The sequence below is a fragment of the Adiantum capillus-veneris genome, chromosome 26 (genome assembly GCF_014529385.1).
Source record: "Adiantum capillus-veneris isolate H3 chromosome 26, ASM1452938v2, whole genome shotgun sequence".
Taxonomy (NCBI): domain Eukaryota; kingdom Viridiplantae; phylum Streptophyta; class Polypodiopsida; order Polypodiales; family Pteridaceae; genus Adiantum; species Adiantum capillus-veneris.
The window spans coordinates 105,426,733-105,498,821 of NC_140956.1; positions in this window are offsets into that span (position 1 = coordinate 105,426,733).

A 72,089-nucleotide genomic window follows, 5' to 3' on the forward strand; every position below is an offset into this window, starting at 1 on the left:
ATTTTAGACCTTAGATAAGCTAAGCCTGTGCTTGAGGTGCTTGTCGTGCTTGAGCTGACTAAGGTGCTTGAGGTGCTTGTCATGCTTTATGACTAAGGTGATTGAGGTGCTTGAGGTTCTTCATGACTAAGGTGCTTGAGGTGTTCCAAAAAGTCAACAACATCAAGCTACACAAGGGGGGGCGAGCCCTACAAGTAGGGGCATGACAGAGAACACACACACACACACACACACACACTCACTCAAGGCAAGCCAATTCTAAAGAGGAATTAAGGACACATGTCAAGATCCTCCCCATGTTTCACACATAAGGTGCCTAAAGATTATTGGTTGGTTCCTAAAGGGGTCCAATGAGAATTTAGTTTATTTAATTAATTTTTCAAGCATTATTCAAGTCCTCTCTCTCAAAGGGGTAAGGAGGACACTTGTCCTAATGCTACACTTGTTGCTTGTCATGCACAAAGCTTGTGATTGGCCAAGCTTGAGGACGTCCGATCATTTTCCAGCATGAGCTAGAAGAGGGGGTTGAACCAAGATAGGAGGGGGTGTGCTTTCCCATATACTCTCTCTCTCTCTCTCTCTCTCTCTCTCTCTCTCTCTCTCTCTCTCTCTCTCTCTCACACACACACACACACACACACACACACACACACCCATTCTCATCAGTGTGTTGTGCAAGAAATCCATCTCCTTCTCCAAGCTTGAGAAGTTGAGAGCCTACACCAAAAACTCTTGGCTACAAAATGCAAATCCAACCAAGAGACATGCTCCAAAGTGCAAGATTGCCATCTTCTTCATCGCCATTACTATGCTATTATGATATGCTAAGCAACAAGAGTAATATCAAGTGAGGAGTCTATTTCTTTCTTGTATGTTACTTCTTCTTCCTCTTCCCTACCCTCATTCCCTGCTAGCTCTCTCCACCTTTGAAGGTGTTTCAGGTCTTGGGACTGAGGACGACTACAAGTTAATGCTTTGGTAAGATAGCTAAGGGCATAATCTTGGTGCATGAAGTTTTCCATCTTCATTGAACCAACGAGGTCTCAAAGAACACAAATCTTGTATTGTACCAAGTCTCTTTACATGGGAGAATCTATAATACAAAAGCCTTTTGGAGGGGGGACCGGCTCCAAGTAAATCTGGTCCTCAAATGTTGTCAAATTTCTCTCTCTCTCTCTCTCTATTACAAGTATTATTTATGCCAGGACAATTAGGTTTAATTTATTCATTTTTCTTCTTTTAATCAAGTACTCTTCTTATGCTTCTTAAAGAACCCTCTTAAAGGAAATTCTCACTATGGTTATGCCAATTCCGCTCTTATCCATGTCATAGTCATATTCCATTACAAAAGCACTACACAAAGAGTTTCAGAATGGATATATGTGAGGTTCCCAACCTAGAGAATATTAGGGAGACTTGATTGACGGCCTTCCTTTATTTTCCTTTTCCATTGACAACACCCTACTGTATTTCCACAAAGTAGAGATACGACCAACAGAAGAGAGGAAGTCCTCTATCCATCCTTTACGTGGTTATAAGGGTCATACACCACAAGCCAGGTCGATAAATCTAGGATTCTAATGAAGCAATTTCTTAACATAAAGATAAAATCCCATTGACATATTTAGAATCCATAAACAACGCCTTTTTTCCCATGTTTAAGAGGCACGACCGCCATCCATAAACCATAAATTTGATATGAGACTTAGTCTAAACTAAATAGTAATCTTGTGTCACGTAGATTTGGGCCATCTTGACTCTTGGAACAATGAGTCTTTAATTTCACTTCTCTTAATAGGAGGGAGTGGAGAGTTTCTCGACTAATGGAGACCACCCATCCTTGACTGGCAACCTGAGCCAGCCCCCACTTTCCATCCCACACTCACACTTTTTATCTTGTTTTTTAATTACTATCACACTATTTTACATATACAAACAGTGTTCCTTAATTAATTCCAAACACAGGTTCTTTTATACAGCCCTTCAAACAATACCAAAACAATTCAAACAAGGCCTAATGAAGACAACCCTATAATTCAACAAAAATAACTTTTTCAATTTCTCATGAATTGCAGCTACCCGCGGACTTCCTCTGTCTAACCAACAGAGCGTTTGCAAAGGATTTATTTGCTAACCAAGAATTACGCAACCTTCCCATCCCACTACCCGCGAGGCATCCCGCTACTCGCGAGGCATCTTGCTAACCACCAGGCATCCCGTCACCGCGAGGCATCTTGCTAAGTGCCAGACATCCTGCTACCCACGAGGTATCCCGCTAACCGCGCGGCATCTTGCTAACCGCCAGGCATCCCGCTACCCCTGAGGCATCCCACTAACCGTAAGGAACAAAAGAGAGCTGATAACTTCAGCTTAATCTCTGCTAACCACGAAATCATCTCGCTACCCGCGAGCAACAAAAGATACTCTTTCAACAATTCTTCTCTTTAAATGATTCTTCAAACATGATCAACGAATTCTTGATATCAATCAATAACCACTTATCAACAATAACAGTTTATTAAGTAATAACAATTCAACAAACAGTTCTTTCACTAATCTATAAAAACATATGCTTGTTTCTTGTGATGAATCACATTTCTCGGACGGTTTAAGGGAATCCCTATGCTTAGCTTTCCAAGTCATCATGAATAGCAATGCAAAATTATAAATTTGTCTTACCGGATTAGCGACATGTTCGATTAACTCCCATGTTTGAGGTTGGACGACTTCGACTTCTTCCACAACCAATACCTCTGCTTGAGCAACATTTTGAGGAGTTGATGCTTCCTCTGCACCTTCCTTGGAGGTGGAGCGACATGAGCGTCCTTCAAGCTTCAAGTCACTTGCTTCGGAGCCATTGTACCGATGTAGAGAAGAGGGAAAGAGAGAAAGAAAACTCAATAATCCGAAGGGCAACACGACGATGATGGAGAAGACTTGGGGGTGGAGATGGCTTGAAGGTAAGAGCTTGAGGGAGAGAAGATAACTCCGAAGTCAAGGCAAGAGAGCTTCCGCTTCTGAGAGTGTGTGTCTTGAAAGTGACGGGAGAGGGGTATTTATATAGGCTCTCAAGGCTAGCTAAGAATAGAGGGATAAGTTCGCGTACGTTCGTGGCTCCCATTTTTTGTGTGTTGCGGACACGTATTCAGATACACGATTTCGGTTCTCCAATTTTAGAAGAAGCTTGGGCTCCAAGACAAGAACTCTAAACTAAGCTCTTTCTCTCTTTTTTCTTAAAAGTACTCCTCCTACTCCTTCTCTTCTAAAATTACTCCTCCTTTCCTAAAATTACTCTCTCTTTCCTAAAGCGTCAACTCTTATCTTTAGATGCAATCTTGAGGCTTAAGTTTCTATTAACCAATTGTTTTAAAGTGAATAAGGGTCATAACTAATAGTTCTAAAACCCAATTTTTGATCCGATCATTCCATAGAATGCTCTCTGTAACATTTAATGGCCTAAAATCTTATGTGTAGCGGAAATTAGCATGAACATAGTGGGCATTTCATTAGAATAGATTCCTAATGAGAATTACAAGAGTGCTTGGGTGGAGAGAGCAACAAAAAGCATAACACCTAGTTAGATAGCATCGACAATACTTTCAAAAGAGAGAGCAATTAAGCTATTGACAACAGTTGAGGACCGGATTTGCATGGAGCCGGTCCCCCCTCCAAAAGGCTTTGTATTATGGTTTCTCCCATCAAGAGAGACATTGTACAATACAATTCTTTGTGTTCCTTCAAGACTAGCTAGTGCAATGAAGATGGAAGCTTCATACACCAAGCAAAACACTTAATCAAACACAACTTGAATTATCCCCGTTCTCAGACCCAAGACCTCACACACCTTCGAAGATGGTGAGAGCTAGCAGGGTATGAGAGTAGATTGAGAGGAAAAAGAAGTATCTTACGAGAAAGAAGTACATCTCCTCACATAATCACTCATATTAGCATAGCTTAGCTTAGTAATTAGCTTGGTAGAGAAGATGAGCATGCATTGAAGCTTGGCTCTTGGTTGGATTTGCATCCACATGCCAAGAGAGTGTTGATGTAGGCTTCTATCTCACAAGCTTGGAGTAGGTGATGAGCTCTCCATTAAAGCTTGGGAGGAGATAGAGTATTTTCCCTTCACACATGGTCAAGTGTGAGAGTGTGTGTGTCAATGCCAAGAAAAAATCAGCCCCCCCTCTCTCTTGGGCGAGCCCTAGCTGCTAAATAAGTCTGGCCTTTGCCTCATTGGACCTCCCCAGGTCAAGCCAATAGGAATCAGGCAAGCCATGGGGCTCCTGAATGCTCATTGGACCCCTTGGGAGACTACCCAATAGTCTTCTAGGAGACTTAATTCTCATTGGTTTCTTTTATTAAATGTTTTTAAATTAATTAAACTAGATTTACTCTAGCTTAATTCTCATTGGTCCACTTCAAGGGTCTTCCAATAGGAATTGGGCACACCTTGTGGGCATCTGGCCTAGGGAGCTGACATGTGTCCCTCATTCCCTTTGTGTAAAGGGAGCCTGTGTGTGTGTGTGTGGCTTTCTCTCTCATCCCCTAGCTTTGGGGCTTGCCCCCTCCCATGTAGGGATGTAGAAAGACTTTTTGGGCACACACTAAGCATCCAATTTTCCCTAGGGTTGACCTTTGGACACAACCTTTGAATTTTGGAACCTTAGCATTTTGGAAGTCTTAATGGGCTGAACCTTAGGGTCTTTTTGGCCCATTGTTTCACATGGCTCTTTTGTAGATGGCCCCCCCTTTGGATCCCTATTTTCCCTCCTTTGGATCCCTACTGTGGCCGGTCTGCTAACTTAACCAATATTCTAGCTTTTTCTCCCTTGGCACTTCCCCACATTAAATGATCAGTTTAATATGAGAAAATCATTTAGGAGAATTAGATATTGATTATTATGACATTACCTCTCTCTTGAAATCATAGTCGTCCTCGACTATGGTGTAGAGAAGATAAAGCATATGCATGAGTCCTTTTCTTAGCGGGTAGAGGATCCCTATGTTACCCTACGACATCATTCCATAATGGATGACTAGTCCATTTGGCGCTTGAGAGCCTGAGGCTGCCGCAAGCATGTCTGCACATTAGTCCTATCAGTCTTCCATAGTAGAGTGACAAGCTCTACTTGGTGTTTGGGAGACGTCGTCTCCGCAAACTTGATCTAAGCATGCATACTACTTCATTTTTGTGCACAAATCAAGAAAAAGAGAGTCTTATAAGACAAAAATTTTTGTTCATTTTTAACATTTTGTACATTTGCTTACTCTTGAGGAGCATTGTAAGCATTGACAAGGTTTAGGTTATCCTTTAATTGTATGCCTTGCATCCATCTAGCATCTTCAAAAGGATAATTCTTAAACTTAATAAGATATCGTCGGATAGTCTTACCGCCTCTTAATACCTTGTCTTCATGTCGGAGAATGGACTCGGACTGCAGCACCTCCTCGTGGTCCTCGATCTCCGGTGGGTCTTCAATAGTTGGTTCTTGAGGTGGCTCTCCTTTGTAAGGCTTTAAGAGGCTCACATGAAAAGCATTGTGTATGAGCCAATGATTGGGCAACTTAAGTTGATAGGCCATCTCATTGATTGGCCTAAGAATCTGGAAGGGACCATAATACCTTTTTGCTAGTTTAGCATAGTACTTTTGGTGGCCCGTAGGATTCTTGCCCGTCGTGTGCCTTAATCGAGCCTTGGGAAACTTTAACAAGACCCAATCGTTTTCTTTAAAGGCTTGGGCTCTTCTGTGCTTGTCAGCAGCAGCCTTTTGCCTTTGCTGTGAGATAGAGATAGCATCCTTAATCTTTTGGAAAGATTCTTGTAGGTCTCGGCTATACTCATCTGCAGCGAAGATCTTCCCATGTACCTTAAGTAGCAAGGGACTTTTTGATCTTCCCTCAATTACCTCGAAAGGTGCTTTTCCTGTAGAAGTATGTACAGTGTTATTGTAAGCATACTCTACTAAGGGTAAGTACTTCTCCCATTGGGATCTTTGATCTACTTCCATTACATAGGCTTTTAGTAGATCGAGAATGGTTAGGTTAGCTATTTCACTTTGGCCATCAGTTTGTGGATGATAGGCCGAAGAGAAGTTTAGCCTTGTTCCTAAATTCTCAAAGAGACCCTTCCAGAAATTACTGGTCATTCTAGGATCTCTATCCGACACTATGGACATTGGCAAGCCATGGTACTTGAAAATTTGTGAAATGAAGAGGGTTGCCATTTGATGGGCTTTGATAGTCTTTTTGACAGGTATAAAATGAGCTTGTTTACTGAACCTGTCTACTATCGTCCATATTCCTGTATTCCCATGGATAGACTTAGGCAATCCAAAGATAAAATCCATGGATATGCTCTCCCACGGTGAATTAGGGATTGGCAAGGGTTGAAGCAATCCAAGTTGCTTCCCTCTATCAAATTTCGTCTTTTGACATACCACACATTTGGAAACATACTCGTGTATGTTCACTTTCATGGTAGGCCAATAGAAATATGTTTCAATTCCCTTTAGGGTAGACTGAATCCCTCTATGCCCTGCATATGGGGGAGCATGAGATTCATACATTACTTTCTCACGTAGTGAGTTAGTAACGCATAGTCTATTGCCATAGAGAAGATAACCATCTTGTAAAGTAAATGGTTCTTCTTTCTTCCCTAATGCAAGGGCTGAAATCACATCTCTAAAATCGGGATCAATAGCATACTCATCTATCATTGAAGATAGATCATTGTGAGTTGCTACGGAAACCGCATTCACTCTCGGGCGTCTTGAGAGTGCATCGGCTACTTGATTATGCTTGCCAGCAATGTGAGCAATATGAAAATGAAATTGCGAAAGGAAATTTGCCCACCTCATTTGTTTGTCGGAGAGCTTGGTCTGCATCATGAAGTACTTAAGACTTTGGTGATCCGTTCGCAGAATGAAAGGAGTCCCCAATAAATAGTGCTTCCATGAGTCTAAGGCATGTAGAACTGCAAGGAGTTCTTTTTCGTATATGCCTAGAGCTTGCTCAACAGGGTCGAGCCTTCGACTCTCATAGCCTATGGCGTGCCCTTCTTGGAGCAAAACAGCCCCAAGGCAATCACCACAAGCATCACATTGGACCTCAAATGGTTTTGAGAGATCCGGTAGTGTAAGCACAGGTTGAGAGATAAGCTTTTCGAAAGCATTGTTCTCCTTAGCAGACCACGTATACCTGACATTTTTCTTTGTTAGGTCATGTAATGGTCCCGCAATTTGTGAGAACTTTTCTATGAAGCGTCTATAGTACGCACACATACCTATAAAGCTTCTTAGTTCATGAAGATTCCTTGGTTTAGGGCATCCTTTTATTACCTCTAACTTGGATGGATCCATTTGGATTCCATCTTGAGAGATAATGTGACCTAAATATTGAATCTCTTGCAAGAAAAATTCACTTTTCTTTCGATTAACATAAAGTTTATTCTCTCTTAAAACTTGAAATATTACCTGGAGATGTTGCTTGTGTTCCTCCAATGAATTAGAGTAGATGATAATATCATCAAAGAACACTCCAGTGAAGGTTCGATGAGGCCTGAACAGCTTCTCCATCAAGCGGTTAAATGTGGCTGGTGCATTAGTCAAGCCAAAAGGCATGACAATGTATTCGTAAAGACCAAATGTAGTACGAAATGCGGTCTTTACAATGTCTTGATCAACTATCCTTATTTGATGATAGCCACTTTTTAGGTCAATCCTACTGAAGTAGGTCGATCCTTGTAGCTTATCAAATAGGTCTTCTACCCGTGGAACGGGAAACCTATTCTTGATAGTGATCCTATTTAGTGCTCTATAGTCGACACACATACGATATGTGCCGTCTTTCTTTTGCACTAATAGCACAGGTGAGCAAAATGGAGATGAGCTAGGCCTAACCATGCCCTTCTCAACTAACTCATGCACTTGCCGCATAATCTCCTCTTGTTGAGCTTGAGAAACTCTATAAGGAGGTTTGTTAGGCGGTGAACTTCCTGGAAGAAGTTCAATTGCATGGTCGTCATTACCTCGTTTAGGAGGTAGCTCACAAGGGATGTCGTCAATAAAGACATCTTGAAACCCCTTGAGAAAATTGGATAACTCTAATTCCTTTTGGTTGCTTTTATTTTCTTTTGCTAAAGCATTAGGTTCATTTTGAGAATCTTTAACAAAAATCATGTACACGGAAATAGAGCTCTTTATTGACTTGTTGAAAGCTGGTGTATGTACAATGGGGATGGTGTTACCCATCTCCTTAGCATCTATATATATGTCCTTTTCCCTGAACTTAAAGGAGATTCTCCTTTCAGGAAATTTAACATGGGCAGCCAGGCGGTCAAACCATGGTGCCCCTAGGATTACATCCTCATGCTTGAGAGGAGAGATAAAGAAGTCCTCTTTGTCCACATAGCCTTGGACATGAAGCCTCAATTTCCCGATTAAGGGAGTGACTGAAGCTTCTTGCCCCTTGAAGGCACTGTCTGCGGGTAGGATATCTCCCATCTCGTAGGATTGTATGCCTAGCTTGGTGGCTAACTCCATAGATATGAAATTGTGAGTAGAACCAGGGTCAAAGAGAATAAAAGCATCATGTTCTCTTACCTTTCCCCAAGCATGGCATAGAGGAGATCCTTTGTGGTGAGTTTGGTGAATCTCCTCCTCTTGGATTTCAACCAAAGAAGCTCTAGGAGGATCTTGGCGGTTGTTCTTTTGGGGACAAGCGCGGTACGCATGCCCTTGTTCGCCGCACTTGAAACACCGGTTATCTTTACGATAACGCTCAAGCTCTTCAGGAGAGAGTTTATTCTTTCCTTTGTAAACTCCCTTCTCTTTAGCTTTGTTGGAAGTGCCCTTAGGAGACTTTTGGACATTGTCCTTCCCCTTAGGCTCATTGGAACCCTTGTTTTCCGGGGGCTTATTATTTCTTTTACCCCCCGTTTGGAAATTGATTCAAGAGGCCACCATAGTATGGTGTATTACCGCCGATATGGTACGTGGCCTTTGGGAGTTGACATACTCCGCCATTTCTTCGGTTAAGCCCACACAAAATTGTTGCTTTTGCTCTCCAAAATCCAACTTTTTGAAGACAGTGGCCTTGAGTTGTAGGTCCCAAAACTTGTCTACATATTTGTGGATGGATTCATTGGGAGAGAGCTTTAAGCTTCGCCATTCGGTGAGTACTTTGTCTTTGGCATCGGTGGCCAAAAACTGCTTCATAATGGAAGCTCTTAAAGCCTTCCATGTTCGTGGAGCTTCACCGTTGGCTCGTAGGCTAGACCACCATTGTCTGGCGGACTTTTGAAAGTGCATAGCTACATGGCGTAGCTTAGAGGACTCCGTGAAGCCCTCATCTCCAAACGCCGCATCGAATTGCTGGATAAAGGCCAAAACTTTGTCTGTAGCACCGAAGGTGCCATCATAGGTAAGGAAAGAGATGCTCTTCCCTCCCTCTTTGAATTTCTTCAGCTTGGACGACCTCTTCCATGCGGCATAGGATTTCCTATGGCCTCTTCTTTTTGATGGTTCAAAAGTTGCACCATCACTTTCTTCAGAAGGTGAAGAATTTGAAGAAGGTGGAGAAGAGGGTGACCTCTTTCTCGCCTTTTTCTTGTCTTGATCTTTGTCGTCTTCACCATAGCTTTCATAAGAGGAAGAGGATGAAGAAGATGGAGAAGAGGGTGTCCTCTTTCTCACCTTTTTCTTCTCTTGCTTTTTATCATCCCTCTTTGAATTATGGCGTGGAGAAGAGTGTGATGGTCTTCTCCGCTTTGGTGGTGATGGAGAGCGTTTAGCCCGCCGTCTTCGTGGAGCCATCTCCGCCGAGGTGGCGGGAGACTCGCTTCTTTCTCGTTCCTTCGGTGGAGGCTCTTGAATTCTCCTTTGGGAAGGAGATGCATCATCCAGAAGTAAGTTCTTGAGCCCTTCATATGGATTCTCTTCTTCTTCCCGAATCGGAGAGAGACCTCTTTTGGTAGTCTCACAAGGAGGCTTCCTAGGTGTTCTCTCGTCATGGTGATGAGCTTGGAGAATTCCGTGAGCACGGAGCTGCCGTTGCACTTCACTTTGGAGAGATGGATTGCCCATGGCTTGTTGAAGCCTAGAAACAAGATAGTTAACAAGCATTGAAGCATCATTAGTAGCTTGCTCATGAGCAAAATCAAAGTTATCAACATTAATTTCACTCTCTTTACTATTGTCAGCCATTCTAACAACTTTTAGGTGTAAACTTTTTAGGTGTACTTTGGCACTTCAAGCCCTAGTTGCTACTCCTCTTTACCCCTTTAGAAAAAGCACTCAAGCTACTGTACCCGCGGCTCGAATACCATTAATTGCAAGGAATAGAAGAGAGGGTCTTTCGACACCAAAATAGCACCGGCTCCTGTCAAGCTTCTAATAGCTCAATAGTGGTTAAGCCGTAGGCAAGCCCCGTAGGACTCTACTATTAAGACCATAGCTCTCGACGGTGATGCCCCGTTAACTGCACAAAGGCAGGCGCACTACAAGGCTGAAAAATCCCTATTCTACTTACTCACAGGCAATTAATAATACCAACCATTTGTAGCTAGCTTGAGGACCTCCCTTCTTGAGCAAGAAAAGAGAAACCTTGAGCTCTGATACCAATGTAACATTTAATGGCCTAAAATCTTATGTGTAGCGGAAATTAGCATGAACATAGTGGGCATTTCATTAGAATAGATTCCTAATGAGAATTACAAGAGTGCTTGGGTGGAGAGAGCAACAAAAAGAATAACACCTAGTTAGATAGCATCGACAATACTTTCAAAAGAGAGAGCAATTAAGCTATTGACAACAGTTGAGGACCGGATTTGCATGGAGCCGGTCCCCCCTCCAAAAGGCTTTGTATTATGGTTTCTCCCATCAAGAGAGACATTGTACAATACAATTCTTTGTGTTCCTTCAAGACTAGCTAGTGCAATGAAGATGGAAGCTTCATACACCAAGCAAAACACTTAATCAAACACAACTTGAATTATCCCCGTTCTCAGACCCAAGACCTCACACACCTTCGAAGATGGTGAGAGCTAGCAGGGTATGAGAGTAGATTGAGAGGAAAAAGAAGTATCTTACGAGAAAGAAGTACATCTCCTCACATAATCACTCATATTAGCATAGCTTAGCTTAGTAATTAGCTTGGTAGAGAAGATGAGCATGCATTGAAGCTTGGCTCTTGGTTGGATTTGCATCCACATGCCAAGAGAGTGTTGATGTAGGCTTCTATCTCACAAGCTTGGAGTAGGTGATGAGCTCTCCATTAAAGCTTGGGAGGAGATAGAGTATTTTCCCTTCACACATGGTCAAGTGTGAGAGTGTGTGTGTCAATGCCAAGAAAAAATCAGCCCCCCCTCTCTCTTGGGCGAGCCCTAGCTGCTAAATAAGTCTGGCCTTTGCCTCATTGGACCTCCCCAGGTCAAGCCAATAGGAATCAGGCAAGCCATGGGGCTCCTGAATGCTCATTGGACCCCTTGGGAGACTGCCCAATAGTCTTCTAGGAGACTTAATTCTCATTGGTTTCTTTTATTAAATGTTTTTAAATTAATTAAACTAGATTTACTCTAGCTTAATTCTCATTGGTCCACTTCAAGGGTCTTCCAATAGGAATTGGGCACACCTTGTGGGCATCTGGCCTAGGGAGCTGACATGTGTCCCTCATTCCCTTTGTGTAAAGGGAGCCTGTGTGTGTGTGTGTGGCTTTCTCTCTCATCCCCTAGCTTTGGGGCTCGCCCCCTCCCATGTAGGGATGTAGAAAGACTTTTTGGGCACACACTAAGCATCCAATTTTCCCTAGGGTTGACCTTTGGACACAACCTTTGAATTTTAGAACCTTAGCATTTTGGAAGTCTTAATGGGCTGAACCTTAGGGTCTTTTTGGCCCATTGTTTCACATGGCTCTTTTGCAGATGGCCCCCCCTTTGGATCCCTATTTTCCCTCCTTTGGATCCCTACTGTGGCCGGTCTGCTAACTTAACCAATATTCTAGCTTTTTCTCCCTTGGCACTTCCCCACATTAAATGATCAGTTTAATATGAGAAAATCATTTAGGAGAATTAGATATTGATTATTATGACATTACCTCTCTCTTGAAATCATAGTCGTCCTCGACTATGGTGTAGAGAAGATAAAGCATATGCATGAGTCCTTTTCTTAGCGGGTAGAGGATCCCTATGTTACCCTACGACATCATTCCATAATGGATGACTAGTCCATTTGGCGCTTGAGAGCCTGAGGCTGCCGCAAGCATGTCTGCACATTAGTCCTATCAGTCTTCCATAGTAGAGTGACAAGCTCTACTTGGTGTTTGGGAGACGTCGTCTCCGCAAACTTGATCTAAGCATGCATACTACTTCATTTTTGTGCACAAATCAAGAAAAAGAGAGTCTTATAAGATAAAACTTTTTGTTCATTTTTAACATTTTGTACATTTGCTTACTCTTGGGAAGCATTGTAAGCATTGACAAGGTTTAGGTTATCCTTTAATTGTATGCCTTGCATCCATCTAGCATCTTCAAAAGGATAATTCTTAAACTTAATAAGATATCGTCGGATAGTCTTACCGCCTCTTAATACCTTGTCTTCATGTCGGAGAATGGACTCGGGCTGCAGCACCTCCTCGTGGTCCTCGATCTCCGGTGGGTCTTCAATAGTTGGTTCTTGAGGTGGCTCTCCTTTGTAAGGCTTTAAGAGGCTCACATGAAAAGCATTGTGTATGAGCCAATGATTGGGCAACTTAAGTTGATAGGCCATCTCATTGATTGGCCTAAGAATCTGGAAGGGACCATAATACCTTTTTGCTAGTTTAGCATAGTACTTTTGGTGGCCCGTAGGATTCTTGCCCGTCGTGTGCCTTAATCGAGCCTTGGGAAACTTTAACAAGACCCAATCGTTTTCTTTAAAGGCTTGGGCTCTTCTGTGCTTGTCAGCAGCAGCCTTTTGCCTTTGCTGTGAGATAGAGATAGCATCCTTAATCTTTTGGAAAGATTCTTGTAGGTCTCGGCTATACTCATCTGCAGCGAAGATCTTCCCATGTACCTTAAGTAGCAAGGGACTTTTTGATCTTCCCTCAATTACCTCGAAAGGTGCTTTTCCTGTAGAAGTATGTACAGTGTTATTGTAAGCATACTCTACTAAGGGTAAGTACTTCTCCCATTGGGATCTTTGATCTACTTCCATTACATAGGCTTTTAGTAGATCGAGAATGGTTAGGTTAGCTATTTCACTTTGGCCATCAGTTTGTGGATGATAGGCCGAAGAGAAGTTTAGCCTTGTTCCTAAATTCTCAAAGAGACCCTTCCAGAAATTACTGGTCATTCTAGGATCTCTATCCGACACTATGGACATTGGCAAGCCATGGTACTTGAAAATTTGTGAAATGAAGAGGGTTGCCATTTGATGGGCTTTGATAGTCTTTTTGACAGGTATAAAATGAGCTTGTTTACTGAACCTGTCTACTATCGTCCATATTCCTGTATTCCCATGGATAGACTTAGGCAATCCAAAGATAAAATCCATGGATATGCTCTCCCACGGTGAATTAGGGATTGGCAAGGGTTGAAGCAATCCAAGTTGCTTCCCTCTATCAAATTTCGTCTTTTGACATACCACACATTTGGAAACATACTCGTGTATGTTCACTTTCATGGTAGGCCAATAGAAATATGTTTCAATTCCCTTTAGGGTAGACTGAATCCCTCTATGCCCTGCATATGGGGGAGCATGAGATTCATACATTACTTTCTCACGTAGTGAGTTAGTAACGCATAGTCTATTGCCATAGAGAAGATAACCATCTTGTAAAGTAAATGGTTCTTCTTTCTTCCCTAATGCAAGGGCTGAAATCACATCTCTAAAATCGGGATCAATAGCATACTCATCTATCATTGAAGATAGATCATTGTGAGTTGCTACGGAAACCGCATTCACTCTCGGGCGTCTTGAGAGTGCATCGGCTACTTGATTATGCTTGCCAGCAATGTGAGCAATATGAAAATGAAATTGCGAAAGGAAATTTGCCCACCTCATTTGTTTGTCGGAGAGCTTGGTCTGCATCATGAAGTACTTAAGACTTTGGTGATCCGTTCGCAGAATGAAAGGAGTCCCCAATAAATAGTGCTTCCATGAGTCTAAGGCATGTAGAACTGCAAGGAGTTCTTTTTCGTATATGCCTAGAGCTTACTCAACAGGGTCGAGCCTTCGACTCTCATAGCCTATGGCGTGCCCTTCTTGGAGCAAAACAGCCCCAAGGCAATCACCACAAGCATCACATTGGACCTCAAATGGTTTTGAGAGATCCGGTAGTGTAAGCACAGGTTGAGAGATAAGCTTTTCGAAAGCATTGTTCTCCTTAGCAGACCACGTATACCTGACATTTTTCTTTGTTAGGTCATGTAATGGTCCCGCAATTTGTGAGAACTTTTCTATGAAGCGTCTATAGTATGCACACATACCTATAAAGCTTCTTAGTTCATGAAGATTCCTTGGTTTAGGCCATCCTTTTATTACCTCTAACTTGGATGGATCCATTTGGATTCCATCTTGAGAGATAATGTGACCTAAATATTGAATCTCTTGCAAGAAAAATTCACTTTTCTTTCGATTAACATAAAGTTTATTCTCTCTTAAAACTTGAAATATTACCTGGAGATGTTGCTTGTGTTCCTCCAATGAATTAGAGTAGATGATAATATCATCAAAGAACACTCCAGTGAAGGTTCGATGAGGCCTGAACAGCTTCTCCATCAAGCGGTTAAATGTGGCTGGTGCATTAGTCAAGCCAAAAGGCATGACAATGTATTCGTAAAGACCAAATGTAGTACGAAATGCGGTCTTTACAATGTCTTGATCAACTATCCTTATTTGATGATAGCCACTTTTTAGGTCAATCCTACTGAAGTAGGTCGATCCTTGTAGCTTATCAAATAGGTCTTCTACCCGTGGAACGGGAAACCTATTCTTGATAGTGATCCTATTTAGTGCTCTATAGTCGACACACATACGATATGTGCCATCTTTCTTTTGCACTAATAGCACAGGTGAGCAAAATGGAGATGAGCTAGGCCTAACCATGCCCTTCTCAACTAACTCATGCACTTGCCGCATAATCTCCTCTTGTTGAGCTTGAGAAACTCTATAAGGAGGTTTGTTAGGCGGTGAACTTCCTGGAAGAAGTTCAATTGCATGGTCGTCATTACCTCGTTTAGGAGGTAGCTCACAAGGGATGTCGTCAATAAAGACATCTTGAAACCCCTTGAGAAAATTGGATAACTCTAATTCCTTTTAGTTTCTTTTATTTTCTTTTGCTAAAGCATTAGGTTCATTTTGAGAATCTTTAACAAAAATCATGTACACGGAAATAGAGCTCTTTATTGACTTGTTGAAAGCTGGTGTATGTACAATGGGGATGGTGTTACCCATCTCCTTAGCATCTATATACATGTCCTTTTCCTTGAACTTAAAGGAGATTCTCCTTTCAGGAAATTTAACATGGGCAGCCAGGCGGTCAAACCATGGTGCCCCTAGGATTACATCCTCATGCTTGAGAGGAGAGATAAAGAAGTCCTCTTTGTCCACATAGCCTTGGACATGAAGCCTCAATTTCCCGATTAAGGGAGTGACTGAAGCTTCTTGCCCCTTGAAGGCACTGTCTGCGGGTAGGATATCTCCCATCTCGTAGGATTGTATGCCTAGCTTGGTGGCTAACTCCATAGATATGAAATTGTGAGTAGAACCAGGGTCAAAGAGAATAAAAGCATCATGTTCTCTTACCTTTCCCCAAGCATGGCATAGAGAATTAGATATTGATTATTATGACACTCTCTGACTTAATAAAATACAAACCTCAAATATTTGCAAAGTAAATGAACTACTTTTATTGAAAAATGTTGGGTACATTACAATCTCCCCAACTTAGGGATTTGAGATGTCCTCATTTCGAGAAAAAGTGAGGATACTCCTACTCTAATTATTAACAACCACCATTATGTCAAAAAGGGTGATGTTCTTAGTGTGCTTCAAAAATGTTGGGTACATTACAATCTCCCCAACTTAGGGATTTGAGATGTCCTCATCTCGAGAAAAAGTGAGGATACTCCTACTATAATTATTAACAACCACCATTATGTCAAAAAGGGTGATGTCCTTAGTCTGCTTTACTTGCTACTACTACTGCTCCATTAGCCAATTGTGGACAAGAGTTCCGATAATGTCCCAACTCTCCACATTCAAGAATTGAATATTCAAGCGTCAAGAATCTTGCGTATTAGCAATATAAACCCTTTGTAGTTGTCTATCATTGAAGCTCTGATTCCGTTCAATTCTTCTTGTAATCCCTTGTTCCTTCATCAAAGGTTTAGCTTGTAGTAAAGCATCTTGTATAGTGGTAGGCTTCAGGGCTTCTAATCACAAACTAATTGGTTCTCTTAAACCTTGACAAAAGCGAGCTACCTGCTGCTCTATGGTCATTGATGGTGCGTAACGTCTAAGCCTTACAAAATTTGAGTAGTACTCTTCCAAGGATAAGCTATATTGTTTCAAGCTAAAGAACTCATTCATCTTTATTACTTCATAGGCAGGGGGTAAGTATCTTTCCTTCACCGCTTGTTAGATTTTCCACCAACTCTGAGAGTTCTCCAACACTCCCATGTCACGACAATGTTGTTTCTACGATAATTTTGCTTATCCTAAGAAACGAAACATCCCTAACATCGCTTGATTTGTAGGTGTGGTCCTTGCAGGCAGAGAAGTTATCATCCATAGCTTCAATCCATACTTCTACATCTTTCTTAATGTCATCACCCTCTCCTTGAAAAGAAGGTGGTTGTATTTGTTTGAGCAACAACTTATTCTCTCGAATCTCCGTATAAATAGCATCGTTATGAGGGTTTTCCTACCTAGAAGTGATTTGAGGATTCCCGTGAGTGTACATCATTGTTTATAATAACTCAAATCAATAGGGTACTTTCCAAACTTAGACTTATCCAGTCCACTAAAAGCTCAATCGTATGACTTAACCAATCATTACTTATCGGATTAATTAAAATCAATCACATGACTTAACCAATCTTGACTTAACTAGTCTATCAAAACTTAGTCACATGATTTAACCAGTCATGACTTATCGAGTCCGTCAAAACTCAATCATATGACTTAACCAATCATGATTATCTCAATCACATGACTTAACGAGTCATGGATAATCTCATCACAAGACTTAAACAGTCATGAGTCATCCAATCACATGACTTAACCACTCAAATAATTTCTTTGTAGAAAAACAACTCAATCTTCTAATCATAAAGTCATCAAAATGTCATATAGGGGTCTACAGAATATCTCTCCATGAGCAAACATAATAGAGGTTTCAACCATAACTATGGCACACATCAATCGGCATAACGTAATATCTTTGTGAGTCCAATAATGGGTATAGAAAACCATATACATCAGGAAGCTTAAAGTAGTCAATTTAATCTCTTTAACCTAGGCTCTGATACCAACTGTGAGGTCCCCAACCCAGAGAAGATTGGGGCGACTTGATAGATGGCCTTCCTTTATTCTCCTTTTCCATTGACGACACCCTACTCTGTCCACAAAGTAGAGATATGAGCAACAGAAGAGAGGAAGACCTCTATCCATCGTTTACGTGGTTATAAGGGTCATACGTCACAAGCCGGGTCGATAAATTTAGGATTCTAATAAAGTGATTTCTTAACATAAAGATAAAATACCATTGACATATTTAGAATCTATAAACAACTTTTTCCCCACGTTTAAGAGGCACAGATGCCATCCATAAACCATACATATGATATGAGACTTAGTCTAAACTAAATAGTAATCTTGTGTCATGTAGATTTGGGCCATCTCGACTCTTGGCACAATGAGTCTCTAATTTCACTTCTCTTAATAAGAGGGAGTGGAGAGTTTCTCGACTAATCGAGACCACCCATCATTGACTGGCAACCTGAGCCAGCCCCCACTTTCCACCCCACACTCATACTTTTTATCTTATTTTTTAATTACTATCACACTGTTTTACATAAACAAACAGTACTCCTTAATTAATTCCAAACACAGGTTCTTTTATACAGCCCTTCAAACAATACCAAAACAATTCAAACAAAGCCTAATGAAGACAACCCTATAATTCAACAAAAATAACTTTTTCAATTTCTCATGAGTTGCCGCTACCCACGGACTTCCTCTGTCTAACCAATAGAGCCTTTGCAAAGGATTTATTCGCTAACCACGAATTGCGCAACCTTCCCATCCCGCTACCCGCGAGGCATCCTGCTAACCGCTACGCATCTTGCTAACCACCAGGCATTCTGCTACCCGCGAGGCATCTTACTAACCGCCAGGCATCCTGCTACCCATGGGGCACCCTGTTAACCACGAGGAATAAAAGAGAGCCAATAACTTCAGCTTAATCTCTGCTAATCGCAAAATCATCTTGCTACCTGCGAGGAACAAAAGATATTCTTTCAACAATTCTTCTCCTTAAATGATTCTTCAAACATGATCAACCAATTCTGGATATCAATCAATAACCACTTATCAGTAATAACAGTTTATTAAGCAATAATAATTCAACAAACAATGATAATTTATCAAACAGTTCTTTCACTAATCTATAAAAACATTTGTTTGTCTCTTGTGATAAATCACATTTCTCGGACGGTTTAAGGGAACCCCTATGCTTAGCTTTCCAAGTCATCATGAATAGCAATGCAGAGTTATAAATTTGTCTTACCGGATTAGCGACATGTTCAATTACCTCCCGTGTTTGAGACTGGAAGACTTCGACTTCTTCCGCAACCAATACCTCCGCTTGAGCAACGTTTGGAGGAGTTGATGCCTTCCTCTGCACCTTCCTTGGAGGTGGAGCGATGTGAGCATCCTTCGAGCTTCGAGTCACTCGCTTTGGAGCCATCGTATCGATGTAGGGAAGAGGGAAAGAGAGAAAAAAAAACTCAAGAATCCGAAGGGCAACACGACGATGATGGAGAAGACTTGGAGATGGAGATGGCTTGAAGGTAAGAGCTTGAGGGAGAGAGGTTGAGGGAGAGAAGGTAACTCTGACGTCAAGGCCAGAGAGCTTCCACTTTTGAGAGTATGTGTCTTTGTCTTGAAAGTGAGGGGAGAGGGGTCTTTATATAGGCTCTCAAGGCCAGCTAAGAATAGAGGGATAAGTTCACATACGTTAGCGGCTCCTAAATTTATTTATTTATTTATTAATTTTTTAAATTTTTTTGCGGACACGGATTTCGATGCACGATTTCGGTTCTCCAATCTTAGAAGAAGCTTGGGCTCCAAGATAAGAACTCTAAACTAAGCTCTTCCTCTCTTTCTTTCCTAAAAGTTCTAAAATTTCCTAAAATTAGTCTCTCTTTCCTAAAGGGTCAACTCTTATCTTTAGATGCAATCTTGAGGCTCAAGTTTCTCATTAACCTATTGTTTTCAAGTGAATATGGGTCATAACTAATAGTTCTAAAACCCGATTTCTGATCCGATCGTTCCATTAGAATGCTCTTTGACTTAATAAAATGCAAACCTCAAATATTTGCAAATTAAATGAGATACTTTTATTCAATAATGTTGGATACATTACAAAAGAGAAATGGTTTGTAGGTCTAAATGATCAACTAGAAGTTTTGCACTTGACTACTCAAATATACAATTAGAAAACAATATTTTGTTGTGAGTAGAGTTCAAGCTTGTAAGGAGTTAGAGGGCAAGCTTAGCGACATGTCTGAGGAGAACTTGGATCTAGATGGGTGGTACATGTCAGCCCATGATGTTGATGTATTGAAATGAAAAGTCAAAAAGCAAGGGGATAAATTGTGGATTAAGCTCAAGGAAAAACTATTTTCTTTGGTTAGTATACCTTATCAAGCATTTGCTAAGGAAGAGTAGGCTCTTGTATACTCATTTCTTCAAAAGAGATTTGAAGAGTTAGAACTTGAGATGATTGAGCTAAAGGAAAAGATCCCTTCATACCATATTCAAGAACAGATTCAGGGTGAGGAAGCAGTTGCACGGAAGATAAAGGGAGCTCCAGAAAAAGAAGATTTCTTCACATTGGTCCAAGCTGTAGAAAAACAAGAGCACATGGAAAAAGATCAAGAGGCGCAAGAGATTAAAAGAAATGCTGAGAAGATGGTTGAAGAAGAAGCTCAAGCAAGAAGTATAATAGCACAAGTAATGCAGGAGGTGTTTGAAGAAAATAATGGAAAAGTGCAGTTTGAGGATTCACCTGTTACAAAGGACAAAGTTGTGGGAAAGAACCAGCTTGGAGAAACAATAAAAGTGCAAGAAATGGATGTGGAGATGATAGCATCAGTGGATACTTTGGAGGTGCCCTTAGGGGAGGAGCCAAAGTCATCCTTTGATATGATAAAATGAAAAAAGTATTCTAAAATCTAAAAAGGGGAGAAGGGAAGTGCTTCCTGGTCTGTTATCGTGTAGTTTATGTATTTAGTAATCAAATACAATTAATCCCAAATCCAATTTAATAAACATTTTTGATCTTATATGATCATAAACTAAATCCAAATTCAAATCCAAATCTAAATCTCTTCCATTATAAGCTTGAGTTAGTGGAGTCATACTAGGGCTAGTGGTGGCCAACCATTACAACATGATTTTGTAGTCGATGCAGCCTAAATCAGCAAATTGACACCAATTGGACGTGTTACCTATATCAAAAAATCTGTACTTGTGCTGCCTAAACTGACAAATCTACATTGATACTTCTTAAACTAGTAAATCCGTTGTTTATTGGTGTGTTGCCTAAATCGATGAATCTACACTCGTATTGCCTAAATCAATGAATCTACAGGGATAGTTGGTGTTGCTTAAATTGGTAAGTGTACACCAGGATGAACATTTACACTCTACCTAAATTGGCAAGGCATAAAAGAAAAAACATTTAGTACATGTTTGACACCAAATTGGGGTATGCTTGAGTACAAAGTACCTACAAACTATTTTTCACCATTCCAAATCACTTTCTCTTATGTGAGTAGCTTTATAGCTAAATGAAAAATCATCTCAATAGAAATTCGTTCTTGTGAATGGATCAGTGGACTCTTTTAAGATTTTGGCACGGTCTTGTAGTAGAGAGCTAGTATGCTGATCAAACTTAATACTATAAATGTGAGGTTAGTTTGGATATTTGATTGTGTAACAAGTAAATAATTCATGCTAGAATCTTATAAAGTATGGTTCTTATGGTGTCATGTTCATGTGCTAAGTGAATTTTGAAAAGAAAAACCAATAAAAGAAGAGGACTTATAGTGTTATCATTGAACCGTGTCACAAAGTATCATGTTCATTGAATTTTAGTGATCAAACCAAGAATGAACTTTTTAGATATGTACACGTACTCAGAGGTACATTATTAACCCTACTTATGCTAAGAAGATGAAAGAGCAAATTGAAAACTTAACAAAAGCAAGATTCAGCACTGAAGTGGCAATCAATGATTGATTGTTTATTTTTGAGAGTGGTTGTGCCAAAGAAGAATGGGAAGCTAAGGGTATGTGTGGTTTATCAAAAGTTGAATGCTTAGACAATCAAAGACCCATTTTTGTTTCCATTCATTGACATAATGTTGGGTGAAATTTCTAGCCACAAGATGTACAATTTCATGGATGGATATAGTGGCTACAATCAATAGAACCAGAAGACAGAGTGAAAACGATGGATATAGTGGCTACAATCAATAGAACCAGAAGACAAAGTGAAAACGATGTTTATCATTGAATGGGGAGCATTCATATACTTAGTCATTCCATTTGGATTGTTTAATGCTCCAGCTACATTTCAAGGATGCATTATGGAGATATTGGATATATTTAGTAAGCTGCTTAACAATTTCTTGGTTATATTTGTGGATTATTTCATAGTGTTTTCAATGAAGGATATGGATCTCTTGTTTTTGGAGATGGTGTTTGATAGATGCAGGGAAGAAACAGACTTGTCTGAATCCCTTTAAATTGGTTTCTATGGTTTGAAAGGGGCAAGGTCATATTATATCCAAAAATGGCATTGAGATGACCAAAGACAAAGTCCAATGTGTATAGCAAGGTAGAGCACCAATGAACGTGTTTGAATTAAAAGTACATTAGCTCTTATACTAGATTCATTTATTTATCTGCAACTAAGGAGATCCCATTATATGAACTGGCCCAAAAGGGAGTGATGTCCATATGGACCCGGAATGCAAGGCTAGTGGTGATGTTTGAAGGGATGTATGAAAGAACTTGTGTCCAAAATTAATAAAGGAACACTGTTTGTACATGTAAAACAATGTGGTAGTAATTTTAAAAAAAAGAAGAATGAGTAAATGTGGTGTGGAAAGTGGGAGATTAGTATCCAAATGAAACTATATCTATAGATGGTTGGATCCGATTAGATGGGTACTTTTCACAAGACTATTAGTTAGTCAAGCATAAGTCTCATATCATGTCTAAGATTTATGAATGGTAGCCGTGCCTCTTAAATGTGGGGAAAAAAGGCATTGTTTATAGATCCTAAGAATGTCAATGAGATTTTATCTTTATGATATGTGAATTAGCTTTCCTTAGAATCCTTTCTTTATCGACCTGGGTTGTGGTGTATCACCCTTACAACCACGATCGTGATGGATAGAGGTATTCTTCTTTTTTGTTGCTCGTATCCTTGCTTCATGGAATCAGATTAGGGTGTCATCAATGGAGGTCAAGAATAAAGGAAGGCTAACTATCAAGTCACCCAAATCTTTTGGACTGGGGACCTCATAGTGTTGGTCAATCCTCATGTGCAGATTTTAGGGTTGCAATTGAAAATGGAACCGTCCTTCATACCAATGTATGAAATACATCAAAGTCAAAATGTAGGCATTGATCATCAAAATGTAGATTGCTAGAAGAATATTAGATCAAAAGGTAAGAATGTTGCCAAAAAGCAATGCATCCATAGCAAAGGATCCAAAACCAGCATGAGGCTTTCGAACAAGAGATGGCTTTAAAAAGTTTATTTCATCTGGTTTGAATCATATGAAAGATGATGACGCAAGAGAATTAGATAGTTCTAAACTTCATAGAGTTACTTCTTGATTCGCCAATCCTCATGCATACTTTACCTATTAAAGAGGATCAAATTTCATCATGCGCGGTATCTGAAACATTAGGGAAAATTCGGACTCTCAAAGGGGCCCTATAAGGAGGTTTGACTTTGCCTCTCTTGTCCAAAGTGGGCAACCTAATGAAGTTCATAAATGTTTTGTCAAAACCCTATGAACTAGCATATCATTGGAAAGATATTAGAAAGTAGGTTCTAAATCCCCAAAATCCAACAAATTTGGAGTTCATTTGTAGAAGTTATGGCCTCCCCACTGAAGCTGAAATGTGGGGAGACATTCCATTTATAAGACGAGGTTACCACATCAAAATATAGAGTCTTCTAGAATATAAGGAATATAAGTCTTCTCGATGAGTACGTCCTAAATCCAAAAGTTCTGACAAGTTTTGATTTCATTTGTAAAATTTTGACTGTACGCCCGTTTTGGACAAGAGGGAGAAAGTCAAGGTCCTTATAGGGCCCATTTGAGAGTCCAAAATTTTCCTAATGTACAATGAACTAGTAGATCAACAAAGGTAACTTAGAACTGTAGATCAGCTCCAGGAATGGTATGAGTAAAGCTATTTGGGTTGCTCGTAAGAATGTTTGTAATGAGACTAAACAAAACACCATAGTGTCAGAGCTGAAGGATGACTTGATCAACTTCAGAGGTATTATAACACACTAGAGGGACTAGATCTGGACATTGATTAGATGCACCAATGAGCTACTCCAATTGCCTATTGCAGTGTATAAGATTTCAAAAAAGGAGCCGCCAACAAAGAAACATCTGAACCTCAGCTCAACGTAATGGTTGAAGTTCAGTTTGAAGCTCGGATCAAGTATAACCAACCAGATCCGAATGACTAGATTGGACCACAATGATCTGCCATAAGTTGGCCAAAGTCAGACTTACGAGGGGGAAAGAGGACTCTCTATGATGGTGAAACAAATACTGAAAATGATCTGACATTGTACAAAGTTGAGATGATGACTGATCGTAGGGAGAAGTTGGAGTAGGAAGCCATCTATCAGTGTATTCAAAAGGACAATGTTGGGATTGGTGCTCAAGGAACAAGCCAACAGGAGACACTTTCGGCCCCACCTAAAACAATTCAGAAAACATATAAGAAGGATCTAGATAAGAGGACGTAGTGATAGTTTAGAGAATCCTACAATTAGTTGTAGAAGGAAAGTAGGTGGATTAATAATAGACATACCCATGGATATCAGTTTTACAGTCATATGCATATCTAGAATTTTGGAATACGCCAATATTCGAAATAAGGGGAGGAGGAATGTAGATGGTGGGAACATGCCTTAGTCATGAAGTAGTGAATCATCAAATCACTTAATTGGATTTGGAAATTACTCGATGTAATTAGCAACGTAATTGTATAATACACAATCGATCAGAGACTAGACAGAGTACCTATAATATGACTCACTACTCCATTTTGCAGTTGTCATTCCATACTCTAGAGTCAACCCTTGTAATCATTGAGCAGTTTCTTTGAGCAATCATTGTGCTCTATTATAGCTTCATCTGATGCAAGTTGTACTATTTCCAATATATGAATGTATCCATTCAAGTATTGTGTTCAGTATTTGTCTTTGCATTTACATTTCAATTTTTGTCTGATTCTATGCTATTTGAAGTCTGGTCTGACCTGATAACTAACTCCAAGTCTTCAACCTGGAATAGGTGTCAGAAGTGACCAACTCATTCCTCTCTCTCTCTCTCTCTCTCTCTCTCTCTCTCTCTCTCTCTCTCTCTCTCTCTCTCTCTCTCTCTCTCTCTCTCTCTCTCTCTCTCTCTCTCACACACACACACACACACACACACACACACACACACACACAAGTATTGCTATAATTGATTGAACCTAGGTCCTCACACTCTCCCCCTCAAGAACACTATCTTTGACAACTTAGTGTTTCCCTTTACTGAGTTCTTGTTATAGATGATGCTTGTTTTTATGGATACTTGGACCTTATGTTTGTCCCCCCCCAGGGTGGCTTTGATTCTCTCTTTTGCAGGGGGTTCCACACCTGCTGGTGGCTGCTTATAAACCATGACCCTCATGGGAAGACACCCTTAGTGGGAGCATGATAATTCTAACTCCATGAATGTGGCACTTAAATGTGTTTGACCCTTACTAGGTGCATTCATGACCTTACTACCTCCCTTCTCTCTTTCCTTGTCGCATAAAATATGTCTACCATATGCAGGGCTGAGCATACTCCTACCCTTACCATCTCTCTCAAAATATAAGCTTCTATTGGGAGTACCCATGGCAACCACAGTGGGTATGTTGTTGCCTGGAAACTCGCACCTATCAAATGATCATATCATGGGGTAACTTACTACCCTGTACAAACTAGGGGCCTCAACCATGTGACTCTCCTATAAGAAAAGGTGAGGGTTGCTTTGTCCCCTCACCCTCACTTAGCCTTGTTTGCGTTGGTGTGTGTATGTGTAAGAGAGGCTGAGCATTATGGAATTGGTGGAACAAACATCTCAGGTCGGTGCTTATCCAGTTTTGGTTCACAATTCTTACTTAGATTTTATGTTATCACTGCACCCTGCACATACTTGATTGGCTTCTTCTATCAACATGCTGGCATTACTGGGTAATTAAAAGAGGTCAGCACTACCTTTTGGTGTTTCTTGTCTTGCTCTTGGCATGAAATAACAGTCTGTCACATAAATTTTTGGTTTTAAAAAATGGCCGGGAGGGGGGGGGGGGATGGCACCTTGCCCATTTGAGCATTCTCAATCAGCAAATTTATCCAAAAGATATTTTGGTTCACTCAGATGATGGGCATTGTTGTTCGCACTACCCGGTCGAGGAATCACTACTTTTAATCTCTGCATTGTGGAAACTGCCGCTTGCTCGGCTTGGTACATGCCATACTGTTGATGCTACACCTGGCTACATAATTTTTGTACAATCAATGCTTAAAAGAGATTTTACTGTGTATATCACATAATCTGCAGATTTTTTTAAGAAAAAAAAGGAGAGACACATACATGCATCTCGCCTTGCACTTCTTCTTGATATGATCTACCATAATTTTCACATGCTATAGTAAAAAAAAAGGGAGGGGGGGGTGTTTGTTGGCAGTTTAGTACACAACCTGGGCACTTGGTAGTTTCATGTGGTCGCCTACTCGATGTGCATACTGAACGTACTTATGAATGATTTTTTCATTGATGTCGACCTGATGTATGGACTTTTTCTTGAATCTGACAATTGGTCTACCATAAGCTTTTATTATATGTAAAAGAAATAGGGGATGGCATCTCATCTGTTTGTATACTCTAGCTCAATTATTTGACTAGGTGGGTCTCATATTAATTTAGCAATATATGGCTCCATCTCAAACTAGTGTGTTTCATTTAAAATTATATACATTAAACTTGGAGCATGTAAAAAATAGTAATGGCTTAGACAATGTCTCATGATGATGTATTTAAATATGTGGCATAAAGACTATGGAGTTGGCAGTGGTTTTCTACAATGAATATGGTATCTTTTTGCTCAGGATAAATCTCTGAACGGCCTGGTAAGTAGCCAATGTGGTAGGAGAAGTATTGCCCCCCCCTGAATGGACCACAAAAAAATCAGCATTATGTTGCATATCACCAATGGTTTGATTAGTTACAATTTTTTTTTAAAAAAAGAGGGGAGATGGGCATATGACACTCGGATCAGAAGGGGTAGTGGCCTTCTAACTAGAATTTTAAATTATTTAAATAGCTATATAGTTAAGGGCTCAAAAAATTGGGTTATATAATAACCTTATTATAACCTACAATAGAATCACTTGTATCTCAAAGGAGTGATGACCTTTGTGATTACAAAAAAGGATGTAAAAAGAAACAAAAAACATACAATTAGAGAGAGAGAGAGAGAGAGAGAGAGAGAGAGAGAGAGTAAAACTCTTTGTAGAAGCATATGCATTGTTCATTTCAAGTTTTCCTACTTTCAAGTTTCTTTTGCAAATTTGAAGGGGGGAGTAAGGGGATAGCTTCACAGACGTGATGCTCGTGTTTCTTGAACATAAAACTCCCATCGCTTCCATTGAGATGCCCCATGGATGGCAAGTGATGCAAATAAAACATATGGGATTCGTTTATAACGGGGATTAACTTAAAGCTTATGTCAAGAGACAAAACCTTAAACTTCCAAGAGACTCATTGTTTTCTTAAGGTCTTGTTTAAGTAGACATTAAAAGGAAAAAAGAACTAGGGGATTATAACTTAAGGAACTCACTCTAAATTTCAACTAGGATTAAAACTTTGCAGAGAAGATTTGACGTGGATAGCCCTAGCATAACATAGAATATTTAAGTGTGAATCGGGTTCATTCACTACCCTAGAAATGGTATTGAATAGGAGTGAGTCCCGACCGAGTGATAGGGACCCACAGATAACTCTGAAAATTGGCCCACTCTGGATAGGCCTGATGTCGACGGGAAAAAGAGGAAGAAAAATGGAACCATGAAGGGATCAAGATAAGGGAGGAGGATGTGATTTAAATAAGGAACTCTTCTAAATGTTTGGTAAAAAGGAACCTTGGAAAGGCTAGGAACCTAAATGGGATATTCCGTAATTGTCCTCATCAGCTGGACCTTTGCTCTGCTTCTCAAATTATTGATTTAAAAATAATCTAGATTAGATTATTTTTTTCTACGCCTTTCCCACACAATGATAAAAGAAAAAATGGAAATTGTGTCAAGATTCCGCCTCCACATGTGGCAAAAGAGACAGGATATCCAAGTCTTGGGATGAGGATAGGGATATGCTTGGAGGAGTATATGTGATTGCTTGAAAGATAACTATATAATTTTACTAATACTAAAAAAAAGGAAGTAAAATATTCAAAAAAGAAAAAGGTGGGAACGATATGATTTATGCACACTTGCAAGGGTATGCAAAAGTTTGCAAGCTGCTTTCAAATGCTTGAAATGTGACATGCTTGGAATATTGTTTTCTAGTATCATAGTACTGCCTTGGTAATGTGCATTTACCAAATGGTTTGGTGGGTGGGTGGATTCCGGAGGGTTATTCGTTGGTCGCAAAGTTGAACCCAATTTTATGTTGTCCATTAAGTTAAGTAAAAAACGATATAAGGGATCCCGATCTATGTAGCAAGAATCAAACTTGGGAACGAGGAATTTGTGTAGTTAATAAATACACTCATCGTAGGGGAACACACTGATGGCTCTGCTCGGTTCTAACTGGGAAAAAACATCAGTGACCTTGAACTAATGGTGAATTAGAGAACTCCCACCAGTTGACCCTCGAAGGTTGAGTTCACATTTATTCTGATGACTTCGACTGGAAATTTCAAAGCGATAAGGAAAGATAGATATTTCTTAAGGGTTTTGTAAGAGAAAAGTGAATGTTATCACCCCCTTGAGTTGGCATCAAGGAGCGGGAGGAGTCCTGTCTTGGTGCCGGTCTCAAGAGGGATGTCAGGAATCGTGGTGTCCTCATTTGGAGATGGTGTAGCCGATGGCCCCTGTCATGGCCCTCACAAGTAGTATTAGAGCGTAGTTTCTATCGTTGGCTAGATAAAGATCTTCAGTATGAACTTTTGTAGGAAGAGGATGAGGTATTGACAAAAATGACATAGGAATATTAAGAAGAGAAAGTTCTCCAGTTTGTGTAAGAATAAATGGAGATAGCAACTGTAGAAAAGGAAGAACAAAAGAAAGAGGACATGATAAAGAACTTTTTCTACCTTATCTTTCCTACCAAAGAGAGAATTGGAAGTCTACAAAGATAGGAGATTTAATACAATATAACTTGAATATTGCCTTGGGCCCCATGACTATGATTTGGACAATCTTTGTCTAGAAATGGTGATAGAAAAAAAATAAAAAAATTGGAAGTAGGTTCCAAGTATTATTGTTGTACCCTAGTTGAAACAAATTGGCATTGTATTTGGATTTGCAAGTCATTTTTAATCTAAGTCTATATTATTATACTTTGCATTACTATGAACCCTAGGTGATTTAAGGACAATCCTTGCAAAAGCATGAAATGGAAGAACTTAGCATTTTACAAAATGCTTTCATTGATTGTTAACCATTTTCCCAATCAATTTCATTGTTAAACATTTGACTCACCCAAAGCTAGGATGAGTTAAAGCATCATCTCAAGGAGAGATATCTTCCCCTAGACTACTCCACCACACTAAGATGAATGAGTTTCTTGCTTGCAAGCTAGGGAATAGGTATGTTGAAACGTACTATGAGGAGTTTGTCCGAATTTCACGATATTCTCCTCTCATGACAGAGGAACAAAATCTAATAACTTCATCCTTGGGCTTGGAGAAGATTTGGATATCGAAGTAGAGTCCCTTCGACCTGCCTTACTCACAGGCGCTCTAATCTGGCCCAAGTCAAAGAATAAGAGCCTTTTCAGGGAGGCACTACAACCAATAGGAAACGAGAATTTCCTTCCTACCCCAACCAACCCTGTCAAGCTACCAAAGCACCATTTATACCAAAGCTAGTTGTCTAACCCCAATCACCACTGCAATTTGTTCATGTGAATGCTCTTCCAGTCACAAAGAGTGGAAGGTAAATTTAGTGCTATGAATGCCTGGAATTTGGTCATAAGAAGGCCCAGTGCCCTAAAGGAAATGACCCTAGTAATTCAAACTCCCTGTTAACCTTTAGAATCCACCCAATCAAGGGGAAAAATTCAAAAACCTTGGAGCAAGAGGAAGAAATCCAACCCAAGCAAGAACTCCCCCTATCACTCATTTTCGTTCTCAAAGGCCAACCGTCAATCCATCTAGATCAACAACAGTAAACTTTGTCTCAGTAAAGGATGAGATAGATGAACAAGCCAATAATTATGCTACCTTTGATACTAGTAACCGGAATCGTCAATCCCCCTTTCTCAAGACTAAATAAGAGTATGAGGATGGAGCTAGAGAAAGTTTTAGACATGAACGAACCGAAGCTGCTACATAGAGAATAGTTTTGGAGGTTTTGGTCCAGTGGGGGGCTATCCCACTGAAGGTACTTACTAGGAAGACCACGAACATCTTATTTCTCAGTTTCCTCATCTTTTTGTTATGAGATTTCTCCTTTTGTGATCATATTAATCTTCCCTAGCTGATGTAATCGATTAAAACAATCTCTATTTTGTTACCTTTTTGTGTCACTCAAGAAATACTACCTTTTGAAATACAACTATCTTTGGTACATAATAACAAAATTAGTGTCATCCTTTGTAACTAAGCTAGCTACATTCCCCCCCCCCCCCCCCCCGCCCCCCTCAAGAGATTCTACAAAATACTAGACATAGGAAGCTAAGAACAAATTTAATTGTATTTGTCAAGAGAAATCATAGAAAGAAGGATTTAAGACAAGAACCAAGATCTTAATAGACGACGAACTTGTTAAGAGATACAACAAAGATGGTTTTTGTACAAGTCAATAAGCCCATCCTTCACATGATCACAAAAGCAACTATCACAACTGGGACACATATTAGGCCTTTCATCCATAGGAAGAATTCATTGTGAAATTACTGCACTGATCTCTCAAGTATGAGGTGAGAAGTTAAAGGGCCCTCTAAGAGGTATACCAAAGTGAGCGTAAAGATATCTCTTTTGATGAGGAAATAATTGTGCAAGCAAATAGACTCGCTCGGAGAACCCATGATACATCAACCTCATCATACAGTAGTATCGAGGACCCAAACCCATTGCTTCAATTACCATAGCAAAGCGGACATTATTGCAAAATTGATCTCGACCCCAAAGTATCACCCTTGTTATGTCTCGGAATGTCCACCATTTAGTTTGAGCTACTGAAGTTCCCAAGTGAGGAAAAATAAGATACTCATACCACTTCACAAAATCCCTCGTGACGAATTCACTTGTTTGTTGCAGATGAGGAATGGCCACATATAAGAGCAACCCGTTCCATTGATCCATAAAGTATGCTAATGAGCAAAGAGATAGTGGAAATGGTTAAAAGAGACAATTTTAAAAAGTTCTTGACAAGGAGATGGGAAGGAAAGAGAAAGAGGAAGGTAAGAATACTATAAGAGATGAGGATAGATTGTACCTTATATAGGTGAGCCAGCTAGAGAAGAACGAATTAACGTTATTTAGAAGTTAAAGGTGTAACTTTTGGTTGAAGATTTATCACCTTTCTTTATTTTTTTGAGATGAGGACAACTCTTTCTTTTTGTTGGGAAGTCTATAAGGGCCTTCTCCTAGACCCTACGCAAGGCCAACACATCTAAGCCACCGACTTAAAAGATGAAAAGGAAAAAGAAAATAATAGAAAGAGATAAATGTTCGAGAAAATTCGGGCTCAATTTAAGCACCAAAGTATACTCATCAGACACTTCCGGCTTATGCCACGGGAACATGGACATAACCAATGCATAGGAAATTAGCTTTTTATTTTGACAAAAATTAGCATAAAGGAAAAGATAAGATAAGGGAAAAGGAAAAAGAAAAAGATAAAGAAGGAAAAGAGAAAATAAAGATAAGATGAGTAAGTAACTTGTTGAGAAAGTTTTGATAAGTAAAATAAGTTATCAAGATACGTTATCAAAGTAAGATAAGTTATCAAGATAAGGAAGATAAGCTATCAAGATAAGTGAAAGCACTTATAAAAAATGTACATAAAAAAGAGTGTTTGTCTTCTCATTTTTGGCTTCTCTCCTCTAGTCTTGTGATGCAACTAGAAAGTAAGTTGTAGAGAAGATTGAGGAAGACATAGCCAAGCCTCTTGCAATACACACACACACCTCCTACACACATCTCCTCTCTAAGAGAAGCCATGGCCAAAAGCCATAATCATGCTTCCTATAACTTGATCTTCTTCTTCCCATTAAACTCTCTCATAGCCCCTAAGCTTTCGATAGCTTGAATCTCTCTTTCCTCTTTCCATTCTCTCCTTACAAGTAGCACAATTGGTGGTCTTAAAGAGGGGGAGAGTCGACTAAATCAACAAGCTTCTTCAAGGAGAAGACTCTTACGATCCCGGGGAGGTCACCTAACAAAAATGTAATATATCACGTGAGTTCAACAGAAGGGTATTTAAAGTTCTTGAAACATAAAGAAATAATATACAGAAGGGCATTATTTTTTCAAATTTGAAAAAAACTTACAAATTTTAAAAGAAAATGGTAAATTATATTCATAACAAAACTCACAGATAAGGGGTTTTACAAACATGGTTTGAACGCATGTGACATGGTAGTTTTACACATAGTGAACCCCCCAATCTTACCATACATACACCAAGGTAAATGTTTTCTTGTCATCTTCATTCCATTGCACACCGTAAACATTGGGTTACTCTTCATTCTACATTAATTCATGCTTGAGCCCTCATGTTTATATAAGAAAACTTTCCTCTTTCTTAGAAGGAAAAATTACCAATTTTCTCTTTGTTAACTAACAACGTTGCGAACCACTCACTAAGATGTTATTTCAAGTTCTTTAGAGTACGAAGCTAATATGGCATAAAGAGAGTAGAAAGCACTCTCTTTATCCATAGGTGCTTGGAGATCATACTTAACTAAATAGTATGCATAATTAATGGTGACTAATATGTATAATTACCCCTAATTCCCCTCAAACATTTTGTTAATCGACTTTTAAGTTACTCTCTTACTCTTGTTCTTTAAAGTTGATCTTATTTAAATGACTTAATAGAGATAAAATGCCATAAATAGAAGGAAATTAAATATTGGAGTTTTTGTTTGAAACTAGCTTTAGTTTCCTAAACGAGGCAATATAATTTCTTTAAAAGAAACGCTCTCATAAAAAGGCTCACAATATTTTCTTCATGCATTCAAGTTACATCAAGAAAGAATCAATATTTTGCTCTCTATAAAATATGTGCATAAGCTTTTTAGTGACATAATTAAGCTAATATCTAATTCTCTCAAGAAGAAGTTGAGTCTTGAAGGATAATTCTATCATAAACAAGGGAGTTTCTTTTGTAAGAGGATTCCCATTGCAAGTAAGGTTATCCCTCTCTTGCCAATTGGAAAACCCCAAACCCTTAAACCTCTACTAGAGCTACATAAGTAATCCTATCCACGATCACAAAGGTATGCATAAATCCCTTCTTAAAGAAGAATTTGATAATCATTCATATACTATTACATGAGCATTTTTCACTACACTAGCATGTTCACTCTTAGGAACTTTGCAATTTTTTTACGCTTACACTACCGTGCATGGAAGTGTTTCACTCTTGCATAAGCACTCAAAGAAGTTTCTTGATTATTTGTCTCAAAATTGCAAGTTGTTGCATTCTAAAGTTTTGTGTTTACCACGCATAGATCACACCAAAGAAAAACTCATTGTAGAAAGCATATGCATTGTTCATTTCAAGTTTGTCTACTTTTAAGTTTGTTTTGCAAATTCGAAGGGGGAAGTAAGGAGATAGCTTCATAGAAGTGATGCCCGTATTGCTTGAACATGAAACTCCCATCACTTCCATGGAGATGTCCCATGGATGGCAAGTGATGCAAAGAAAACATATGGGATTCGTTTATGACAGGGTTAACTTGAAACTTACATCGAGACAAAACCTTAAACTTCCAAAAGACTCGTTATTTACTTCAGGTCTTGTTTGAGTGGACATTAAAAGGAAATAGGAACTAAGGGATTGTAACTCAAGAAACTCACTCTAAATTTCAACTACGATTAAAACTGTACCGAGAAGATTTGGTGTGGATAGCCCTAGCATAACATAGAAGACTTAAGTGTGAACTTTGTTTTACATGTTTGAAAAAAGGACGGCACAGGTGTTTGTTTACCTATGGTATGCAACGGGGATGGTCCTTTTCGATTAGGACTGATAACTGTTGGTCTATGTTTTGAGCTCGGGTTTGTTCATTGCCCTAAAAATGACATTGAATGGGAGCGAGTATCGATCGGGTGATAGGGACCCGTAAATAACTCTGGAAATCGGGCTAGTCTGGGTAGGATTGATGTCAATGGGAAAAAGAGGAAGAAAAATTGATCCATGAAGGGATCAAGATAAGGGAGGATGATGTGATTTAATTAAGGAACTCTTCTAATTGTTTGGTAAAAAGGAACCTTGGAAAGGCTAGGAACCTAAATGGGTTATTTCGCAATTGTCCTCTCAGATCGACCTTTGCTCTGCTTCTCAAATTGATTTAGAAATAATCTAGATTAGATTATTTTTTTGTAATCCTTTTCCACACAATGATAAAGAAAAATAAGATTGAAAATTGTGTCAAGGTTTCGCCTCCACACGTGGAGAAAGAGACAGGATACCCAAGTCTTGGGACGAGGATAGGGATATGCTTGGAGGAGTCTATGTGATTGCTTAAAAGATAACTATATAATTTTACTAATACTAAAATAAAAAAGGAAGTAAATATTCAAAAAAAAGGTGGGAACAATCTGATAAATGCACACTTGCGAGGGTATGCAACAGTTTTCATGCTGCTTTCAAATGCTTGAAATGTAGTCTTGGTTTGACATGATTAGAATATTGTTTTCTAGTATCATAGTACTACCTTGGGTTATTCGTTGGCCAAAAAGTTGAACCCAATTTTATGTTGTCCATTAAGTTAAGTAAAAAAGGAATAAGGGATTTCGATCTACGCAGCGAGAATCAAACTTGGGAACGAGCAATTTGTGTAGTTAATAAATATACTCATCTTAGGGGAACACATTGATGGTTGTGCTTGGTCCTAATCGGGGAAAAAGCGTCAGTGACCTTGAACCAAGGGTAAATTAGAGAACTCCCACTAGTTGACCCTGGAAGGTTGAGTTCACATTTAGTCTGATGACTTCAACTGGAAATTTCAAATCAATAAGGAAAGATATTTTGGGGTTAAGGGTTTCGTAAAAGAAAAGTGAATATTATCACCCCCTTAAGTTGTCATCGAAGAGTGGCACTTGGTGTCGGTCTCAAGCGAGAGGGATGTCAAGAACGGTGGTGTATCCATTTGGAGATGGTGTAGCCGACGGCCCTTGGAATGGCCCTCACAAAGCAATATATGGCTCCATCTCAGACTTTGGTTTTTCTGTGATACTTATATACCTTGAACTTGGAGCATTTAAAATATAGTAATGGCTTAGACAATGTCTCTTGATGATATATTTAAATCTTTGGCATAAAGACTATGGAGCTGACAATGGTTTTTTACAATGAATGCGGTATCTCTTGGCTCAGGATAAATCTTTGATGGCTTGGTAAGTAGCGGATGTGGTAGGAGAAGTATTGCCCCTGAATGGACCATTAAAAAATCATCATTATGTTGCATAGCACCAATGATTGATTAGTTATGTTTTTTTTAAAAAGAGGGGAGATGGGCATATGACACTTGGATCAGAAAGGGTAGTGGCCTTCTTATCAAAATTTGAATTATTTAAATAGCTAGTTAAGGGCTCAAAACATTGGGTTATATAATAACCTTATTTATAACCTACACTAAACTTGCTCGTATCTCAAAGGAGTGATGACCTTGTGATTACAAAAAAGAATGTAAAAAGAAACAAAAACCCACGTTCAAAAAATTATGTTAAAAAAGTTTTAAGATGGACATGGATAACAACTGATAACATCCATTGACGCCTGTAAAATGCATTCAAGACCAATATATTTTTTGTCTTGTTTGAATGGATGCATGCGAGGACTCTATCCTTTCTTGGAATTACTTTGTCGTAGCTGTTGTTGTTACTAATGTCCCTAAATCTTGTCACATTATAGAATGATCTGTACTAACTACCCCCTTGAACAAAAACACTGGAATGGGACCTCATTCTTATGTCTATGTACAAAACTAATTTAAAGACTGAGTTGTTTTTGTGCTACCCCTTGTCACTGCCTTTTGAACTATTATGTTCTTTTGCGTATATGTATCAATTTAAAACAACACACACACACACACACAAAACTCATAGATACTTGGTTTTATCTTTTAGTATTAAGAAACACGGGTTGACGAGGAGTAAGTTTGTGCATACATGCTATATAGAGGTAAGGCCTAAACATTTGCCAACATATTACTTCAAACGTTCACAAAAGAGCTAAACGAAGCATCATCAAATCACTTAGTTGGATCTCGAAATTATTGGATGTAATTAGCAACATAATTGGTCAGAACGTAGCCAGAGTACCTATAAATAGGGCTCACTACTTAATTTTGCAGGGTGTCATTCCATAGTCTAGAGTCAACCCTTGTAATTGCTGAGTAGTTGCTCTTAGCAATCATTGTGTTCTTTTATAGCTTCATCTGATGCAAGTTGTACTACTTCCAGTATATGAATATTTCCATTCGAGTATCGTGTTCATTATTTGTCTTTGCATTTCCATTTCAGTTTTGTCTGATTCTATGCTATTTGAAGTCTGATATGATCTAATAACTAACTCCAAGTCTTCAACCTGGAATAGGTGTCAAAAATAACCAACTCAATCCTCTCTCTCTCTCTCTCTCTCTCTCTCTCTCTCTCTCTCTCTCTCTCACACACACACACACACACACACACACACACACACACACACACAATAATTGTAGATACTTGGTTTTGTCTTTTAGTACTTAGAAACACAGGTTGATGTGGAGAAACTACTACAAACGCGAGCGTGGAGAGCCCTACAAAATATTCAAAATAACACAATACAAACCATAAAACAATAAATTTGCATACTTGACAAATCCCATAGCATATAATCAATACTTCATGCAAACAGAGAGAGACAGAGAGCGTGCAAGAGGGCATGTGCAGGCACCTCTTAGAGTGGAGTGCTACGCCGGCACAGTGAGAGAGAAGAGAGGAGAGGAATAACGCAGACATTGGGTGCAATCTCCCCCCGTGTAAGAGTGAGTATTTCCCTCTTGCATGTATTTACTTATAGATTTCTTGAATGCTCAAAAATGAGTACAAACTGACCGGCCAGTCATAAATGACCAAAGCTCATAAAGGGCACTTGAATAGTAAAATATACATAAAATATATATCCGTTCGCATAGGCCTAGCTTGGTCAAGCCTTTTCCATGTGTCGGCTGCAATAAATATCAAAACATCAATTCCATTACATACCTCTCTATTGGAAAGCAAATATTCTTAGTTGCAAAGTATGAATTTTCAAACAATACTTGTGAAAACAACGATTAGTATTCAGTGTCAAAATATCACATACTAAAAGAAAAATTTATTAAACTAAACAACATTGATTATGCATTCCTTCATCCACATACTACCTATTCTAGTGTCCCATACCACTAGAATAAGCAGTATATGTCTTAGCCCAATAAATTAGGATATCATTGGTCACACTCATCATGCAATAAATCAATTCTGATCAATATGAAGTTCAATTCTATAAATACTATTTCAACAAGAATCACTGTATACCAATTCCAAATCCAAATCCAAATACCTGCCAACATATATCCGGGTAACAAATTCATACTAAGGACAGTGGTGGCCAGTTCAGCATGATCGTGTGATGGGTGTTGCCTAAACCGGCGAATCTACACCAATGAGACGTGCTGCCTAAATCGGTAAATCTACACTAATGCTGCCTAAATTGGTGAATCTGCATTTGGTATTGTTTAAAAATCGTGAATATGTAATCTGTTGTTGTGCTGCCTAAATCAACGGATCTGCACGGACAATTGGTGCTTCCTACATCGGTGAATCTACAGCAGGATGAGCATTAACACACTACCTAAATCGGCAAATCTGTGTGCATCTGACCAATGCACTGGATAAGACATAAAGGAGAAAAATATTTACTATCTGTTTGACAACACTTTGGAGTATATCAAAGAACTTACAAATTGTTGTTGATTAATGGAAAGTACCTCAATTCATGTGAGTATCTACATAGCTTACTGGGTGGTATATTCCACTTGAAAATATAGATATCAGTGTGTATGTGTGGATAGAGGCACAAGTAAGAGAAAGTTGCAACTGTCAAAATTACACCAAAGTATAGTTAACAAATCCAAAATATTTTAAGTTTGTGTTAATAATTGGCCATGAAATAAAATAATATTTTTCCTATCTAGAATTTGATTCGATATAAGTGTATGATTGCACATTTAGAACGTACAGTCTTGGCACCTTGACTTGACAATGGCAATGTAAAAAATAAATTGTACTAGAACACAAAGAAAAAGATATCCATAGCCTTGCTGAAACTTAAATGTGAGACAACTTAGCGAGAAGAAAAACTATGCAGTTCTAACTTAATATCATAGATAAAGTAGAGTCACAAACACAAAATGTAGGAATCAGATCCGATTTGAGTGTATAGCTCAATGTAAGAGTCAAAATTACACTAATTACTTACAAACATCTACTATAATTAGCTTTGGTTCGATTGCAAAGTGAGATGAAATTGATATATTGTTGATTGTTTTGTTTGAATAAATGAAAGAGTCTTCTCGATATATATTGCAAACTATTTTCTCTAGAATGCTTAATATATTTAAACAAAATTCTACTTTTTTTAATTGCTTAAAGGGAATTGACTAGTGTTTAGTCATCATGCAAATGCCATACTACAAAGTGTAGATAAAAATCAACGCAAAATTACTTCGATCGTAGCCGCTCTTTCCTAGAAGTCTCTATTTACGACAAACATTCCCAGTTAGACATAAAAGTATGTAAGATAATCTAGGTCTTTTGTGCATCAAGAGAATGCATGGCAAAACCACATACTTAAGCTTCTCAATTAAACTTGTAGTAGGCAGTGTGGGAGTCTGCAGCTTGTACAAATAACCTAAACTAAGCTAAACAATACCTTAAAAGTCAAATAATGCAGACCACACGAGGTATAACCCTATTATTTAAAATTAGGGCGACGTAAATGTCTAATTAGCTGGAGTAAAAGAAGAAGGATCCATCAAGTAGAGATTCTGGTTTTCATATGAACGAAACACTCACTCTTCAAAATTCTAAAATTACGTAGTTTGAGAGCTAACTGATACAATCCTTGTGTATCTATTCCAATGCCTGGGTACAAACAAAATAAAATAAAATAAAATGAAGTACAATGAAAGATTAAAACCAAAAGTCTAAAATCGTTATGCAAATCAGTATCACCATCGCCAATGCCCAAGAATACCCGGCAAAGAGCGTTGTGCGAGAAAGTATTGCACCGGTCATTGAAGAGGTTTGTCAATGTCCACCTCTGTAGATAGTTGTAGTGGGGGGGAGAGAGAGAAAGAGAAATGAAACGAAATGTTATATTAACCTTCTTCAAAAGGCCTATGAGACCACACTGATACAATCCTTATGGATCTAATTCAATGTCTTGGTACAAACTTATGATGAACTAAAGTGAAAAACTAAAAGCCTAAAAGCATTAGACTAAAATCATCATCAGCATCCTCGGAAATTCCCATGGATGAACTAAAGTGAAAAACTCAAAGCCTAAAAGCATTAGACTAAAATCATCATCAGCATCGCCGACAATTCCCATGGATGCTCTATGGCGGGTATTGTCGTAGAAAGTATTGCATCAATTCAGAAGAGCTTTGTCAATGTCCGCCTCTATAAGTAGTCATGTTTGGCCTCACAGAGAGTCGGGAGGGAGAGAAAGATAGCGAGGAGCTCCCACCCGTTGTTGCTGAAAATCTTTGTCAATGTTCGCCTCTAAAGACAGTCGTACTCGGGGGGGGGGGGGGGGGGGGGGGGGGAGAGAGAGAGAGAGAGAGAGAGAGAGAGAGAGAGAGAGAGAGAGAGAGAGAGAGAGAGAGAGAGATCATTACTGCACGTTAGCTAGCATGCGGCCACAATCGCCAAGATGATGACGGGTTGCATGGTGGTTGTAGAGGCAGAGAATGAGAGCTAAAGAGGGAGTGTTTCGACGCCACTGCATGAGGGTTAGGTGGTTGAACCATGAACGAGAGAGAGTGTGGCCCAAAAATTGACCAAAGAGAGATAGATTGAGATGTTTCATGAGCCGCCACAGATTGCTTGGGGTCCATAAAGGCAAGGTTGGCTGGGTGCCACCATTAGTGGCTCTGAAAGTCCTTGGGCCTTGAGCTTGTAGGAAGAGAGAGTATCCAGATGAGGGGGTTTGGTGGGTGGTGAGGGTTGGGGGAGTGTGTGATGATCGTTAACGAGGCCCACCAACTCTCATGCACCTAGTTGGTTGAGCGCTATAAGGTACGTAAGGTGTGGTGGTAATAAGATATAGTTTTTTGTTCCTGATCTGCATGAGGCAATGGAGGCTGGTTAGGGACACTATGGCGGTTGCAGTGAGAGAGAAAAGTAGTGAGAAATAGTTTTGCCAGCTTTTTCAACAATTTTTTTTAAAAAAATTCTTGTTGTATGGTGGAGATTGACCACGCAGTGGAATAGTGGCTCAAAGTGTGCTAGTTGCTGGTGCTGAGAGAGAATGAGTGGGAGCACCTCTGCATGGAAAGTGGGTGGGTCTACAATAGGTGGTCAAGGGCTCCATGTAAAGAGTAAAGATCAAGAATTTAGTGGTGGTTGGTTATAGGCAAAGAGTGAACGCTATTGATGGCTATTGTAGCAAGAGGAAAGGAAACTAGCGGTTGCTGTCGGTAAGGCCAGAAAACTAATTTTTTTTTGGTGGGCGCCATTGTTAGTGGATGTGGTTGTCAGTCGGCGTGCGTGTGAGCTTGCCTCTACCACCATTCTGTAATGTGTAATTGAGAGTTCACATCAACAGTGTGCTAAAATCGTGATTTGCATGGACGTAGGGGTGACGACATCGGGATGGCATTTGATGATGCAACGATAAGCCTGATGTTGAGCCTTATGGTAAACTTGATGATGAGGTGTTCTCAATACTGGGATGCATGCATCTTTGCGCGGTTGTATGAATGCCACCAAGCCTCTGGTGGTTGTCATTACTACGTAACATACAGAAGATCTCGGATCTTGAGGAGCCCTCAACAATGCTATTGAACTAATTAGTAGATGGTGCATGTGCGAAGATAAGCTTTATTTGAGATCCACTAATAAGTTGATGTTATGTTTAGAAGTTTGAACTGTTTGGGGGTGCATCCCATAGCAACTAGATTGCGTCCCCCTTATTAAATCGGTAAAAGTTTATCCTTGGCCCTCTATTGGGATTACTTCCACAACAAGGGAGAAGGTCCTGTCTTCCTTTAAAACTTCTCTACTCCCTCTCTTCTTATTTTTTTGTTCATAGAGACTTCCTTTTCCTTAAGTCTCTTCTTTTTCTTCTTCTCGTTGGACTAGTCTCTTCGGAGCTAGGCCTGCTTTTGAAATACTAAGTTTCTTCCTTTTCTATGCATCTCACTGTCATATCTACTATCACATGCATCATTAACAAGGTCTATCGATACTTGCTTAGTGCTAACCGAGCTATTTAGGCTTTGCTGAATATAGAAAGTATCATGATCATTTCTATATCCTATTCAAATCCTTTTTGATTAATAAAGGATTAACATCAAATTTGCATTAAAAAAAGTAATATACATAACGAAATAGAATGATATATTTTGGCAAACCATAAGAAAACAAGAATTGTGTGAATGAACTTAGTTTTTTATTATTCGAATCTTCAATATCTGGAGCGTAGCCCAAGCTCTGATACCACTGGTACAAACGGGAGCGTGGAGAGCCCTGCAAAATATTCAGAATAGCACAGTATAAACCATAAAACGATAGATCTGCATACCTGACAAATCCCATAGCATAAAATCAAGACTTCACGCTAACAGAGAGAGACAGAGGAGAGAGAGGGCATGTGTAGGTGCACCTCTTAGAGCGGAGTGCTACGCCGGCACGGCGAGACAAAAGAGAGGAGAGGAGAGGAATAACGCAGACACACTGGGTGCAATCTCCCCCGGTGCAAGAGTGAGCATTTCCCTCTTGCACATATTTATTTATAGATTACTTTTGAATGCTAAAAAATGAATACAAACTGACCGGACGGTCATAAGTGGCCAAAGCTCATAAAGAGCACTTGAATAATAAAATGTACATAAAATATATATCCGTTCACATAGGCTTAGCTCAGTCAAGCCTTTTCCACCTGTCAGTTGTGTAAATACCAAAATATCAATTCCATTACAGTAACTTTGTGCATGCAGGTTATATAGAAGTAGGGTCTAAACATGTTCATTTAGCTCTTTTGTGAATGTTTGAAGCAATCTGTTGGCAGATGTTCTAGCTTTGTCTCATACAAGATTTTTTGATAGCCACATTTTCTTCCGCGCGAAAATTGTGTCAAGGTATCTCTCTCTCTCTCTCTCTCACACACACACACACACTCCCATGTACACACAAAGTATCACTCTATACTCTTATTACTACATGGAAAGTGCCCAAAAGCGTGTCAAAGAGAATATGCTAGGAGAATTCCATTGAATTTTCGTTTGAGTGCTTGGAATAAGAAAATTCAATGGTTTTGCAAATCAATGTAAAAATTCTACAAATAAAAAATGAAGAAAAGGTGAGGACACCTTTAGGTTGGGTCTCTTTGGGATACTTTTTGTACAGAAAAGGGAGAGAGGCCTGCTCCCTCCACATGCTGCCTGCCACATCATTTTGTAAAAGAGAAGGGCCTCCACACTATCTCACATGGGCATGCTCAAATGGGATCAACAGCTGAGGTGATATAGGCCGTCGGATGCGCATTTGGTAAATTCGGGGCGTTTGGTAACTTTGGGAAGAAAAGTAAATTCGGGCAGGCTTGTAAATTCGGGTCGATCCGCACCCCATGTCTCGAACCCCCGACCTCCCGAGTCCCCACCACAAGCCATGTTCAGTAACCACTACAACCTCATGCGTACGTTGAAATGTAGGCGATTCGAGTATGTCATATTGTAAATGTGGGCCGATTAGTAAATTTGGGCAAATTGAAAAATTCGGGGCAACCTCAGATCCGACGGTCCATAATTGACGCGCACCACCTTTTCCTCCTCCACCATTGATCCCATTTGACCACGCCCGTGTGATATAGTGATGAGCAGAAAAGTGTACACCCGTGTGATATAGTGATGAGGAGAAAAGGGTGAGCCTGTGAGGGGAGATCTGACGGAATCTTTTTGACAAGCCAGATCTTAAGAAAATGATTTAATTGGAAGTGGATTGAGACTTTGAGACTTTATGTGCCGAAAAAATGGAAAATTTTTAAGCCACTCAATCATCACACAATGAGAGCTTGTGGAGCAGGCTGCAGCAGACTCAAAAATCCGTACAGACTTCGCCATCCAATCATCGCTTTCTGCCCTCGCAGCCAATCAGCACTTTCCTACTCAGCAAAAGCAGTAAGCGATGATTGGATTACTGAATCTGGAAGAAAATCGGACAGCCAATCATCACTTTCCTACCTGTCCGGTTTTCAACGCCTGATATTAGGCTCTCTCTCAAAAGTTCAACGGCGGAGGTCAATAGTCAACTTTCTGACCGGCCATAAACTATTGTGTAAAACGTTGTTTAAATGGTAAGTTTACGAGTACTAAGTGGTCGGAAAACGTTTTTCCAATTTCTAAGAACTTGGAAAACCTCATACGAGAAACTTTAAAGTTTAAAGGTAAGGCCTTAGCATAGTTTTTTTCTTTTCAAAACTCACAATTGTGAGTGAATTATATTCATCAACCCACAAAATTACAAGGTCTTGTCTTGCTCATGTTGAGCCATGACATCATCCAGGGACCATAATTACATCGGCTATTAGGGCAACCACCCCTACCAACCCGTCCTCTTATCCTTGATACACAAGGTCCACTATCATGTTCTTCTGAGATCTTTTATCTACCGATGGCCAAGATTTTTCCCCGTCCTAAGCATTCTATCTGCTGACAACAAGGCACAAGTAGTCCTAGACCAATCCTCCGAGTGTTGCTTGCGCCCAAGCGTCCATATTAGCACTTTGCTTTCTTGCATAATTTCTATGAAGCTTGCCACCTCAAAACCTCCTTCAAACACACGATGGTTCCTTGTCTGCTATACATCATACAAGAAGAAGTACCTGACGATTTGAGTGCTGATGAGGAGGACAGGACTACTTGAATCCTTACCTCCAAGGAATAGATCAGTCTTGAAAAAACCATCCATGTTCTTTGGATCCACTTGCATATTTTCCCTGCGAGGCCTTTGATAGTTGGACATTCCATGAATAGGTGGGTCAGATCTTCACTAGCCAACCTGTACCCCCAGCATCGATCTGACCCAATCCCTCTCTCGTGAATCTTTACCCCTGTCGATAGAGCACCCCAAATTACCTTCCATAAAAATACCTTCATGTGCTGTGGAACCTTTGGCTTCCAGATGTTCTCCATTACTTGCTCCCACCTTTCCTCCGGCCATTGTTTTTTCCATATCTTGTTAAGGGGGCTAGACCAATTCTTCTTATGCATCATTGTATGATAAATGCCTTTAGGATGGGGTTTCCATAAGAGACTGCTTCTGGGCCATTTCCAGGCATTCCAGTCAAGCTCTGAATCACAGATTGGCATCACTATATTGTCAAGCTCTTTCATCACTTTGTGGACAAGCAAGGCCTCCAAGCTATTAAGTTGGTACTGGGTAACCAGAAGTTCAATGGTTTCCAACTCTTGTTGTCACTGTCCCAAAAGTGCCCAAGTCGATTCCTACCCTTATTATTGAGCTTCCTGGCTGTCTCTATCCAATAGGGAATTTGTGGCGGATCTACAACTTTGGAAAGCCAGGGGGACCAATGCAAAATGGAGTTCTTGAAGTATCTGGTTTCTTCCCCCCACTTTAAGACTCCTAATGCTCTATTGCATTTTCTTACCAATTCTCCTGAGCTGCCCCCCAGTCTTACGGTAGACCACATCGGGCCTGACAGTTTGTCATGAACCTCCACCCCTCTCCACTTTCCACCTTTCGAGCCAAGTTTAGCTGCTTCTATCATATCTCTGATCATGACAACCCAAACTTGATCCTGTTTAGCCAAGGAAACAATAAATTTGGCGCAACAAGCTTCTGCATGGGCCACAGGGTTGAGAATTTCGAGGCCTCCTTGATTCACTGGCCGAGCAACTGATTCCCAACGGGCCCATTGCCATGGCCTAGAGGATTTCGTGTTGTTTTTCCATAAAAACCTTTTTACTAGTTTTAAGAACTCTTTCAATGGCACTTAGCCATCTTGAGAAGCGGGCTAGTGAAGGCAATATAAGGAAACATAAAGGCATTTATCACTTTTATCCGACTTGGGAATGGGAGAAGAGCATACTCCCACCTACTCATTTTTGTTTTGATTTTTTCAAACACCCACTCAAATCTTTGCTTCTGAGTTACGTCCACCCCCAAGGAGGCTCCCAGATGTCTGAAGCTATTCCCTTTTGACAATCTCCCCCGACTAGTCTGAAGGGTCAAATGAGTCATTTTTCGATAGAGAGATCAGCCTTGACTTCTCTATATTACAATGGGACCCCGAAGCTACTGATAATATTTGTACAATCTCCAGATCTTTCCCGATGACCTTGGGGCACACATTCAAGAAGAGGAGAGAATCGTCTGCAAATAGTTTTGCTAGGAGTTGGCTATTTCCTGGTAAAGCTAGGTCTTGCAACTCCCCTCATTCCGCACTAGCTTCGAGCGTCGTGATTAAAGGATGTGATCCTATGGCAAAAAGCAGGGGGGCCAGAGGGCATCCCTACTTAATAGACCTTTTGACCTCAAAAGAGCCCACAATTCTATCGTTGAATAGGAGCTAGGATAGCTACGCAGACAACAACCTTCATTGGGGTCACGCGTAGAGACGCTCACACAGCAACAGGCAGGTGGAGATCCAATGGGCTGGTCATAATGTTGTGCAACCAGTAACGAGGGAGTGATCAAGCGTGATGGGGCCCAGCCTCTTCACTGAAGAGCTGGAAAAGCTGCCAATGAGATTGCATGGCCCAATCGCAGAAGGCCACGCTACTACAATAAGAGTCCTGACGTAAAAGTTCTCGCGAGCTGGAATAAATTGAGTGCTGTGTCCCCATCTACCTTGTGCAACTATGCCAAAATCAACATAGTTGCAAACGCTTGTGCATAGCTCTACTGTGCCAAGCAACTATGTTGTGTGTGACCATGAATGGGGCTCAGTTATCTGTCGGAGTTACAAATGTCTAAGCCTCGCGTGACCATGCCATAAATCAACCATTTTTAAAGGTTCTTACACTAAATTTCTTTAAATTTTGTAGGTTTTCTCACCTTCAATTTTAAAATTAAGAGGTAAACCTCAAATTTGTAGGTTGGATTACATTAAAACTAGTTTTTTTTTAATAATTGAAGTTGACTATATATGAAGTAGCGCTATATTTCAAAGTTTGTAGGTGGGATTACACCAAACCTAAGTTTTTCAAGCATTTTTTCATTCATGTGCCCAAACTCCAAAGTGTTTCTGGTGAACAACCTCAAATCAGCCTATATATTCCACACCGTTTGAGAAGAGAGACAAAAAAGACACATACTACACATGCATAGAGATGTCGAGTCCATAAAGATGGAGAGAGTCATCATGCTCCAAAATTATCTAGTAAAGGGGGATGGTTCACAACTGGGTCACACAAGTCATCATATTCCAAATTATCTAGTAAAGGAAGGTTCAGAACTCTACCTGTAAGGGAGTTTTCGAAGAAAAAATGGTAGCAAATACACGCTCATAGTCACGTGACAAATAACAAATACACTACGACTGCAAGCTAGAGGTTGATCCACCGGGAGCGAGTCACTTTTGATTAACCAAATCGTTTCCTGCCTTGGCTCCCAACTAAAACGTGTGAGAAAAGTGTGGATAGAGAGATTATGTCTTTGCAACATTGTTGTCAACATTGCTAAGTTGCTCACAATGGTGGCAAGAGATGCAGGGATTCATGGTGCCATGTGAGCACTTCAGATCCTCCACAACACATCATTAAAGCACCGACCTTAACAATTATTCGGTTACCTTTGCAATGACAGAAAAATTTGTGCTCTTGACTAGGGGTATGGGCCCTAATAGTGTTAAAGTCAGGCGTATTTCGTTAGGGCAAAGATATCCCACAATCTTTTCTTTTTTTTTAAATCTTACAATATGTGAGAGGTTATATTAATATGAGGAAAACTAGTACATTAGCACCATGTTCAATCGGAGCCATGGCAACATATATTCCATTGAAGACTAATAGTTAACCCTCAAAATGTCATGGACCTGATGCTAAGAGTTATCCACTTCCATTCTTCAAAGGTTCTGTTTTTCCAATCCCTTGGATAATAACCTTGCTAGCTTGGAGGTCCCACAATCTTATGTTATACCTTGAATGGTACCTACAAAAGAGATAAAAGCCAACCACAAGTCTCAAGTCAATGCTTTTGATAGAAAGCTCAATTCTCTTGGTGGGGTTGTGCGACCTCAATATCTATCAGGCCTTTGTTGAAATGATCATGTGCAAGTACAATAGCTAAGAAGAGGTTGAGATGTTTTTCTTCAAGGGTGGGTCGACAACGTCTCAATTGCTTGTTGTAATCCTTGTAGTGTAGTCTCTAAACCCCACTTTCAAACCAAATGACACTAAGCTCACTTTTCCTCCGTCCAAAATCAAAGTGAAGAGGCCCCACTCTACAGCCCACGGTCCTTCTACCAAGAAGTACGAAGTAGACTATGAAACAAGGAGAGTGGGTGGATCCCCCTTTTCCCCTAAAAGCCTCAATGGCATGGAAGAAATAATAAGGGTCTTCAAAAGGTGTCAAAGTTGTCTTTAAGGGGTCACTCAATAATTATGTGACTATCACGTGAGTGCAATAGAAGGGATTATTAGATTTTAATTTTCTCACATTTTCACATACAAAAGGGTACCATAAAATGGAATCAAGAAAAAAATTACATATTCAATAGTAAAAAGTTGTATTTTATTCATTAAAAATTCACAATTAAAGATTTTAAGAGATAGTTCTTGAATGCACGTGATATACACAATCCATATATAGTGAATATACACTGACCCCCCTCTCCCACCCTCTTGTTATGAGCAAAGTGTGGGCCAAGGTCAAAGCAATGCACATAGTGTAAAGTGTTTAAGTGCAAATGTACCCTTGTTTAAGTGCAAGTGTTTAAGGAGGGAGTTTGCATAGGCCCATAAACATCACTATGCACAAGTTACAGTATGCATGTAGCCCTTACTAAACCATCCTTTGGAAACTTCAAATGCTGCATCTTACCCAAAATACAGACTTCACAAACATGCTTCAAAGGTCCTTCAAGAGGCGAAAAAGAAGCAACCATATCAGATTTTTACAAAATCACCAAATTGGAAATGTTCAGATGCTCAAAATGTGCATGCCAAAGTTTTTCATTCGAGATTGCCTTTGACTCCATAATTGCATTTGCAACATTTTACCCCTGCTTGTCATACAAAGTGAGATTATACATTCCACGACACAAAATGCCAATGCAACAATTTCATCATGAAAATTGAGATCATGAACAGTACATCTGTCATCCAAAAATTTGACAACAAGGTCTAGCAACTGCAGATATAGACAAAAGATTCTTTTTAATCCTAGGTATATAAAGTGCATCAACAAGTGTGAAAAAACTGCCATTTGTAGCAGTCAGCACAATCTTTCCAAGTCCCTTGAAACGATAAGAGGCATTGTTGGCACAAGTGATCGTATTCCCATGAGGGACAAACTTGAGAGCGCGTGCGCGCACGCACACACGTAAAAATATTAAAAGGGTTTTATATATTTTTATGAATATTTTTAAAATTATTTATTTTTAATATTTTATTTTAAAATAAATTTGTTAAAATATTATAATATTATTAAGTTAAATTTATACCGATTATATTATTAGCCATGAGTATATAAACAATTTGTTAGTTGTTATAATGAGATCTTATGCTTAATTACTTGTTTAGCTTATTATTATGGCATGTTCTTTATTATTTCTTGATAAAGAACTTTCTTATCCTTTTCACAATGGTAAATTTATAATATCTGAATCATTTCTTTTAGAAATAATTTTTCCAATGCAATTTACAACTTTAGATGCAGTGATTGAAGTTGGTGATATTGAGATGACTCTGCCTCTTGAAAGGACGCTCAACAATTTGGGTGAAATCATCTATGTACTGGATGAGCAGCTTTCATGTAAATACAAAGTCAATGTATCCCATCAAGCACACTATGAAGGCTCACCTAGCACAACTCCCATTGCCATTGTGGATAGTCCACCAAAGGTGCACTTCTCTCAGAAAGAGATAGTAGATCTTTGCACCCCGCCTCAAGTTTTGCTTCCAAATAGCTTCAAAAGGAGTACAAGACAAACACTTCTGCAGGCCAAAAAGAGGGGTACATTGGCAAAGCTTTTAATGCAAATACGACAAGTGGAACAAGTTACAGAGATTCTAAGGGCTTACAATGGTGATCTTGTTTTAGAATTTCCACCTACCATGGGGAGGTTGCACCATATGGATACAATGGAGCATAAGTATGATCCTCATTTGTGGTCGAAGCCACAAACGTCCAATATAGTTTCCTCGGGTGTAATGCGTCAAGTCCCAATGTGAGGTAATGTGCTTTGTAGCACCACTATCAAAGTACCACACATGTGAATCTACAACAATTGACATACATGTATCATGAACAAAAGGATCATAAGTGCACTCTACACTAAATGCCCACTCTGCATGTACATCAGCATCACAATCTGCTTTCAGCAAAGATTCTACAATAGCTGCACTTATAGTGGAACCAGTCTCTTGCTTCTTGGCCTCTTTTGCCTTCAATTTAGGACAGCGCAATCAAGTGATCATAAGCCTTGCAACAATGGCAGCACTTCTTCTTTTTTCTCTTTTCACCAAAATTTCTAGCCGAGGTTCTACCGACACATGCATTAGGAATAGGTGATTTGCTACTCACCAAAGAACATTGAGAAGTGGCTACATTACTATTACCACCTGTTTTTTGAGTGGCAACAAAAGTATGTTCAATTGTACGTTGTTATTCTTGTAATAGAAATGTTAATAATGCATCAAAATTGACAACATCAAGATTTCATTGGGTCATAAGTCTACATGTACTAGCAAAAGTTTGGTAAGAATTTGGCAATGCATCAAGAATAGTTTGCACAAGTAAATTGTTAGAAATGACTTCGCCTGCAGAAATGAGATGCTCATTAATTTTCTTGATACCACCAAGAAAAGTGTCCATGTCGTCTTCATCATGCATAATCTTTGATTCTAGCTCTTTACGCAACAATGCAATTTTAGCCTCATTGTGACTTGCATAAAGACCATCCATAATATCCAAAGCCTGTTTTGCTAATTTAGCTGAACAAATGTGAGGAGTGATAGTGTGCTTCACAAATAAAAGATTCAATGCACGAGCCTGCGCATCTCTAACATCTCAACAAGACTGCTCAGTCATAGGCAAGAGATCTCTAGCAGCAACAATCCTACCACCAAAACCTGCAACAGAGCATGTATCCACAGAATCCGAACATACATCAATATCTTGCAAAACATTCCAAACTTCCTTTGACAAAAGAACATGTTGCACCTTGTAAGCCCACATTGGGTAGTTATCTCCATCCAATTTAGCCTCAGTAGAGCAAACATCTTGAAAACGTCTAGTTTGTTGTCAGCCATGGTGATCAACTTCACCTAATGTGAAAACTACCTAGAAAGAGGAGAAAATAAAGTAGGACCACCACCTGCTGTGTAGCACAACCCACATAAGACTAACCAGAATTGAGCAGATCAAGGTCTATGAGTCCTCCCAAAGGATTTGTCAACCTAGTGACGCATACCAAAGCTCACCCAAATTGGAGAAAGTGAACAAGCGAATGCTGGCGATGGTGATGACTATGCCCTGGAGGACGCGACCGGCTCTTATACCAATTGTTGGAAGTATGGTTGCAGAGAAACACACACAACTTGGAGAAGATGAAGAAGCTCATGGCACACAGCAGAGAGTATATTGATTAGTGTCACTGAAAAGATAAGTTAGCCCTAGAGTGATGGATATATATATAATTCACGGGGGGGGGGGACCTCCTAGTGAGGGAAAAAATACCTCGGTAGTCCTATGTGTGTTCATACCCAAAACTACCACATATATATGGTAGCATATCTAGGAAGCCTTGGAAAAGGCCTTGGGTTGTTTTCAACATATACAATATGAGGGCATCTCTCTACATGCAATCACGTACATTTTGTGAAGGCATGTGGCACTGCATTGATGTCCAGAATGTCGTCTCTTCAAGTGCATTGATTGCATGATATGCTCAATAGGGATAGGGCCAAGAAGCTTTGGCTAAAAGTCAAAAGGTAGTCTCTTTAAGTGCCATTGATTGTGGGATATGCCCAACAAGGATAGGGCCAAAAGCCCGGGGCATCCACTAGGAAATATGTAAGATATCGTGTGCGAACAAAATAAGGGATTTATAACTAGGTACATTTATAGAAAAATGTACTTACATAAAGGGTTTTTAATTGCGAAAGTGAAAATTTTCATACATAATGGCTAGTTTTTTTTTACAAAAGTACATAAATAAGGGGTATATATAATACTTGAAAATATACAGGTAAGGGGTTATTTAAATATCTCTTGTTTGCACGTGCTATATGGAATTTTTACATAGTGGACTCCCCACAGGGCCAAGAAGCTCTAGCTAGTTGTTTCCATCCTCGGGGCGTTCATCTCTTAGACATGTAAATTACCATGTGAGTTCAAATTAATGGGTTTTTTAATTGGAAAAGTTTTAAAATTTCAACACGATTATATTTATAAAAGGGGTTTTTAAATTGATTCTACAGAAAATGTCGTAAGTTTTTATGAAAAAGGGATCATTTTATTACCTTAGCATGTAAGTAAAGGTTTTTTTTTAATACCCTTTCAATGCATGTTATATGAATAGTTTCTTAAAGGTACAGGCCCTCGAGTTTTCAACATGCGAAGTGAGGCCATTTCTCATGATGTAACCACCTATGCTTGTATCTTGAAGGCATGTGGAAATTTGGAGGACGCTAAGATAGGCAAAATAACTTATGATCATATTGTTTGTCAGGGACTGCTGAAAAGTTCTTAATACTTGGCATTGCCTTGGACGACATATATGCCAAATGTGGCAAGGCAAGAATCCTTGGGCTTTTTGCAGTAGATACCTTTAAGAAAGGACATTTTTCCAGATGCAAACACCTATACTTTCCTCTTGAAGTCATGTGGCACTACGCAAGACACTGATATGGGCAACAAAATTCACAATGATATTGTTAGTCAGGAGGTGCCAAAAAAACAAGTGTTGCTTGGCATTGCCTAGAATGAGATGTATACTATGGTGTTCTTTAGAAAGCACAAGGATTGTTCAAGGAGATTCTTGTACAGATTGTCGCCTCTTGGAACGCACTGATTGCAGGATATGTGGAGCAGGGGTACAACTAGGAAAATGTTGTGTACTTCAGAATGCACAATGAGTTCTTTATGGGTTGAAGCGAGTGCATATCTCTAGATGCAATCACCTATGCTTGCATCTTCAAAGCATGTAGCAATTTGGAAGATGTCGAGATGGAAAAAAGCCAATGGCTGTTTTCAACAGATGCAAAGCAAGGGAATCTCTTCATATACAATCACCTATGCATTTGTCTTGAAGTCAAGTTGTACTACTTTGATGTCTGGAATGTCATCTCTTCAAGTGCATTCATTATAAGATATTCCCAATAGGGACAGAGCTAAGAAGATACAACTGGCTCTCTGATTGCCCTCTCTTCAATTGCATTGATTGCGGGATATGCCCAACAGGGACAAGGCCAAGAAGCTCTGCCTAGATATTTCCAACATGCAAAACCAGGACATTTCTCCTAATGTAATCACCTATGGTTGCATCTTGAAGGCATGTGGCAATTTGAACAACGCTAACAATGATATGAGAAACCAAATTCACAATGATATTGTTAGTCAATTGCTTCTAAAAAAATAATTTGTGTTTTGCATTTCTTGCGATGACATGCATGCCAAATATGGTGTTCATCCTAAAGCACAAAAAGTGCTTGAAGAGATTCTTGTACGGAATGTCGCCTCTTGAGAGGCAATGATTGTAGGATATGAAAAACAAGGGCATGACGAGAAGGATGTGTACTTCAAGAAACATATTACATTCTTGAGGGGCTGAAGCAAACACATCTCTCTAGGCAAAGAGAAGACCCGCTTTATTTCTGATGAGATCTGTCAAAACAGCCCATAGCAGGCGATCCACCTCACAGGACAAGCAAGGGGGATTATCACCAAGCCTCAACTTGTAGATCCATCTATAATGGCTTAGAATATAGAAAGATGCATCATCAGGAGCTCTCCTCCTTGAGACATACATCCCACAACCCTTTACATGTGTCGCGCTCTTAGATTGCATTGATAATAGGATGTGTCCAGCAGGGGCTAGTCCAAGAAGCTTAAACTCTTTTCAGCTAAAGTAAAGTAAGCACATTTCTCTATATCAATCACCTATGACTGTATCTTGGAGGCATGTGGTAATATGCGTAATTAGGATCCCTCTAGATCAAAACATGCATCTCGCAACCCCACCCTTCACTTGCGTTGCTCTCTAATATTGCATTGATTGCACGGTGTGTTGAACAATGGCAAGGAGAAGAATCTCTAGACTCTTTTCAACTGGTGTGAAACAAGTGTATCTCTCTATATGCAATCATCTATGCTTGCATCTTGAAGGCATGTGGCAACTTGGAAGATGCTAAGATAGGCAAAATAACTTACGATCATATTGTTAGTCAAGGAATATCAAAAAAATGTGAGTAGGCATCTACACTCAAAAAAAGTGATGATAAAAATCTTGAGAAGATTAGTAGGTTCTATTTTAATATAGAGACAAACCTTCTTCAACAATGTTTTGGTTTGCACTTACAAGTTGTTAGAAGTGACATTCTTCGTTATGATAGTTTTCACTCGTTTTCTATACAACTGTTGATAGGATGATGAGGGAGTAACCAAGCCATAAATAAATATTGTTCACCTTACAAGTGTCCTCACAAGACCACATATTGCTCCCAACCGTTTCCATCTTGCTAGGAGTTTCACTTTTTTTTTAATGTTTCTATAAGGTTGCATGAGCTGCCTTGATATCTTGTTATTGCAATTTGTGATTTTGATTCCCATTAATGGGTTCACATACATGCTAAAGTTTTGCATCTGAGACAACCATTAAATCCACAATTATATTTGCAAAATTTTACCCATGCTTGTCATGCAAACTGAGCTTATACAGCCCATGACACAAAATGCTAGATGCAACAATTTCATCACGAAAATTGAGATCATTGTTGTACATTTCTCATCCAAACAATTGACAACAAGACCATGTCTAGCAAGTGCAGATATAGCCAAAAAGAAATATTGTTCACCTTACAAGAGTCCTCACAAGACCACATATTGCTCCCAACCTTTTCCATCTTGCTAGGAGTTTCACATTTTTTTTCATGCTTCTATTAAGTTGCATGAGCTGCCTTGATATCTTGTTATTGCAATTTTTGATTTTGATTCCCATTGACGGGTTCACGTACATGCTAAAGTTTTGCATCTGAGACAACCATTAAATCCAAAATTGTATTTGCAAAATTTTACCCATGCTTGTCATGCAAACTAAGCTTATACAGCCCATGACACAAAATGCTAGATGCAACAATTTCGTCACGAAAATTGAGATCATTGTTGTACATTTGTCATCCAAACAATTAACAACAAGACCAAGTCTAGCAAGTGCAGATATAGACAAAAGGTTCTTTTTTATCCTAGGTATATAAAGTGCATCAACAAGTGTGAAAAAAATGCCATTCATAGTAATTAGCACAATCGTTCCATAGGATAAGAGGCATTATTTTCACAAGTGACCGTATTCCCATGACAGACAAACTTGAGAGAGGTAAACAAGTCATGATGTGAGGTAATGGGCTTTGTGGAACGAGATCAAAGAACCACACATGTGAATCTGTAGCAATTGACATACATGTATCATAAACAAAAGGATCATAATTGCACTCTGCACTAAATGCCCATTCTACATGTACATCAGCATCACAATGTGCTTTCACAGAAGATTCTACAATAGCTACACTTATAGTGGAACCAACCTCTTTCTTCTTGGTTGTTTTTGCCTTCAATTTAGGGCATTGCTTAATCAAGTGATCATTAGCCTCTCTTTTGTCCCCTTTTCACCAAAATTCCTAGTCGAGGTGCTACGAATAGAAGCATTAGGAATAAGTGATTTGTTGTTCACCGAAGAACCATGAGAAGTGGCTACATTGTTGTTACCACCTTTTCTTTGAGCAACAACAGAAATCTGTTCAACTGCACATTGTCAAACCTTGTTGTTTCTTGGAGGTGACTCTTGCAATAGCAATGTGCATAATGCATCAAACTTGACAACATTAGGATATCTTTAGGTCATGATTCTCCACGTATTAGCAAAATTCTGGTAAGAATCTGGCAATGCATCAAGAATAGTTTGCACAAGTTAATTGTCAGAAATGACTTCGCCTATAAAAATGAGTTACTCATTAATATCCTTGATACCAGCAAGAAAAGTGTCCATGTCGTCTATGTCATGCATAATCTTTTATTCCACCTCTTTATGCAACAATGCAATTTTAGCGTCATTGAAAACCATCCATAATATTCGAAGCTTGTTTTGATGATTTAGTTGAACGAATGTGAGGAGTAAAAGTGTGCTTCACAATTAACGCAATCAATGCACGAGCCTACACATCTCTAACATCCCAATGAGACTGCTCAGTCTCTTTGGGTATGTTTTTTTGATTTAGCTGAACTAATTTGAGGAGTAAAACTGCGCTTCACAAATAACACAATCAATTCACGATCCTATGCATCTTTAACATCCCAACAAAACTACTCAGTCATAGGCAAGACAATTCTAACAGTAATGATCCTACCACCAAAACTTGCAACATCCTCAACAGAACCTGTATTCAAAGAATCTGGACATACATCAATGCCTTGCACAACATTCCAAATTCCCTTTGAGACAAGACATGTTGCATCTTGTAAGCCCACATTAGGTAGTTATCTCCATCTGATTTAGCCTCAGTAGTAGCAAACATCTTGAAAATGTCAAGGTTGTTGTCACCCATGGAGATTGACTACACCTGATGTGAAAACTACCCGAAAAGAGGAGAAAACAAAGTAGGACCACCACGTACTATGTGGCACAACCCAAAGAAGACTATATGGGACCTATTATTTTAGAAAATTATAGGGACAAAAATTTTGCACAAAAGGATGAAGTTGCTTGCATATTACTACCTGTAGTGGAAGTTCAGACCCGAAATGAGCCCAAACCAAAATTTTGAGCAGATCAAGCTCTATGAGCCCTCCCAAAGGATTTTTCAACCTGATGATGCTCACCAAAGCTCCCCCAAATTGGAGAAAGTGAGCAGGAAGATGTTGGGGATGCTGACAAGCATGCTCGGGAGGATGCAACCTACTCTCATACCAATTGTTGCAAATATTGTTTCAAGAAACCATACATTGCTTGAAGAAGATGAAGAGGCTGGCATGGCACACAATAGAGAGTATGTTATTAGGTTAGATTGAAAAGATAAGCTAGCCCTAGAGTGATGGGCAAATATACAATCTCCTACTGCGGGAAAAATATCTCGATGGTCCTAAGTCTATTATGTGTTCACACACATAACTATCACATATATATGGTGAAGAGGCTCATGGCACACAACTTAGAGAGTATGTTATTAGGTTAGATTGAAAAGATAAGCTAACCCTAGAGTGATGGGAGAATATACAATGCAAGGGGGAAAAAATCTCCTACTGTGGGAAAAAATATCCCGATGGTCCTAAGTGTGTTCACACACATAACTATCACATATATATGGTAATAGCCAGGAAGCCCTGGAAAAAGGCCTTGGGTTATTTTCAACAGATGCAATGGGAGGGCATCTCTCTAGATGCAATCACCTATGCTTTTTTCTTGAAGGCATGTGGCACTACATTGATGTCCAGAATGTCCTCTCTTCAAGTGCATTGATTGCGTGATGTGCTCAACAGGAATAGAGCTAGGAAGCTTTGGCTGGTTGTCAAAATTTTCAAGGAACCTAATGTGTACACAAAAAGAGGTTGTCCTACATTTCCTCAATGTCCAATCACACATTTAACAGAGCAACAATTAAGCCAAATGGTTGGTATAGTATAGATTGTTTGCAAGGAAATAGGCTCAAGCTGGTTAAATACAATCTTCTCTCTCAAAGAGGAATATGCTTTTGTAATTAGAAGATAGAGATAGATAGGGAACAATACCATGCATGTCGATTTTAGTCACAACCTCAATTTTACACCACGTCCTGCAATTTAGCATAATGGCCAGAACTCCTACAAAAATAAACAATTGAGCAACCTTACTTTGCTTTCATTTCTATCACATCTTAAGATGCAAATGATGTGAAAGTGTACATGAACAAATGTGTGCACCTTATCATACTAAGTTGCTTATGTATTGTTGTGATTAGGTGATGATGTAAACCATTACCATGCTTATGAACATAGATAGAGATCCAAGAGAAGCATCTAGAGAGCAGCGTAGATGAAATCACATTCTTAATATTAAAAGAACATCAGCTCATCTCTTTGAAACTTGAAGCTTTTCTGGTACATTAGAAACTATGAGCCCTTATATTTTCACAACTCTACTCTTAGACATGAAAATTTTACAATTACACACTGTAGCAATTATGGGCCTTCATCTTTAAAAACTTGTTGTCTTACCCAGTTTGTACTTCTTGACTTGGTAGCACTTTTATCAACTCCAGATATACCAAGGGAAAGATGGTCTTCTTCCCATATAAAAATTTATGATGTACACTTCTACCATGTCTTGCTCATAAGGAAGACTCAAGGATAGAATTAAGTAAGAGAGTGGAGTAGAGACATTGATTTCTATTGTGTTCCTATTGTTGAAACCAATCCTAGAACCCACTCCATTTTCAAAAAAAACTCTATTTTTACATTGATTTCAGATGGCTTTCCTCTCTTCACACCATGCTAACTTACCTAATATGTATAATCAACGTTCGTAGCATTGCTAAACTAAGATACACCAGAAGGAGGAGACTCTCTCTCTCTCTCTCTCTCTCTCTCTCTCTCTCTCTCTCTCTCTCTCTCTAGCACAATAGAAGTAGAGCACTCCTAAGTTTTTTGAACAAGGGCTAGAACCTCATGAAAAACAATGTCTATGAGAAGCTCCCAAGCTTGGTATCAAAGTTTGCTTTGTAGAATCTTACATATATTTATGTCTATTAGAATCTTCAAGAGGTTGTGTAGTGCATTACTTTTAGAAATGCAATAGAATATACATGTAGGAACAGAGTATTGATAATGTTTCACTTGAAAGAGAAGATATCCCTACAAGAAGCAATGTTTCTTTGGCCGCAGCAACGCGCGGGTCACATACTAGTATATATAATGCAACTTAGAATTTTCAAGGAAGGAGAGGCCCTCCATGTGTCACTCATTGGTTCACTTCACAAAAAAACCTTACAAAGCATCTAATCTAAAATGCAAAAGGGCGTGTAAGATTGTAAAAAATAACAAGCATCTTTTCAGCTTTTGTTGAAATGTAAAGTCAAAAGAATTTCCTTTTTTAATAGTAAAAAGTCTTTTAGTAATAGAAAGACTCTCTACTCTACATAGAATACATGTATTGGTTTAAATGCACATAACAATAAAGAAATAAATTTGATGGATATTTTATTATTCAATAAAAATTTAATTTTTGAAGATATATATTGGCTTTATCTTTTCAGAGGTTTTTTTCAAGACCAATATTGATTTTCTATAATATAGATATACTATATATAATGCAACTTAAAATTTTTAAGGAAGGAGAGGGTCTCCATGTGTCACTATATATATATTATATATAATGCAGCTTAAAATTTTCAAGGAAGGAGAGGGCCTCCATATGTCACTCACCGGTTCACTTCATAGAAATCTTACAAAACATCTAATTTCAAATGCAAAAGGGAGAGTAAGACTGTAAGAAATAAGAAGAATCTTTTCAGCTTTTGTCCGAATGTAAGTTAAAAGAATTTCCTTTTTTAGTAGTAAAAAGTCTTTTAGTAATAGAATGACTTTCTACTCTACATAGTGTAAATGTATTGGTTTAAATGCACATAACAATAAAGAGATAAATTTAGTGGAGATTTTATTATTTAATGAGAATTTAATTTTGAAGATATATATTGGCTTCCTCTTTTCAAGAGGTTTTCTTCAAGACCAATATTGATTATTTTTTTTAGTTTGTATTTATTCAAAGAGATTGAAAAAAAAAAGAAAAAAGCTCGTGTGGTGTTGACTTGGGGTTGTTTCGCTTTGAGGAAATGCATGCAAATGAAGGAATCGCTATTCATGTTATTGACTGAGAGAGAGAGAGAGAGAGAGAGAGAGAGAGAGAGAGAGAGAGAGAGAAAGAGAGAGTACTATCGAGCTCATAAGGCTCTGTCTCACCAAGGACACCCTTCAAGCCCTTTAATTTTTCCAAGAAATTATGGTTTTCTTAGAGGTACAGTGTATTTTCAAAAGGGTAGCTAACGTTTTTACCCATACATAATAAATAAGATACCCAACAAAAATCAATCATCACATTGGCACCCCAAATAGGGAAAGAGATTTCCCATTTGATATCTCTCTCTCTCTCTCTCTCTCTCTCTCTCTCTCTCTCTCTCTCTCTCTCTCTCTCTCTACCTCTACCACAATAGAAGTAGAGCACTCCTAAGTTAATTGAACAAGGGCTAGCACCTCATGAAAAACAATGTCTATGAGAAGCTCCCAAGCTTGATATCAAAGAATGCTTTGCATCATCTTTACATATATTTATGTTTGTTAAAATCTTCAAGAGGTTGTGTAATGCATCACTTTTAGAAATGCAATAGAATATACGAGATTATTCACTTGGAAGAGAAGATAGCCCTAAAAGAATAGATGCAATATTTCTTTGGCGTCAGCCACGCGCAGGTCACATACTAGTACTTATTAAGAGCACTCGCCCAGTGGTGGCTTTATAAGCGCACTGATAAAGTCCCCCACCTTGGGTAGGGATTGTTCTCACCAAGCCATGGTGTTTTTGCCATTGCTCCCCAGTCATAAGGTCTTGCCCCCTCTGTTTTGTTAACCATGGAGTTAGGGATCTTGCCCATGGAGGAGGACATCAAAAATTCCTCACAACTGCTTGCGGCAGGAAAACTGCCGGTTGGAGAAGAAGACGTGCTGATGGACGAAGGTGATTGGTCGGTTGCATCTCATGTATGTGTAAAATCGCAGCATGTGCACAATGCCTTAATGATCGGCAAAGCCTCGTCAAGGGGACTGACCCAGGGTGATGATAAAGCTTTGTTGACTAAGAAGATTCACTCTGTCAAATACAAACAAAAAGTGACCGACCTTAGAGGCAAGTGTGCCTCACGGTCTGATTTTCACAAATAGAAGCAAGGAGGCATCCGGTAGTACAATTCTAAGACCAGGCATCTCATTCACACGCATACTGAAGGGTCCCAACTTTAAGGACACTGCTAAAGTCACAAGAGTCAAGGTATCATGTGATGGGGGCCATGAAAAATTGAAGAATGAAAAGTTTCATCTCGAATACAAGTTGAAACAAGTTAATAGACAGATGGAGATAGGCGCAAACGGTAACAAAAGAACTAGCTCACAAGACGACTACAAAGGGATGCCAAATCAAGCCTTTAGTGCTCTAAAGAAATCTCTACCATAGCAAGTGGATGTTGTAGAGGCTATTACTGGTGCGCTTCTGCCAGCAAAAAGATAGAAAATATTCAATGGATTCAAGGACCACAAATTCTTGGGCATAGGGGAGCAATTGAAAATACTACTTATCTCTCCAAGGGATTCTACTTAGTTAGATTCAAGGAGGGCATAGGGGAGCAATTGAAAATACTACTTATCTCTCCAAGGGCTTCTACTTAGTTAGATTCAAGGAGGACTTTGATGTCTCAAAGATCCTTGATAAAGGTTAAGAAGAGAAATTTGCAAGTACACCCTTTTTGGGTTTAGGTATTGACTCAAATCAGTTACCCCTTCCTCAAGTCATACCCGCCTAAGTAACTTTTTTCCAAAGCCCTAGATACGACACAATGTAAACACTTTATGTTATTGGTGATGGAGATTACCTGTAAACTAGAGCCTATATTTCTTTTCAATACCCCCTAAATTACTTTTTGATACATGAATACACTTCAAAATGACATTAATCAAAGTTGAAAGAGCAAGAACCTCTTGTGTCCAAGGTTTTGGGTTCAAACCCTTTTGTCACCTTGCGTGACATGTAGCCCTTAAAGGCCATTCCCCAAGTCTAGATAAGTACTTGTGTGACATGTAGCCCTTAAAGGCTAGATAAGGTTGGCCAACCTTATCTAGCTATCATGCTCTACCTCACGGAGTCGGGTGTGTGAGTTGTAATTGCAAGTTGTAGGTATCTCTCTATAATTATAAAAAAAGTTTGAAAGATTTGAATATGCCTTTTAAAATGTTTTGAGTGATATACTTATTTTCAACAGTGTACACATCGAACGATACCAATCAAAGTTGAAAAGGAAAAATTTAAAATCACTTTGAAATTCATTAAGCTCTATACTTATGTATTTGAATTCACTCTTTCTCTACAATATAAAAGGGAAAGAACATTTTGTTGGTGTAAAATAGTGTCAAACAACATCCTAGTGAAGATTAGAGATCTTAATGAGTGAAAGGGAGATTTAAAGAACTTAGAAGTATTGAGCTCGTCTTGGTTCTGAATTGTTGAAGGAGTACGTTGTTGAAATATGCGGCAAAATGATGGTGCCTTTCTTTAGTTCAAGCAATGATAAGTTTGAATGGGAGAATACATTGATCAATTCATAATCAAATGGAAATGCTAAAGTGAGAAAGACATCTCATATGAGTGATTAGGAAAGAATAAAACTATTTTAGCGTGTGACTCTGTCGCATCTCAAGATGTGTTTAACAGTTTTGTTTAATGTTAAGATTCCATTGTTTATTAGTTCATAAGTAGTCCCTAGTAAAGTATTGGATTTTGGGTGCATCTTTGGACCATTGGATAAAGCTTGCTGATTAGTGCCACATGGCAAGCTAATGATAATAATAAAACTTTAATTATTATTTTTAGACCTTTGTGAGAGGTTGTTGACATTTGTGTACCTCTCTCCTTAAAGAAGGGCATTAAGTATTGTTTCACTTTGTTTTTTTTCAATTTTTTACAATGCTTCTAAGTGTTTTTCAATCATTATTTTTTATGCTTTTGGAATATATTGTATTCTAAAAAGTTTATTGTTACATTTGAAAAAAACATAATATTTTATGGTGATACCAAATGTTCAAAATACTAGTGTCACTTTCTATTTTCCTCTTGCATGAAGTAGCCTTTCACCAACCGTGTCCAAAGGGGGTCTAAGGAGCCCCTTCCAGATTTGGAGAGCCAGGGGGACCGATTGCGGGAGGAATCCTTGAAGTATTTGAAATTCTCTTCCCATTCCAAAGTTGAGGCTGTTGTTACACTTTTGTACTAGTTCACTTGTGCATCCACCAAGCTTGAGGGATGTCCCAAAAAGTGCTAAGATCTTGTCCAACACAATGGTCATCTTCCATATGCCCCCTTTTTAGGCAATCTATGCATCGTTTATCATATCCCATGCTATAATAGCCCATTCCTATTTTTGATTCGTCAAAGAGACAACAAGTTTGGCACACGAAGCTTTTGCATGCGCCATGGGTTCAATAATCTCAATTTTTCCCTGATTCTTAGGTCTTGCTACCCATTTGCATATCCCCCATTGGAAAGGGGTTGTAGCTTTCATGTTTCTTTTATAAAAATTGCTTGATAGGCTTCAAGAAATCGGATTTTCTCATTTTTAGCAACGATGATACAAATGAAATGTAATGTATCATGAAAGCATTAATCACATTGACTCTACTATGAAAGGGGACGAGCACAAACTTCCATCTTGTCACTTTGTTGTTAACTTTGGTCAAGAGGCAATCAAATCTATGTTTATCCGTAATGCCCACCCCAAGTGGGTCACCTAGGTGCCTGAACACAGTGTCCTTGCGTATAACCTCTCCTGACCATTCTACGGGGTTGAATGTGTCACTCTTTGAGAGGGAGATCAGTCTTGATTCTCAATACTACACATTAAGTCAGAGACAGAGGCAAAAAGTTGAACAATCTCAAGGGCTCTTCTTAGCGTTTTTTACTCAACTTTAAGAAAGAGAAAAGAATCATCTGCAAAGAGCTTTGCAGGCAGTTGCTTTCCTCCATGCAGTGAAAGACCTTGAATTTCCCCTTTTGCTGCACTCTCCTCAAGTGAAGTCACCAAGAGGTAAGAACCAATAGCAAAAAGCAGTGGGGCAAGGGGGCAGCCTTGCTTGATTGAACGCTTGACCTCAAACCCTCCCACTATCTTCATGTTGAAGAGGAGCTCATAGTAACTTCCTTCCCCCTACCTGCGGACAATTGCACGCATTCTGGGTCCAAATCCCAAACCCTTCATGACGGCTTCAATGTATGACCATGAGATTCTATCGTAATCCTTATCTAGATCAATCTAGAGGAGGACACATTCTTGCTTGGTGAAAGAAGCATATTTAATACCAACCATGGCAGCCAAGGTGTTGTTATAAATTGACCTACCTTTCATGAATCCATGTTGATGGGGGTTGATGATTCTATTCAAGGTTGGAGCCAGTCTTAGAGCAATCACTTTAGCAATGATGTTGTACGCAATTGTCATCATAGAGATAGGTTGCTAGTGCTTCAACAAAGAGAAACATACCAACTTGGGGATAGGTTTGATCAACCCTCTTGTCAAGCTGACAGTGCAAAGCTGCTATGGGTTTATTTCAATTTTATTGTTTTCTCTCTCTCCTTTTTCTCTAAAAAACTTACTAAGAGGTGATTCATGAACTCAACAAGAGCATGGAAGGGAGAATACATAGCACTTTTCCTACTTCTGGGAGTAGTGTATCTTGGGGGTCACTATGTATATCACGTGCGTTCAAGGACTATTTTTAAAAATCCTTATCTGTGAATTTTTTATAAATAAAATACACCCTTTTCCTATTCAATCTGTAAATTTTTTTCCTAACTCCGTTTTATAGTACCATTCTATATGTCAAAATGTGAGAAAAAATAAAATTGAATAACCTCTTCTGTTGCACTCATGTGATAGTCACGTGATTATTAAGTAACCCCCCCCCCCCCCCCCCGAGGAGTGTATTCTGCCTTCCATGCTCTTGTTGACTTCATGAATCACCTCTTAGTAAGTTTTTTAGAGAAAAGAGAGAGAGAGAGAGAGAGAGAGAGAGAGAGAGAGAGAGAGAGAGAGAGAGAGAGAGAGAGAGAGAGAGAGAGAGAGAGAGAGAGAGAGAGAGAGAGAGAGAGAGAGAGAAAACAATAAAAATGAAATAAACCCATAGCAGCCTCGCGCTGGCAACCCAACCCACACACACTCTTTAGTGCTTGAATTTTCATTGTGTCCTTTTTGTGCAATCGGCCCCACCTCATCATCCACTTGCCCACATTTACCCTTGGGCCCTTATTACCTTACCCATTTGATTGTTGCCCGCTTGAGTTGGTCATCCCACTTTTACCTCGTAATGAATGCATGGATCATGCATGCAATCACGTGCAGCCAAATTGGCAACATGTGCACTCACCTAATGTCTCCCCTACTTGCTCATTGCCATGTTGGTTGCCTTCTGAATGATACTTGGCTTAGTTACAGATGCAAACCCACACATCCTCATTCTATCATAGCAACAAAGCACACACATGCACATTTACTCTTTGTTTGCTTCCCTCTTGTAGATTTGGGACCACTAGAAAAACTTCAATGCACGCACACGTTGGTGCAGCCAAAGTGTGTCAACTCTAGAAGATGGCATGGACAGATGTGTACAGGCAAGCAAAAGCATGGCAAAGGGATGATGCAGCTAGGAAGTCCATGGGATGGCAGGTAGCAGCGGAAGTGTATGCAAGATGCGGCTTATAGGCCAAGAAAGGCTACATAAGGGGCTAATTGGGGTAGCAGGTGAAGGAGATGCAAAGTGCAGCTTGTGGGTCTAGGAATGAAGAGCTTGAAGTGTTGAAGGGACAAGTCCCGACGGTTCATCAAACTGAGCTACAGAGCCCAAGATATTGAAGGTTAAAGTTTTGGTGGTTTGCAGATTCTTGTCGGACAGGGCAGCTGGAGACAGGTGGTTCAAGTGGAGCTTGAGGTATAGATGTGTAGAGCTTAATTCATGGAGCCTACCCGTCTTTTCGGATTGTGGATCGGAGCTACGGTTTGCAAGATATGGTCATTTGAAGTTTTTCGGGGGCCGGGTCTGAGCCCACTTGGTTGCATTGGAGTATGTGCCATCTGGCGTCTTTTGAGTACCGACAAAGTTCTAGAGCAGAGTGTACATCATACAGAGCTAGCAGGAAGTGACTGCATGCCAAATAGAGTCCGGAGCAAGAAGTTATGGAAGTTGGAAGCTGGGGTACCTTTGCCCAAAATTGTTTGCAGATGATTTTTTCCATTTTTGAAGGCCTAGATTTGAGGATGCCGAGAAGTCAAAGTGCAGGTACAAAGAGTGTGATTGTAGCCGGGAAGATGGAGTTTCGGTCAGTGTTTGCGGCTTGGCAACAGGAGGTGGGAGCAGAGAATGGGAACCTGGCAAAGGCAGGCAAAAAACGAAGTTAAATTTTGTTAAAAAAACAAAGGGATTTTTCAAAGCCTTGAGGCTAGGGGGTCTGTAGAGCCGCCACGTGGCCGGGGTGGAAAACCCACATGCGAGATGGCGGGAAAAGATGCCGGACTATATTGGTATGCAAGAGGGTGAGGGGAGCTCGTGAGCTCCTGGCCATGGCACGAGGCTGCCGGGTGCGGCGCAGTGTGGCATATGGCGGCGGTTTTGGGCGACAGTGGCACCCGTGGGCAGCCACATGACGATGTGGTGGTGATGACGTGGCGCCCGGCATGGGGTGTTCCCACGGCCCATGGGGCCCTGAAATTTGAAAGGAGGAAGGAGGGGGCAATAGCGATATCGCTATTGTCTCCCCCCCTCGTGTAAGGGAGAGGCCCCACAGCAGCATGCAAGGAGAGCAAGAAGGAGAGTTCGAGAGCAGTCAGGTGGACAAACCCCTATGCAAAGCACCAAAGGGGCAAACCAAGGAAGATGGCAAGGGAAAAGGCTGTCCGGGAAAATCAAAGGACGCAAAGCCAAGGTGAGGGCAAAGTGAACAAAGCCAAATGAAAGACCAAAGGGAAGGAAATCCGGTCGGCCAAGATGGAAGGACCAAAGCCCAATGTGCACACCATGTAAATGTTTCCAAAAGCAAACTAGGCGAAGTGTTAGCAATGCAATAAAATACTAAAAGAAGCTCTAAGTGAAGGCCACGGCAAGAGAAACTCACCCTTTTTTTCTTTTTTTGGGCCTCTTAGAGGTACCCCTATAAAAGGTTGTAAATGGGAAAATTAAAGGGCTTTTTTGCCTATGGGAGTAAGTGAAAGCTTGAAGCTTGTGTGATGCCAAGCTTTCCATTGAAGCTGCATACATCGGTTGTGCTACTCTCTATGCAATAATACCATTCACTTGCCCCAATCTCATGTGTTGCTTCTCCCTATCCCCCTCCTCTTCTCTCACTCTTCATGTATTGGTCATAGCTTGCAGAGGGTTTGCTTGCAGCTCGAGAGGTGCTACCGAGAGGGCAGATTAGGAGTGTCTTGTGATTCGGAAGGGTGAGTTGAGCAGTGTGGGTGCATTTGTGTTGTGGGTGTTTTTTGCAAGGTGTGAGGTAGTTGTTTTGTATGCTAAAGCGGAGTTGTTAGTGCAAATAAGCCAATTTGAAGGTGTTTTTTGAGAGGTTAGGGGTGATGTGGAATCCCTGGGCTATAGAGAGGCAAGTAGTTTTTGTACTAGGTGTGTTCCTTATTCCCCCTCTCCATCTTCTAGTGCCCCCACGGAGGAGCAGCTAATTGCTAATTGTTGTTGATCGAAGACGGTTGTTTCCATCAAGGAGGGATGGCAGCACATAGTTATGGACCAATTTTTGCTGGAGAAGGAGATCCGGAGGAGTGGATGGCCGATTTCGAGTTGTATATGATGTCACTGCATATGCCGGATGAAGCTAGCAAGATGCAAACGATCCCGTTCTTGATGCGGGGAAAAGCAAAGACATGGTTCTATGCGTTGGAGGGAGAGCCAATAATTATGTGGCCGGCGTTGCGGACCCGTTTATTACAAGACTTTCGAAAGGAGGTGTCTCCTATCGATTTGGATGCAAGGTTGAAAAATTTGAAGTAGGACGTGAATGAGGAATTTAGCATCTTCCTTGCCCGCTTTGAAGAAAGCTGGAGGGATTTTGCAGTGGCCATGCAGTTGGTCAATGGTGGTGCGTACTTTAAATTGGAAAAGTTTATGTCTTGTTTACATCCCAAAGTTTGTGAAAAGGTGGATTTTGAGGGCCCGGAGAATTACAGCAGGGCAGTTGCCATTGCGCTGTCTAAAAGCCGTAAAATCAAGAAGAAGATCGAGCAAGGTGCATTGGGGTATGAGGCGATGGTTCCCAATCCGGCTTCGAGCCCAAGAGAAGAAGTTCAAGCGGAGAATCAGCCCAATCGAGGGGCAGCAACCGTTCCTCAACAATGGGTACGTACAGTTCAAGATTTGTCTGAGCAAATGCAAGAGTTGCGTTTAAGTGTTATGGATAGAGACCAAGCAAGGGATAGAAGAGGAAGAGCTAGGCAATTGCCTGGCAGGTGCTACAGTTGTGGTGAGGAGGGTCACTATGCTCCAGATTGCCCTCATCCGCCAAGGGAAAGGGGCGGCATGTATCCTCTTTTTGGACGAGGTCATGGTCAAGCACAGTTTAATGGCCAAAGAGGGCAGCAAGAGGTTGAAAACCAGGCACAGGCGGCTCCATCAGGTAATGATGAAATACCAAGGGTTAAAATTATTGGTGTTGACAGGCAGGAGGTTGACATTATGACCAACAAAAGAGCACGAGGTGAAAGAGAGACTGAGATGGAGCATGAAACTAGAGCAAAGAAGGGGAAAGAGAAGGTAAATGAAGGAAGAGAGAGGCCTGAGCCAAGCAGAAGGAGGCGAAGACGGAGAATTACCCAAAAGGATTTTCAATTGGGACGCGGAAATCCGGAGTATGATTTGGTAAGAGATGTTCAAAACCAGAAGGCTAACATCACTTTTGGGCAGTTGCTTGCTTTGAACCCTAAGTTAAGAAGGGAATGGTCAACCAGTGTCAGCACAAGGCTTCCTCGAGTGGGAGGAGAGGTACATGCAGTGCAGAATCTAGCCTTGAAAGTGGGGAGTCCGACCGATGTGCTTCCGGTGTGGACGTTTTGATCGAGAAGAAGAAACAAGTTCAAGCATACATCGATGGTGGTGCCCAAGTCTGTGTTATTACGGAGTCGGCTATGAGGGATATTGGCATTAAAGCTGTAATCAGGTCCAATGTGCGAATGAGGATGGCTAATCATGCCAAGGCTCGTTGTTTGGGAGTGGCACAAGATGTGCAGGTAAAAGTTATGGGAATTGAGTGCTTAATTGATTTTTTTGTTATGAAAGCAGGTGAGAATGCCTATCCAATTATATTGGGGAGGCCATGGCTGTTGGCAATTGGGGCCAAACAAGATTGGGGGACTGGGGTGTTTACCTTGCCGGATCGGGAAAATGGCGGACAGATTGTGTTGGATCTAAAGACCAGGGAAAGTCACTTTCATCCCTCAGTAGGAAGAGATAATCAAGATTTCAGTACCAGCTATGAGTACGAGACGGAGTCTACTTATGATGAACGGTTGACCAGTGTCGAAGAGGAGGAGAGTGATGAGGATTTATTAAAGCTAGATATAGATTTGTTCGGGATCACAGTAGACTCTACCACTGCAAGGAGAGGTATGCAAGTTCCTGTTTGTAGTTTGCAAGCTAAAGAGATGGAAGATATGCTAGGTGCCGATTTAACAAAGCAGGATAAAGAAGGCTACATGGAATTATGTGCATCCTACCCTAATTTATTTGCAAAGGAATATAAGGATCTGAGGGGAGCTAGAGGAGTGGAGCATCAGATTCTTCTTAAAGAAGGATACAGGCCAAAAGCACAGAAGCTTAGAAGGTTGGGGGATACTCAAAAGGAAGCCCTATGGCAGGAGATCAACAAGTTGCTCGAGGAAGGTATTATTTATCCGGTAAAGGAGTCTGAGTGGGTTTCTCCTGTTGTCATTACACCAAAGAAGAATGGAAAGTGGCGGGTATGTGTAGATTATAAGCCTTTGAATGCTGCAACCAAGTGGAACCATTACCCTTTTCCTTTTCAAGATGAGATTTTAAACCAGGTTGCTAGGCATGAGCGCTATTCTGTCATGGATGGGTTTTCAGGGTATTTTCAGATCGGTATTGCTTTGGAGGGGCAGCTGAAGACTACCTTCATTTCTCCATGGGGTTGCTTTGCCTATCGCAGGATGCCTTTTGGACTGGTGAATGCATATGCGACTTTTCAAGATTGGATGAACAAGGTGTTCGGGCCTTACTTGGGTAAGTTCATCAGAGTGTTTATGGATGATATTGGTTGCTATAGTTCCAGGGCATAGCATTTGTCCAAGTTAAGGCTGTGTTTTCAAAGGCTAGATGAAGAAGGAGGTCAGTTGAATCCAAAGAAGTGCAAGCTAGCACAACCAAGGGTTCAGTTGCTAGGCCATGTGGTGTCACGGAACGGGATTGAAGCAGATCCAGAGAAGGTGAAAGCATTGGTTCTTATGGAGCCTCCAACCAGTGCAACAAAATCGGCTTCTTTCGTGCATAAGTTAAAGTATTTATCCCGCTTTTTTTGGATGCTGTCTCAATATGTCGACCCTCTTCAGAAAAGGGCTCAACAAGTGCATGGATTTCAATGGGATGAGGAAGCTGAAGAGGCTTTTGATAAAGTGAAAGGTATTCTATGTCAGTTACCTGCGGTGTGTCCTCCTAATCATGAGGATGTTTTTTAAATTGCTATGACAATGGGAACAGTGGCTATTGGAGCAGTATTGCGACAAAAGGTAGGCAGAAGCTATAAGCCCATTTATTTCGAAAGCAGGGTCATTAGTCCAGGTGAAGCTACTTATATGGAGGCAGAGCAGTGGGTTATGGCTTTGGTCTTTGCATGCAGGAAGTTTAAAGTATATTTGGTTGTTCGAAAGTTTTATGTATTGACTGCTAACAATCTTTTGCCTGAAGTGGTGTTGCACTTGAAGCCAGGGAAGCGAATCATGAAGTGGGTGATCGAACTTCAAGAGTTTGAGTTTGAGTTCAAAGTGGATCACACTCGGCGGTCTCATTTGGCGGACATTTTGGTCAACAAGGAGGTTGAGTTGCCAATTTATCCAAGGGTGGTACAAGAGGAGGATAAGGAAGAACCTGATTTGGAAGAGCCCTTCACGATGTGGTTTGATGGTGCTTACAGACGAGTAACAAAGAAAGCAGGTGGAGGTGTGGTTATTCAGGATCCGCAAGGCACAATCATTTTTTCCAAAGCTTATGACTTGGAGGAGGTGCATACCAACAATGAAGCAGATATCTTACCTTACATCTGGGACTCAAGCAGTGCATTGACTTTGGCATTTCGAGGTTGGTCATAAACGGTGATGCTCTACTGGTTATCAAACAACTTTTGGGCCAATGGCAGGTAAAATCTAGTGGCGTCAGGAGATTGAATGGGGTCAATACTTGCACGTGGATAAGTACGGACACAACGTGGGTGTTTTCTTGTGATAATTATGCACAAAGTTCATCATGAGTACTATATTTGGGGGCCACTTCACGTGGTTACGGGATGAATTATTGAAAAAAGCTGAGTGCCAGGTGTGCGGAGGACGCAAAAAGCTGACAACTATGCATTGAGAGGCCACTTTTTGGCTTATTCGGGGTCCGTTTGCGGTCAACTGAAAGGCCAAAGGTGCCCAAGTAATAAAGCTAAGTGTAGTAATTGAAAAACCTGAGAGAAGACCAGAAAAAACATGGAGAGAAGAGAAGGAACAGCCGCAACTGTGTTTTTGCTGTTTTTGGAACTTGTTTTGGCCATAAACTGCTCATCCGAGGTCGGATTTGAGCAATTTGACATTGTAGACTAGGGTTTTGGGCCGTTCCAGACGCAATGGCGCTGTCCATTTTGTCAAATGACTCACTATTTTTCTGTTTTTTTGACTGTGTAAGTTTCTCTTATGAGCGAAGCTTCTGCTCCAATTTGTGATTGTATCTGGCATATTTTACGCATATTGTATGAGCTATTTGCCCCATTGGTGTTGGCCCAAGCTCAATTGTATCTAAACATAAAAAATTATCCTCTTTTGAGCTGAGTTTTTTGGGTGTGTGTGTGTGTGTGTGTGTGTGTCTATGTGTGGAGTGGGCAAATGGATAGTCTCTCTCCTCTCACTCCATCGGTGTGTTCCCTATCTCGGCCAGGTGGGTTGTGTAAGCCGAGTGGTGCCCCATAGTGTGTGTGTGTGTGTGTGTGTGTGTATCATCACAAGAGTGTGTGTCGGGTCATTATAGAGGCGTTGTGTGTATTTCTATCCCGCTCACATTCTTTTGGCGCCCCTATGGAGGATCTTCTTTGAGTACCTTTAGCTTTGGGATTACAGGTTGCAGACTACAGGTTATAGGTTACAGGGTACAGGTACAGGTACAGGTAATTCACACAAGTATAGGTAGCTAGAGTAGAGTGATACACTAACAAGTGGGAGTCACTTACAGTTGCCATAGGTATGCATCACTTGGCACCTATTTGAGCACATTGTATTGTATTGTACGTTACTTGTGGATACTGCCATTGTACATCTTTGTGGAGCCATACTTGGTTTTATTTGGCAATCCCAACCTGAGACTTGGTCTGGAAGATAGTCATTTCTGAGACTTGACTATACGAGATTTGCATAAGCTTTTGTGAGAGGGTCGATAG